This window comes from Archocentrus centrarchus, chromosome 4 (genome assembly GCF_007364275.1).
Source record: "Archocentrus centrarchus isolate MPI-CPG fArcCen1 chromosome 4, fArcCen1, whole genome shotgun sequence".
NCBI lineage: Eukaryota > Metazoa > Chordata > Actinopteri > Cichliformes > Cichlidae > Archocentrus > Archocentrus centrarchus.
In genome coordinates this window covers 25,078,531-25,137,908 of record NC_044349.1, presented here as the reverse complement: position 1 = coordinate 25,137,908, position 59,378 = coordinate 25,078,531, and the positions used below count along the sequence as shown (strand labels likewise).

The 59,378-nt window shown below is 39.7% G+C and overlaps 1 protein-coding gene across 1 annotated transcript; it reads right to left on the bottom strand.

Annotated features, from left to right (window-relative positions):
* Positions 1-1,880: 1,880 nt before the first annotated feature.
* Positions 1,881-59,160, bottom strand: polrmt (polymerase (RNA) mitochondrial (DNA directed)). The gene is made up of 21 exons (XM_030727495.1): positions 58,986-59,160; positions 57,027-57,125; positions 55,923-56,776; positions 55,395-55,528; positions 49,287-49,473; positions 46,339-46,488; positions 44,252-44,419; positions 43,569-43,739; positions 37,811-38,050; positions 35,443-36,228; positions 34,024-34,146; positions 32,970-33,092; positions 30,259-30,438; positions 29,120-29,206; positions 25,729-25,842; positions 14,200-14,252; positions 8,745-8,843; positions 8,267-8,339; positions 6,933-7,024; positions 5,741-5,814; positions 1,881-2,782 (listed from the first exon to the last, which is right to left on the bottom strand). Exons 1-21 carry the CDS (start codon positions 59,125-59,127, stop codon positions 2,733-2,735), a joined length of 3,999 nt encoding a protein of 1,332 aa, XP_030583355.1. The 5' UTR covers positions 59,128-59,160; the 3' UTR covers positions 1,881-2,732.
* Positions 59,161-59,378: the final 218 nt, after the last annotated feature.

Genomic DNA, 59,378 nt, shown 5'->3' with positions numbered 1-59,378 from the left:
TATCTCATCCAAAAACATCCTCAGAATGACATGTTAATCTCTGGAGATGGCCTGTAATGGAAGCTACCTAACTACTTCTTGCTGCAAGCCTTGTTCCATTAGTGCAGGTTTGACCAGTGGAGCTCTGAGGATCTTACGGGAAACATCCAGGGAATCACCCCAGAGACGATGTGACAGGCCCATCAAGCTGTACATCAGCTGTAATATCATCTTCAGTATCCCATGTGCTGCCTCAGCCAAAGTCATCCACAGTTTGCCCAACAGCACACCTCCTCACAACAAAAACAGACATCTGCTCCTTGACCTCCCCCTCTGCAATAACCTGTTAACATGTTCCACCATTTCAGGGTTATAATTTTAAAAAGTATTCCATACTCAGACATCCTGCTCAGGCATCTGGTGTGAGACACTCATTCATGCATCCATCCATGACCACTCTTTGGTGTTGAACTCAGATCAAGTAACACTTTTTTTTTTTTTTTCCAGGCAGCCGTGTTGTGAAACACAATATGTATTAAGTGCGTGTGATCCTAAGAGCACTTAACGGGAGAGAGCTCTGTCCTTGAAAACCAGTTAGAAGACTGAAGGAAAAGGAGAGGCGGCTCTGGGATGACGCCTGCTGAAAGGAGACCATTGCTTGGTTCAGTGTGTGGCGGGTTAAGATTAAAGTCAAACTATTAGATCTGTTTATTCATCAATTTAAAAAAAAAAAACAAAAAACAAAATTTAAAGAGTTAAAAATTTCAGTACTGTATAAAAGTTTTGAGCCATTCCTAATTTCTTTATATTTTGTTAGGAAAATGGGAAATTAGTGCAGTGACTTTGGTGCTTTTTTATGCTTGAATGATTTGTAGGTCAGTGTTAAGGCTTAACAAAAACATTCATCTGAAAATGGTCAGGTACAAGGACTGGGTGAGTGTAAAAGCAGCCAGTGTTGAAAGACCTGCAGAAAGTCTGGAGAACTATTGCTTAAGACCCCTTTATTAAAGAATGACGAGAAAGCATAGCTGCTTGGAGGAGAACTATAAAGCAATGCAGGATGGCTCAAGTCTTTTGCACAGTACTGTAGATTTCACTTTTCTTCTTAAGGTGTGGTGATTATAATTTTTTTTTATTCAACCTAGTTTCACTGCTTATTTTATACATCCTACCTGCAGTGACTCTGCAGCCCACAGTTTGAGAACCACTGGGCTGTTGGATATATTCTAATATTTTCTTACAGTATCTGACAGCACCTGCCAACATTAATGGTCATCCCAAAAAACCCAATAAAAGTGAAAACTGTCAAATCAAGATATGATTTTTATATTAAAATAAATAATTTTTGTACCCTGATAAATTAACTGATCAAAGTCGTGTCTCGTGCACATAATAAAACATGAAAACAATCTCTTTGTGTATGCGGTCATACAAATCGCATGCAAAAAAACCTGCAGTCCAAGTGGCACCCACTATTTATGCCCCCTCAGAGATCATTTCCATTTCATTACATTGTAACTCAGCCAGCTTTGTTTGGCTGAGCCTACATTTGCCTTTGAACATCGACGGCACCTTTTGTCTGAAACTGCTGTAACGTTTCCAGCAATGATCAGATAGCACTTCTGCTATTTTTACTTCGAGATGTGGCTCTGGCCCAGAAAAATAAGATCTGAGTTGATTAGTGAAGCCTGCAAACCCTTTGTGGTACATCTAAAAGGAGGCCTTCATCTCACGATCTACACAATAGGATTGAAATATGCAGATATGATTAAATAACAGGCTATCTGATTCATCCTGTTTAAGCACACTAAGAATACCAACCATTTCTCTGACTTCAAATGAGTAATGAGACATTTTAAGAAACACATTTATTTTAGGGCAACTGTCCTTAGTTACTCCAAGAAGGTCAGAATATTGTGGGTTCATCTCAGAGACCCTGACTCGCCCGTCCAGCTCGTGTTCTCTGTGTCCTTTATAACCCTTTTTTCAGTAAAGCACGTCTTTGAAACGTCTCTTCTTTAAATGACCTCAGAAAGAATGAAATGTTTCGGCAATCCATCAGACAGCATCCTGACATTCACTCAGAGACGGTTGATGATAAAGTGGAATAGTTGCAGAGGCAGATCAGTGCTCAGTGGAGATCTTCACATCATGAACACAACACACGCACACACACACACACACACGCACGCACACACACCACCAATCATCTAGAATAACAGTTTGTAGGTAGAAAGTTTTTGCTCAGTCTGCCTGAGGAGCAAAAGTATCTGAATGATGGACAGACTGGCACAGTTCACATGAGCCCCACCACCACACACACACACACACACACACACACACACACACACACACACACACACACACACACACACACACACACACACACACACACACACACACACACAGACAGAAATCTGAATACGCTCAAAAAGTCTGCTAAAAGAGGTACTTTTCAATGACTGAAGTCTTAGCATTGCTATCCAGCGTTGTTTCCCTCATTTTTCACATGATTGAGTATCCCACCATTTTTTTCCATCAGTCTACTAGTCAGTTAATCAGGTGAGTTCACTGTGATTTTTTCCAGCAGCTCCAGCCAGGCTGAGGACCAGGAGGCAGGCAGGGTGCAGCTGGATCAATGTCCTCATGTCTGTGGCAGACAAAGCCGGTAGGGACCCCGGAGCCTGCAGCCTCCCTGCTGCACTCTGTCAATTCCACTCATCTCTTCCTACTTGCTCGGCCTCACGAACCTCTCAGCTGAAGAAATAAGTGGATTCTTTCACCCGCTGGAGATCAAAATCACCTGGAGAGGCAGGATGCAATGTGTCAGAGCAGATCTAGTCACTGGACAGTAGTTATACAAATTATATGACCTACATAAAAACACAAACAAAACCAAAAAGTACCACATAGCATAGCTACCATTTGGCAAACAAACAAACAAACAAACAAAAAAAACAAAAAACAGTGTAACACTGACTAAACACTTTAAATTAAAAGACTGGATAAAAATGAATGGGAGACAGAACATTCAGCTTTCTGGTCACTCTGGAAGCAGCTCCCAGTTTGGATTCAGGAGACAGACACTCGCTCTACTTTTAAGATTAACTTAAAACCTTCCTTTTTGATAAAACTTATACAGTTAAGCCTAAATCAGGTGACCTTGAACCCTCCCTTAGGCTGCTGGGGGCCTCCCATAATGCACTGGTGTTTCTTCTTCATTCACCTCTTTTCATTCTGTGTTTATACACCACTGTGTAATTAATCATCGTTGATCTCTGGCTCTATTTCACAGCAAGTCTTTTGTCCCGTCTCCCTCCCCTCACCCCAACTGGTCACGGCAGATAACTGCCCCCCCCCAAAGCCTGGTTGTAGTTCTTCCTATTATAAGGGAGTTTTTCCTTCCCACTGTTGCCAGTGTTGTTGTGATTTGGTGCTATATAAATAAAACTGAACTGAATTTCTTACATTATTAAATAATACAACAACATATAAATATGCAGACACCAGCAACATCTCCTCTAATCTAATTATTTTCATAGAGCTGGTTTCCACCAGTATGGGATATCACATCTCCTGTTCAAGATCATCTTCTTGTAAAAGTCTGTTTTTAGTGCAGGTGCTATTTTTAGATCACTCCGTTCAAGTCTCATTATGTCCCTCTGTACCTGCGCCTTTGAACTGCCTGCTGGATCTCCTCCAGTGAATTAAAACTTCTCTTCACCTTGATTTTCATTTTCAGGAAGTGCCTAAAGACAGGGAGGCATATCTGGCCAGCAGTCCAGGTAATGAGTGAACATTATGTTACTGTCTGCACAAGTTTGAGGTTCATGGTGAAAATGCTGAGTGCGCACTGCAAGCAATCTCTTCCAGTGAGTAACCCAAAAATCAGCAGCTGCTGAAAGTCACATGGACATGCCTGAGGAGATGTTCCTGAAAAGCCAAAGTTAAATCATACAAAGGTTTTAGATTTTTATGGGTCTGTTTTTCACCACATTAAAAAAAAAAAGTATGATTAATCCCAGATTACAAGAAAATTGTATCCCAATTAGAAAAAACTTATTCAAAGACCAAGCTACAACATTTATGCCACAAACCAAAGGCAGAAATTTATTCTTTTAAGTAGAACTATAATTTTCAAATTAGAGATAGTTACTGAGCACAAGCAAATCTTTCATTACAACTTGAATGCTAATTTTAGCTCTGAATGAGGTCCTGTCCTGCACTCTGTGCTTAGCCTTGTGTGCTCTCTGCCTCTCTGACAGCAAGGTACATCAGCAGAAGCTGCAGTATGAATTATTGAGGAAAGGACACAAAACATGAAAGGGCTTATTATAGCTAGAACATGGTGACATCAAGTTAATATACTAACTAACCAACATATATATGTTGGTACTTGCCAAAATAAAGCATTTTAGGTTATCATAAAGATTTCTTTAAAGGTAATAAAATTTAGCATAAACACACAGAGACTCATGACAGTGATGGCTTGTTATGTAAGAACAAGCCAAAAAGAAAAAGAGGGACAGACTGCAGACAGGTGCAACTAAGTATACCAGTTTTTATTCATTCATTCATGATTCGTGTTTGGATATCTGCTACTCTCTTAGCAGACATGCAAACTTCAGTTTTTTTCTTAAATGACTGTTTTTGTGGGACTGAGAAGGTTGACTATGATGACAAAAGGTCTGCCACAATGTACCACAGATACTGCATCAACGTATGAAAACATTAATTTTAGTATTCCCAAAATGCAACTTTTGTAGTAAAAGAGTACAAAGTAAGTCCAACACACACACACACAGAATAGCTGACAGCCTTCACTGTTCTAACAGACAGTTAATCTCTTATCCCCAAAGTCAGACTCCAGCTGTTAAAACATTCACAGGTTATCGAGTGCTCTCTCCAGCCGTTTTTAAGCCCCTAAAGCTATAGATCTAGATGCACCTGATCAACTGATGCTCCGCATTGCAAACACTGAAGCCAAATAATAATAAATTTGGGATCCTTTATAGCAGCGATTGTAACTCACATTGAGTGGCTCTGCTATTGACATGAGAACATCCAGGAACACATACGCGTGCACAAACACCCCTGATGTGCACACCTGACCAGTCTCAGCCGCATAAGCTGATTATGCAGAGGAGGGACACAATTAACAGCAATCAATTGGTACAACCCAGCTGTCAGTGCCAAGCAGATCGTAAGTGTACAGATGGAGCAAGAGGTTACATAACAGCAAAGCCTGCATCCACCTGACAGAGAGTGCGCGACACTGTCTCTGTGCACTACCTCCACTTAGGAGGACAATGGACAGAAACACAAATGACATCAAAGGTAAAGGGAGGAACCTGGACCTGCTGGTAGCCATGCAGACAGACATGGTTACAACACACAACAACATAGGTTATTTTTACTGTTATTTTTTTTTTTTATTTATTGTTTAAAATGTAGAATACTCTCATCTGGGAGCACATAAGGCTAGATGGCCAACTACTGACATATGGTATCTCTATGAACAACATACAACAACAATTAGAAACTATAAAACAAGATGGAAAACACAAAGTTGTGGATGAAGCCAGTTTATACAGTCCATCACTACACCCTTCTGCTAACCTCAAACAGAGCTTCAAGGCATACTTGTACAAGTTCTTGTCTAACCAATTTGGAAACAAGCCCCATCACCCTGTACCCTGTCCTTGTAAACACTCCATCAAGCCCAGGTGTTTGGGAGCTACACACCCTCATTCCAACTGACCTGTCTGAGGCACTTTGGCCAGCAGCAGCAGCAGCCTTCTATATTCCTGGTACTTTTTGCTCTTGGCTTCAGTCCTGTTACAAAGAGAAAGGTAATAAAGTTAACTCCAAGAAAAATGTGCTTTTGTCTCTATAGAAGAATAAAGTCAAAGGAAAATGCACTTTCAGAGTCGACTCTTGGAGTTTCAGCCCTCTTTCAAATGAAATTCCCTGTAGGTAGCTCACACTTGGATGTCACATTAAAAATGCTAATCTATTCTTTTTACCTTATTAACAAAGACAAAAATTCACTGACTATTCAAATATATTTTTGTTTTAAAAGTGTAACTACTGGGTAGTTACACTTTTAAACTGCCTGTGCAGTTTTGTCATTCTGCAGATCAGTGTAAGAGCAACTTTGTACTCTCAGATTACACGTAAAAACTGCACAGGAACATACATTTGTGCAGGGGAGAGCGAGTGGGGTATTTTTTTTTTTTTGGATAGTAAAAAAATTTGTTCTATATTTTGATGGATAAAGCAACCCAATATGTCTTTGTAGTTTCACATTTCCTCTTCTCTGACACATCCTGGAATGAAAAATGTGGTTGTGAAACTGGGCAGTAATAATGGCAGTAATATAAGAGAGACAGAAAAGGTGTGAGCTGCTGTGAAAGTGGAGCCTTTGGAAAAGGTGTCCAATTATTCGAAAGAGAGAAAAACACAGTCAGATGATGAGCGTAACCCACCCTGAGGGAGGGCAGTAAGACAAACATGGGGAGAGAGAATTATTTTGTATCTAATGTCAGACAACTATAAAAAAAATCTCAGGACTTTACAAGGATATAACCTCTTACGTTTGTGTTTCTGTTTTATAACATGCATATGCAGTAGTTGAATGTGTTTAGTCTGTGGTAGCTTTTGCCTAAATCATAAAGATATCGTTAAAGGTAATAAAATGTAGCTTAAACACACAGAGGCTCATGACAGTGATGGCTTGTTATGTAAGAACAATCCAAAAAGAAAGAGGGACAGACTGCAGACAGGTGCAACTAAGAATGAAAACATCAACTAGTAGCTATTACATAATATTTCACTGAAATGTTGATATTGTATGACAAAAACTTTGCTGCATGAGCAACCACAGTAGTGCTCCTGGGATCTGTGTGTACAAGCCCAGTCAAAAGTGCTCCTCCATGTGGGTGTAAACTCACGGGACTCTAGTGCAGTATTTCTGTAGCAGGAAGTTGGACAGCTCTTGAAGGATTGGCTGGCCGTGCAGAGCGACAAATTGTTCCCGACAAACCTGGCACGAGGAGGATGAGGCAGAGAGAAGTGTACTTTGAGTTAGCTGACCAATAAGCTCCTCGGGCTTATTGACCAGGTGAACAATGAATGGAGCAGAGAAGGAAATATAAAGGGACAAACCATTTTCCCAGCAATATGTCAAATGAGGGGTGGCTCAAGACTTTTGCACAACACTACAAATATACAGTATATTAGACAGACATTTCTTCCTCACCTCTTCTTGCTAAAAACCCCACACCACCTTTTTAAAGTTCCCATCACCTTTTTAAAGCACCCACGTATCAGAAGAGCTATAATTGAAGCTTCCTTCCTCTATGAATCACCTTTATGAATTATGTTGTTAAAAGTTAGGTTCCCCAAACTTTTAATTATTCTTATTTGCGGGTGCACCACAGTGTATCAGAGGTGTACCCCCACCCCTCACCCAGTACTGATAGGATCCATGCCCTTGTAATAAGATGTGCAGTACAGAAAAATTGGCAGACGAAGAGAGAATCAGCTATTATTAAAACAAGGATCTTCTTCATGTGCTTAGGTGTTGACCAAGATATTTAATACCCCCTCGTCTACCACTGTGTTCAATTACCTGTGTAATGAGGAAGGCGTACACTCTCACACTGAGACGGAGAATATGCGAGAGAATAAATGTAGTGAGAGAGAACTGCTTCATTGGTTCTAACTCTGAGATTGGGTAAAGACATAAAACTGTGACTGCTCTGAAGCTACATCTACAGAAAATTGGGGCCTTATGGTAATTTGATCCATTTTATTCTATGCTGTGTCTCAGTCTGGGCCTGACAAGCGTGTTTCAGCCAGCAGGGCCAGGCAGTCATTTATTCAGCACATCAGGCTCTGTCTGCTGGTGCTACCTGCAGCCTGTACATGTACAAAGCAGTGACAATATTACGTTTGTTTTACTGGCATCACTAACCTTCTCTCTCAGAACAGAAGCACTAGTCATAGATGCAACACAATATTTTTATCACCTGCATCGGCTGCGGAAGTGCAAAAAGAAGCTCGGCTTTCAGAAACACAAACTCACTGCTTAGTTACAGCTAAAAAATAAACGTCAATAACAAGTTAGAAGAAAGCAAGAAGTATTCAATTTTGTGTCACCAAACGCTGAAAATACACAATCAAAACAAACTGGAAACAGCTGTGAGCAGAACTGAGATGAAGGAGAATTGGTGAAGTAACCTGCACACGTGGGAGCAAAGAACAGAGTACTTTAATGTGTTACCTTGTTCATGGTGTCCACAGTGAGAGCGTGGGTCCAGAAACAGTCGTGAACTGAGACAAAAGTCAGACCAGCACTGAGTGGGGATGAGAAGAGAGGAAATGAAGGCATTACGAGAGGCCATGTGCAACAATTACATCAGAGAAAAAGAAGGAAAAAGAAAGAGTAGGCAATAAGAGGTAGGTGCACAAGACTGTGTTACAAAGAAATAGACAAACCCAACAAGTCAACAGCAATTATTCAATCAAAGCCAGTGTTAGTGTAATGAAGAGTGGACAAATTAACAAAAATGCCTATTTGAGGTGATGAATGGCTTTAATATGAAACTACACTTTTTCAAAGCCAATTTGGGATCATGCAAATACACAATAGTGTCAATATCTTAAACATATTTTGACTGCCTCTATAAAAGCCAACAGAAGGTCCAAAGAATCTCTTATTTCAGGTTTTTGAGATACTTAAGTTGTATATGACACGGTACCTATAGCAGTGGAGAGCTGTCAGCATCATGTGTGTGGAGTCCAGAGAGTGGATGAAGTTTGGTGGAAAAGCATTCTTCTGTTTAACTGTGTCTGGCCTCCTGAGAAAGGACACAGAACAAAGCACAGACATATAATATCTTATACATTATTTTCTCTAATGGCCCCTGTACTCACAAGTCTGAAACATGACCTAGTACTTGGTGGAAAAACCCTTGTTGGCAAGCACAAGCATTTCCTGTAGTTGGTCACCAGGTTTGCACACATCTCCTCACTACAGAAACTCTCTAAATCCTTTAGGTTTGGTTGCTGCTTGGCAACTCCAAGCTTCAGCTTCCTCCACAGATTTTCTTTAGCCATTCCTTTGTTGGCTGGGCAGTATGTTTTGGGTCACTGTCATGCTGGAAGATGATCCACAACCCATCTTCAGTGTTCTGGCTGAGGTTTTCATCCAAGATTTTACAGTACATGGCCCCATTCATTGGCCCCTCAATGCAGTGAAGTCATCCTGTACCCTTAGTAGAAAAACAGGTCCAAAGCATATGTAGGGATGATGTTCTTTGAGTCACACTCTGCATTTCTCTTCCTCCAAACATGGCAGGTCAAACTGATGCCAAAGAGCTTGATTTTGGTGTCATCTGACCACAGCGCTTTTCCTAAACCTTCTTTGAATCATTTCGATATTAACTGGGAAACTTAAGACGGGCCTGAACTTGAGAGGGGGACCTTGCAGTCGCTACAAGATTTCAATCCATTACGGCATAGTGTGCTACTAACGGTGTTCTTGGTGACTGTGGTTCCAACTGCCTTCAGATTATTAACAAGCTCCTCCCGTGTAGTTTTAGATTGATCAAACATCTTTCTCATGATAACCCTCACCCTGTGAGGGCAAATCTTGCATGGAGCTCCAGATGACTGATGGTTATTTTATATTTCGTCCATTTTCAAATAATCACCTGTTGTCACCTTCTCATCAAGCTTCTTGCTGATGGTGTTGTAGCCCATTCCAGCTTTGTTCAGGTCTACAATATTGTCCTTGATGTCCTTTGACAGCTTTTTGGTCTTGCCCATGGTGATGGAGAGGTTGGAATGGAATAAATTGATTCTATGGACAGGTGCACTTTATGCACATAAGTTGAGATCAGGAGTATCTGTAATTAATTAACTGATTGACTGATTAATTGTAATCTGTGTGGAAGCCAGAATTTTGGCTGAGTTGTATCCCTGAATGAATGATATACAAATTGATTTATAACTTTTATGTAATATGTTTTTTGTCCCTAAATTTGTGGTTTGATATTCTGTATCCCTCTATTAAAAGAAAACTACCATAAAAATGAGAGACTGTTCGTTTCTTTGGAAGTGAGGAAACTTAAAAATACAGTGGGGGGGGGGGGGGGGGGGGGGGGGGGGGTCAAATAATGATCCCCCCCCACTGTATATTTCACACAATGCATTGTAAAGGCAGGAGTTTTTTGGCAACAAAGTCTCTGCTCACCAACTACCATAACTGTCACACCTTGTCCTTGTCCCCCAAATAAAATTAATGTAAAAGGATTTTGAGTTGGCACACTGAAGAGGAACCAACAAGTGTTCAGAAGGAGACTAAAAATTACAGCTGTGCTAAAAATAGTACAGTGCTGTTCAGTGAGACAACCATTAAGGGGCAGTCCACCAAAATTAATTTAATATGGCTGTTTAATTTTTAGGGGGAGTCGCTGAACATTATAACGGCAGCTTGTACTTACCATTATGGACTTTTAGAAGACTGTTAGATCAGAAGGCGGAAGATAAGGCAGCCATAATGGCCATCAACAAGCTGACAATCTGATCTAAGAATATTCAGTAGTCATTACTACATTATTACATTAGAATTCAGGACTCATGTTGGACCACGGCCCCTATTTTGATCTTAACTACACATATGTAAAGTTGGTTACTGTATCTAGGAGACCTGTAGTTAACATGTTGACAAACTCTATCCACATCTATACTGAGTAACAGATAAACACCTGCTGTAATACAGAAAATTCACCTTAGTGTGCTTTCAAATGAAGGCTGGGTTATATTTGTACATATAACCAACAATATTTATTGGACAACTTTGTTTTGTACACATTAAAAAAAACAGATGCAACATCTTAATTAGTAAAATTGTCATAGCTGGCAGTCTTGGAGCTAAACTGAACTACCACTATATCCAAAGTTATAAACATAATTTCCCAATATGAACATTATGAACACAAACCTTACCACAGAAAATGTGTGTTTAATCTTTTGCCAGAAGTGCATAGATTAGAACTTATGAAATGAATTTTATTTCACTGTCTGCAGTTTTCCATATTTTTATAGGTTAAATGATCCTGAGAAGTTTCACAGACTTTATTTTATTGTGGACAATTTATTGCAGCTAATAAAATCAATGTAGGAGGAAAAGCACACATGAAATTAATGACATTGCTAATGAATGCATCATTAACATTAGTCACAACTGTGCTATAAAAAGTCACATTGTGAAAAAAAGCCCTGCTAGGTGGATGGATTTCAACATCAATATTTATTTTGTGCTATGTGATCTCCAGGGGACAGCCTGGTTCCATGCTTACAAAAGTAATATAAATGCAATGCTGGTGCTTCTGATGATGAAATTGGTGGTTAAAAAACATCCTGCCAATCTGCATCCCCTGTGTTCCCATTACCCTGTGCCTGGACCATTCAAATCCCCTGGGCTGCCACAGACCAGAACGTTCTTCTGATGGGAATGCGGAAAGAGCAGAGACAGCCTGAGCCAAAGCTAAATCAAACACACAGGCATACACCATGACTGTCTGTCAGTCTTGTTTTCCTTCTGTCCATTTTTTTGGCTTGGAAATGTTAGACTATTATTAAGTGCTTTTAGTTCTGTTGTTCTGGTCTCAAGCTGAGCAAAATCAAAATTCCTGGAAACGTGTTTGCAAGCACGCTTTACTCTCAATGCATAGCAAGAAACTTTCTTTCCCCCTTCATACATGGTTTAACAACCTAAGCTCTCTGAGGTGAAACTGTGCTTTCTACAAAGCAAGTGTAGAAAGAGAAATAAGAAAGACAGAAGTAAAAGCCAAAGAACTGAAGTCTTGGAGGCCACCGTTCCTCCTTAACCACTGTGCCTTTTTAAAAACTATATAGTTGATGAATTTACTTTAATTATATCATGTAAGTGTGTGTGGTTCTGTATATGTGTGTGTGAGGAGGGATAGGCCAAAAAAAATCACACTGATTGTGTCTGGCTCAGAATGTCAGCTTGTTTTCACTGACAGCAAATCTCAAGTTTCAGACTAAACTCTTTTCTCCCTCTGACTTCCTCTAACCCCTTGCCCCGCTTTGATATTCAAAGGGCTGGATCTGTGGTGTACTGTAGATGTCAGACTGATGAGGATGGCTGTCAGTCTTTGTCATTTGTGTCTCCAGTGCTCTCACTCTGCCATTTCTTGACTCCATCGCTCCGTTTCATTCTTTCTCCTTTTGTTCTCTGCTCACCTCTCTCTTTTCTCCAGCCTCTCTATCCACATATTTTTAGCTCTTTGCAGTTTTGTATACGTCTAAAAGACATGTAGTAATAATCTGGCTTAAAAGGTGTTTAATCCACTTGCATGTTATATCTCAACTTTTCTCGGTCAATTCATCTGTATTAGATGTAGCTTCTATGTGTTTGTCAAGCATGGCTGCAATGGAGTAAAGCAAATATACATTTACGCACTATTAAGTCAGCAAAGCATTAAAATTGTACCCAAGAAGCAATATAGATGATTTAATGGAGAGTTATTTTGCTGCATGACAACTGTATAACTCTAATTTAATCCCTTAAGAAAGCATTTTTTCAGGCTGTGTCACACAATCTTTAATGTACAGTACTGTGCAAAAGTTTTAAGTCACCCCTCATTTCTTTATATTTTGCTTACAAAAAGCCAATGGTATTGAACAATAGTTCTCCAGACTTTCTCTGGACACTGCCTGCTTTTTCACTCATCTAGTCCTTCTACATGACCATTTTCATAATAATTGTTTTTTTTTTTTTGTAAGGTCAGACTGACCTAGACATGTCTTATGGAGTGATGAACCCAAATTTTAAATTTCTGGTTCAAACTTTCAACAATATGTACAGAGCAGGAGAGAGGTACAACAGAAAGGGGCTACAGCCATTTATAGAACACAATGGGGTTCCTGTCATGGTTTGGGGCTGCATTTCAGCCAGTGGTTTTGGGGATCTTGTCAAAATTTATGGAATTATGAACACTGAAAAATATTATCGGATTTTGATCCTTCATGCCATACCATCTGGAAAGCTTCTGATTGGTAAAGTTTCCATTTTCAGCATGACAATAATTCCAAACACTGCCATGGACTGACTGGATTCAACATTACTGAAGCAGTGTAGGATCATCTTGACAGAAAACCAAAAAAAAAAGGCAAACAAAATCCAAAGAAAAGCATTTAATGTCCTCCAAAAAGCCTGGAGAACAATTCCTGAAGACTAGTTCAGGCTGTGTTGAAGAATAAAGGTGGTTATACCAAATATTGACTATCAAGTTCATTAGAACTGTACAAACTGTACTGTACTGTTTTTCGCTTATATACAGTCGAATTCCATGTATGTCTGACCATGTTACAATAAATCGCTGTACTTATTTCCTGTTTTCCAAGGAAAATGTAAAGAAATAAGGTTTAGCTCAAGACTTTTGTACACAACTGTAGTAAGTGCCTCTTATTATAAAAAATAAGTGAAAAATATATTTTCACCATTTCTCTCATTTTCCTATCTTGACTAAAAGATTTTGTGGCCTTTTCTCATTGCACAATCCTATTTTCTTCTACTTAATAAGGCATTGGGCCAGATATATGATTTTCATTACATTATTGATATATAAATAAGGCTTTATGGAAAGTGGCCTGAACCTATTTTTCAGCTCATTTCAATCTCAGTTCTACTTAGAACTGAAACAGACAATGCACTTTTAAACTGTGGTTTCAAAGAGGCTGCCAAAACTTCTGATGCCATTTTTATACTTTATGACAAATGCAAAGATATTTCAAAGTCTGAGTAGGCAATTAGTGAAAACAGCTACAGGAGACAGTGCTTTAGTTCGGGTGAAGTTCCTGGAAGCGCAAGCTAACTGCCTCAAGGGAGCTCTAATTTCCACATTCATTCAACTCTAAAAGCTAAAAAGAGATTTTTCAAGTAGTGTAAACCCACATTTTGAAAAATTCTGACTATAAAAGTCAAAGGCAACCAAAGAAAAAAAAAGAAAATTAAAAAGAAAAAGAAAAGAAAAAGCCTGCAGTAATTACCTACACTCTGTCTTTGTTCCAGGTCAATAATATCAGACTAACTGGAAACAGTTCAGCTGAAATGTCAATGAGTGCCACAAAATAACAAAGTAGTCACTTTACATCTGCTGTGGGTCAGTAAGGAGGACTTACTCTTTGGTGTCATGGCTGATCTTGAGGTTTATTTGCTGCATGGTACTCTTCAGCTACAGAGACAAAATAAGACAAAGAAATTAAATGGTCAATAGCCTCACCTCAATCAAGTCATCCATATAACATCCATACTCTTAAATGATATACCTGTCAAAAAAAAAAAAAAAAGGTTGAAAAATAGCAATTATTGATTTGAATTCTTCAAGAGCTATCAGGTATTGTGTAATACAGCCATGAAAAGGCAGGGTAATGGAATTTTACTCCATATAAGCTTGACTTAGAGTCATGAAAGTGTTGGGAGACAAAATATTAGGGCTGAAACTAATTAAACCTCATCATTGATTTTTTTTTCTTTTACAAAGATCTCACAAGTCTATACATAATGATTACAAATGTTTTCTTTTTTCAAAAAAAAAAAAAATACCCAGTTTACTATCATATAGAGGCACATTTTACAACCATGTCTAAACATAGATAAACAGATTTACCTATGCTTATTCAGTTGCTCTACTGACCATTTTAAATGTGTAAAATATAAATGTTGGAAAGTCATATCATTGTCTAAAAATGTGGATTTCCTTTAATTTGAAAGTAAACATCAGAGGCTTAAAAACAGAAAAAAAAATGAGGATAAAAATAAACGTATGAAACAAAAGCAAGATCGGCTAAATGCATGATTTAAATTAGAGTCTGACCAATATTTTGGCGGGGCTGACAGACTGGCCAATATTAGTTATTTGTTGAAATATCTGTATTGGTCTTAACAATGGCTGATAAATGACTAAAAAGTAAATAAGAGATGGGAGAAACACCCTTCAACCATGTTATGACTGTTTATGTTGCATAGCTTGTAAACCAGAAGGCACTCTGCAACTTCGCTGCTGGTGTCATGGGTTTGGAACATCTTAAACACAATTCTTTTTAAAATTGTCATATCGTTAAGACTCATAAATAATAATATTTTTAACTCAGTCTTAAAAATCCTATATTGGGCGGGCTTTAATTTACATATGTTAATTTAATGGCCATTCCTACCACTGATTAGTGTCTCTTTAGATTCCCTACCAAGCTGACATGAATATAGGCTGTAAATTTATTAATTTCCTGCTAAAACTGTCATGTGTGAGCGGTGAGGCAGACAGGGTGGACCCAAAAGCAGAACTTCAAACCAGGACTGAATGTAGATGGTGGTTTTATTACTGAATAATCCAAAATAACAAACACAAAAGCTAGGAGAACTTATCAAAACTGAGGTTGACTGAAAAACAGCCAAAAACCAGAAAAAAACCCACTTCTCGATGAAGGAGGACACAACAGAGAACAGAGGGAAAAGAAGACAATATATACACAGGGAATGACGAGGGATAAAAGGACACAGCTGGGGAGAACAGGTGAACAGAATCATATTAATGAAAACACAGGAAGCAAAACTCAACACAACACGAAGGGAACACAGGACTCTCAAAATAAAACAGGAAGTAACCAAACGAGACACAAATGCAGACTAAACACAACACGAGGAATAGAATAGACAAGAGACCGGGAACAAACAGACACTGGAACACCGAGACGCAGGAAGACAATAACCAGACTAAACTCAAAACCATAACAACAGAGAATCTACACGATAAGAAAATTAATAAACATAATCAGAGATATAACAAAACTAAACCAGAAGAACAAAAGACACTGGGCCACCGGCCCAGGACCATGACAAAAAAAACATGCTCAATAAAACACAGAATAGTATCAGTATCAGCTGCTTATTTAGGTCAATGGACACATAGAGCCTGGTGGCACAGATATTCTTCACAGGCTAGCTAAAAGTTGTCTCTGTGGTTCAAGAGGTTTATCTCTGCTTTGCTAAGTAAAATAGCTGTGGCTGTATAAAGTGGGAATTTTAGTGGATCAAACCCACCATCAGAAAGATTTTAAAAAAAGAAAAGAAAGAAAGGGATCAATAGTATCCATGGAATCTCATTTCTAAATAGCCCCACTGGATCTAGGCTAAAAATAGATTAAAGTGAGCTGCACTGTACTCAAAGTACTCATGAGGTACATTATTGTGAATTAGGAATAGGAATATCAGTTCACTGTGTAAGCGAAAGTTTTGTGTTAGGAGTAAATTGATCAAGGTGTGCTGGTCATAATGGCAATACTGAGGAGTGCTTATGCTCGCATTTCTTTCTGTCTGTAAAAAATCCATGAAGTGGAGACTTTATTTCCAGGAAAAATGGGAACCAGTGAATCTTTAATGCTGACCACATCCTGCATCCTTACATGTAAGCACCAACCAATAAGGCCCTAATAGTTAATAAATAAATAAATAAATATTCTCACTTCCTTCTTGTTCTGCTTAACTGATCCCAATCTGTGAAGTCTTTATAGGAATTACGCTCCTTTAAACAAGTACACTAAATAAGACATTATACAGATACTATTCAGCTAGTTTACCTGTCCTAATATTACTACTCAAACAAAAATGCACATCTATATAGCCAACTATACACAACCACACAAATATGCACATGCATTCACATGCAGGTTAGTTTTGTGGTTGTGAGCCAGTGAAGAAGAAAAAAAGACAAAACAAGACAAATTAAACCAGAAACAGTTAACTTCCCAGAAAAATATTCCAAATTATATGTAATAAAATCAATTGTAATGACTCATAATTAGATTCAATTTAGTTAAACAAAGAAACATTTAAACAGTAGAAGGTGGCAAAAAGCATGTGATGCAAAACACTGCCATATTTGCAATCTGTAACATTTCTCTCTGATAAGGGGAAGTTAAAAAGGTATCACATATTGGAAGCACTACTGTACATGCAGAAAAAAACCCAAAAAAACCCCAAAAGAAAGCTATTTTTGGCTCAAAATAATGTCACCTAAGCCAGTGGTGGGGGTTTTGGAAAGAAATGCGCTTACCAGACATTTGATGCTTACTCCTCATATCTTCATGAGGCTACATTTGCAGCTAAATCCATAAAATAACTAAAGATACAGAACTGTCAGAGGTCTAGTTGCACTGCGGGTAAGGTAGGTTCTAGGTCTTGACAATAAAGGAAAAAAGTGATATCTATCTATTTTGATACTACTTTGATCAATATGTATTATGAGTCCAAAACTCATATACGAGCCACCAAAAAGTGGCTAGTGTATGACTATTATTCCCTTAACCCTAATAAAAAAAACTAGTGAACCAATAGAAAAATGAAGGCTAACTGACATGCAGCATTATCCAGGCTTTTACTGATAGTTATTGCTAACAGAGGGAAGACTTTATTCGCATAATATCTGAGGGTCCATCCATTCAGCTGTGCCAAATGTGTGTAAGGGCATTCTCTTCCAGACCCTTGGAACCATGCCTGGGTGGGAATGACGAGCTACTATCATGAAAGAGATAATTCTAGGAACATGCAACCACTTCCTTGCCAATTTAAGCACATTTGATGAATAGGTTTGCCTTGCACTGAGCCTGAGCTAATGTATCTAAGTGTCTTTATGTCTGTTACACTGCATGAACAGCTTTTTTCAATGATGGAATGGAGCATTGATGCTGAAATGTCTGACCATTTATTACTTCTAGAGTGCGGCAAACGCATTTATCGGTTACTGCGAGTAATCAAAGTGCTTTTAGTGTCATTACATCGAATTTTCATTGTTCAGAACAAGTTGAACTCACAACAATATGATTGAATGGAAAATGTGTTTGAGTTTGTTTGTTCCAAATAATTAATGAGCTCTCATTAAAACAAATTTGCATCCATTTCCTTGCTTTTTAGGTCAACACACGGGACTGCATCACAAACAGGAAAATAATAATAATAAAATCTATACTGTGCAGCATTGTGGCTGAGTGATGAGCTTTTCAGTTTGGATGGTTTAGATGTCTTGTATTGTGTTTGGTAGGATAGACTGAGTGAAAATAGATGGATCAGCTTCTATCAGTCACTGGCTGGCTTTACACCAACTTCACTGTAAAATCTGATAGTTTCGTCAAAATCTGTTTCTGGATTGGGTCTTTCATTTTATTGGTTTTATTCTCCATAACAAAACTTTCCCAAAGTAGATGACACACTGTATAAAATGTAACTGCAATGATCTGCATATCATTTACAACTGGCAACTGAGTATAAAAACAAAATCCCCCAAAGACTAGAGTTTTTCAAATACTGATGGTTAGATGTTCACCACTTTGTTAAAAAGGAGTATTATTGAGAATTAATAACCTGTGAGGAAGATGGTAAGGACTCAGTGAAGAGGAAGAGTGCTTACACTACCACTCAAAAGTTTGGGATCACTTGGAAATTCTTGTTTTCCATAGAAACAAACATGAAATTAGCCCCAATCATGTGCTGTCCACAGGGTATGGCATGGTGTTTGACGGGTACTATTTGGTGCAGCTGCCAGTTATCTTAAACTACACACTCTCAGATATTTGTCTTCTTGCTCAGATATTTTGCTTCTCCCACTCCTTTTTCTGTCCTTGTTAGAGCCAGTTCGTCCTGCTCTCTGAAAGGAGTAGTTAACCGCAAGGTAAAAGATTTTAAGTTTCTAATTTCTCACACTGAATAAACAAACAACTGCTGATGCTTCAGATACTAAACTAACCTAAAGGACACCATGCTCCCTTTTTGCTGTCTTATTGGTACAAGGGTTTTCAGCTGTGTAACACAATTGCAAAAGTGTTTTCCACTAATCAATTAGCTTGATTAACTTGGATTAGTAGATATACCATGAGATTGATGCAGAGATCTGATAGTTGTTCATAATAGGCCTCTATGCAAAAATATAGATCATTCTTTTAAAATCATCTAATTAATTTTAATTGTGAAATGGATAAAATTGTTTGTGAACTGCATGATAATGTATTTTTTTGGAAAACAAATCTGCAAGTGATCCCAGACTTTTCAGCAGTAGTGTACATCCATTGTGCACTCATTGCTCTAACTTTCAAAGTGAGACACGTTTTTCTGCAATTTGCTGCAAATGTTAGTAAAACATGTTTCATTTAAATATTCTCCTCCACAGATTTTGCACATTTCACTTAATAAAATACAATAGGTCTACTCAGATGTTTTAAAAGGAGGTGAAACAACACATGTGCTTTTCTACTGAGATCTCAAAACACTTTTTACAAGCCACATTCACATACTTCCACATAGTGCATTATTATTGTAAGTCTTTAAACACTTTCTAAGTATCACGCTCAAACTCCAATGGATGCATTTTGGGTTTAGCATCTTATCCAAAGACACTCTGACAGACTGGAGGAGACTGGCTAACTTCTAGTCAATGCACAGCCCTGAATCACAACCGCACACAGTCCCAAGTTTCTGATAACAAGCTTGCACAAATGACTCCTGAAGAGTCCACAGCATGACCGCTGCCATTCTGACACCCTTAGAAGACTTAAATAACCATGAATCAAGTGCTAATGTACAACTCCATTATCTGATCTTGCTTGCTTCTCTTTGCAATCAGCACTGAGGACTCAGAGGGGTGCACATCCCTCTTTTCCCCATTCAGCTTTTTTTTCTGAGTCTATAATTACCTCCTGCAAAGCAAACACTTCATATGGTAAGCTCTCTAGGTTCTTTCTGCTGTGAATGATCTGTATAGCTGTCACAATAACTGAGTCTAGGGAGCACCTATATAATGTTTCTTTATGTGATCATGCCACTATAATCTGTCTCTCTGCTGTTTTGAAGCTTTTCAAATATGGTATTATGATGAGTCCACACAATCTAAGTAGTTTGCTTCAGTTAATACAAATGTCTTTCAGACACTTCAATAGCGCTTATATTAATCATGTGGTAGCTCACACAAATCATTCATGTAGTATTTGGGAAACATGAAAGTCTTTCCAATCAATTGCGTTGATCGATGTACAAACTTTGACCTAGGTACCACTAATGGAAATCTCAGGAAGAATATTTTTTTCGAGACCACGGAGATCTAAAAAGAGCCTTGTGGCAATCTTTGTTTATTGAGAGATTTCAGTGTCTCAATAAAGGTAAAGTGAAAAAAAGTGGTGACGAAGAGAGGCAAAGTGCTGCTCCAACACGCTAGCTGACCAAAACTGCCATCCTGGAGCCACGAGAAAGAGTCTACAAGAGTATTAAAAGTAGCTTTAGCATCAAAATAACTAAAAAAACTAGGTTTCTCAAGTGTATTAGACAATGTTACACATGAAATGTAAAGATATAAAGCTGCAAAAATAAACACTGTATTTTACTGTAAATAACATTTTAGTAAGACAACCCTACACTCAGATTGACAGATTGAGGTCACGGCTGCAGTGATGCAGACGCTACACCGGTCCACTGGAGTGAAGAGAGAGCATAGCATAAAAGCAAAGCTGTTGATTAATCGGTCGATCTACATCCCTACCCTCACCTATGGTCACGAACTTTGCATAGTGACCTCAAGAATGAGTTTGTGGATACAAGTAGCGGAAATTAACTTCCTCCAAAGGGTGGCTGGCCTCTCCCTTAGAGACCAGGTAAAGAGCAGAGTCATTCGAGAGGGGCTCAGAGTAGAGCTGCTACTTCTCTGCATCAAAAAGAGCCAGTTGAGGTGGTTTGGGCATCTGACTAGGATGCCTCTTGGGTGCCTCTTGGATGAGGTGTTCCAGGCGTGTCCTACTGGAGGCCCCAGGGCAGGCACAGGACACACTGGAGAGATTATATCTCTCGGCTGGCTTGGTAACGCCTCATAGTTCCCCCGGATAAACTGGAGGAGGTGGCTGGGGAGATGGAGGTCTGGGTTTCTCTGCTTAGGCTGCTTCCCCCACAAACCGACTTCGGATAAGTAGAAGAAAATGGAAAAATAGATGGATGGATGGAACCCTACACTCAAATTAGTGGTATGAATTAAAAAAAAACAAACATGAATGTAAAGGGATTGAAGTAACGTGTTTACATGGGTAGAAGTACGCTGAATGCAGCTTTAGGGTTCAGTTACTTGCTTTACTGGTTCTACTTGATTGCTTGAAGAACCCTGAGTGATGAATGACAGAATCACACGATTATCAACGAAGGCTGTGGAACAGAAACGTAGTGAATCTCATTACATTCTGCCATGATTGCCATCTCATCAATCAATCATCGCTTTAGGTGGACTTCTGAGAGAACATGTCTAAGGGACGGAAAGGAGAAACTGTGACATGGATGTGGTGAGGGAGAAAGAAATGAAGGCTACCTTTGATGTGAGTAATGAACTGCCATGCTGTTAATGAGGTCACTACCACACACCATAACCTTCATTTTAATGTATACGTGTGTGATTTGTGTACAGGACCTGACTGAAACCCTGGCTGTGATGAATGAGATCTTGGCCAGTCCTGCTGTGTATCTGTGGGGAATAGGCTCATGTAGTCTAAATCACCTTAGGGTTGTGGTGCAGATGGTCATGGATACAAAAGCCATCAGTAACTACATATAAGCCAAGAGGGGTATTCCTATTCATCACATGATGGTTAATAATATACACCTCATTTTTTGGAGTGGAACCAGTTCTGCCCTACATTAAACACTCCATCTTTCTCTGCTGTTGTGTGTCACCTGGGCCTTTCCCTTCTCCATAGACACATTAAAACAGCTGGAGACTCGGTCTCTCGTACATACACCCCACAGTCTCACCACACTTTCATTGACCTTTTCCAAACCTCCTTTCCTCCAAACTTTTTTTTTTTTTCTGCCTCTTGGGGGTGTCTTTGATACTCAAACTGCATTTATTATTTCACCCCAAAATGCCACAAGATTCTGCACATTCAACGAAACATTGTGCTTCTCCTGGGAATGGCTTTTCTTCCATTCCAAAAGCAAAAGGAGGTATGGAGGGCATCACATCGACATTTAGAGACAGTTCTCCAGAATCTGAATGAAAAGTCAACTTATTCCAACTCTGCAGGCCCACGACTTTTGACTCTTAAGAAAAATTGCTTATATACAAAAGAAAAATAAGCTTGACAGACAGCGCATACCATCTTTTCATCAAGAGCGCCACAGAAGTGAGAATCCATACCAAGTACTGAAAAATTTGACGAGTAATTCAGTAGTAATATAGACATATGAAAAATGACAACAAAGAGGTACTAAAAAATGTAAGCAGAGTTAAACGATCACAAAGATTTATAAGCAATCAAACAAACAAACAAACACAGAAAGCCACAAAAAATAACTACCAATGTGCATGTGTCTCACTCTTCTGTCAGGGGGTGGGGAACCAATTACATGTCTGTGCCTGGGGCCTACTGTCTCATAATCCATCCATGATTGGTAGGAGGATTTGTTAAAACTTTTATTCAAAGGTATTAGCTACGAGAGTTTGTAACCCATTACATTTAGTTATTTATTAGCAGTGCACTATTTCTGTATTGCTATAGGCCACCACATCTGTACTTTACTATTTAGTACTGTAAAAAAAAGAAAAAAAAAAAAAAGAAAATTATGCATCGTGCCCATCAGCATTTACCACCAAAACCCAAAGTAACCTGATTCTTTCCACATAGAGGACATTAGATCACAAGCTTTTAGTCACGCTATAAACTCAAAATCCAGTCAAATCCAGCCAATCCAGCTGATGATTCCGTCCACAGAGAGTGAGATTTCACTGTAGCTGTGTCGGGGAGAGGGAATAAAAATAAACAGGGTATCTGAGCCTGACTGACCTATGATCCGATTAGTATCTCCAAATCCTGTTAGGCTGCCTCCCTGATGTATATTCATGCTTCATTCAGCTACTCTATCCTACCCTAATTTCCTCACCTTCCATCAGCCATGGAAAATCCTTGATTACAAAGGTCAGCATTTGTATCCCTACTCTGTATGCACAGTGAAAACAACCAACCAACCAACAAAAAGACAACGATGTACACACATGCATGCACACTCTAGTCTCATATGATGCCACTGTACCTACTTTCTCCCTGGTTATAGGTTTTCTCATTGTGCATTATACTTCATCTTTCCACTCTATCTAGAGTATAATTACTAATGACCCTCAAAAACACAGTGGCCTTGGATTTAAGAGGAAGAGAGGAGACTGGGAGATTGAATTTAATCCAGCTATGCAGAGAAAAGGTGACCTTTCTGCAAGTTAGTTTCATTTTGTTGCTCAGTGATGCAACTGGATTAGTGAGTTATTGTAGGGGGTGAAAAAAAGCTATCTGTGAAACATAAGCTAAGACCTCATTCAGCCACGAAGTTATCTCTTCATTCATTCATTTAGGCTTGAAAAGAGGCACAGCTAATCATCTCCGCTGTCCCTGTTGGCCAGTAAAAGAAGCAGATCAAATCAGGTGAACGTGTCCTACTACATCAACAGAGAGAGGGAGAGCGAGAGAGATGCACCCTCAGGGGACTAAACCATCTGTCAGCCTCACTCTCTTGCACCTGCTTATGAGGTGTCACTCCCTTTCTAAGGTAACCTTATGCTTGATGTCATACTAAAAGAACAGGCTGCATGCTGGGCAAGCCCAGAGCTAGCTTTCTGATTGTACTTGGCATACATTACATGTCTGTCACCACCTTTCACCTTTCATAAACACAGAAATAGTTGGAGGTTAAAGTGGCTTTTATATAATCAGCAGCACTTACACACACTGTATATATATTTTTTGTATGCACATATGCAATCTGTAAGAGATATTACTGTCAGAATACCCACACTGACATAGTGAACTGTAGTGATACAGGTGAGCTCCATTAAAGTTTGTCCACTCACAGCAATCCGAATATCCTATCAGTGGCTCACGACTTTTCCCAATCCATCCAAACTTGGAAAGACATATCATCTACAAAGCAACCATTGCTTAAAGCAGGGATCCTCAAATCCAGGCCTCGAGGTCCGGTGTCCTGCAGGTTTTAGTTGTGTCCCTAGGACTCTGGAGAACTTGACTGCATACTGAGGAGGTAATTCAGCCATTTGACTCAGGTTTGTTGGATCAGGGACACAACTAAAACCTGCAGGACACCGGACCTTGAGGCCTGGATTTGAGGATCCCTGGCTTAAAGCATTATGATGCCCTGGCTGTCCTGGATAGAAAGAAGGCTAAGAAACAAGAAAAAACACACACACACATACACAAAAGATGAAGAATGTGGGAGGTCCATAAAGTGGTAAAAAGCCAGGGTACTTACTAAATCTTACCAAATCTAAAGTCACACTACAGTGCATCTCAAACATTCAGTTATAGGGCTGCAACCATAACTATTAAGTATAACAATTGGAAATCCAAAAGCCTCTTTGAAAATCCTTGCCAGTGAATGGTAAATGCATCCATTCTGCTCAAATCCTAGCCAAAACACTTTTCAACAATCCATCTGAAACAATGTGCATTATTATCCACTTGTTGGAAGCTGACACATATGAGAAGAGTAACTAACCATAACTATTTGGAGAGTCACACATTTAACTTTCTTCAAGCTCTGTGCTTGAGCACAGTCAATAATATAACAATACTTTCAGGTTTAATTTGAGTGGATTTACTCTACAGAAACAACTGTGTGGGGAAATAAAGCCCTTTAAATGTGTAGTGCCTAAAATGTAAGGGTTTAAAAGTAATTGGACACTTCCCCTCTGAATGTTCCTTGGGCAGCTTTGTGTCGTTTCAATGTCAGTTCTTTCACAAGAAAAGCTAACATGGGAGTATTTATTTCTGTTATTTATTTTCAATTTGAAATGAAAGCAAAAAAAACCCAATACAGAACCTAAAAAACAAAAGAAATGTCTCCTAAAAACTGTCCCTGCTATTCCAATCCTGACTGTAACTGTGTGTAAATGATTATTCAGCTCCTATGTGTTAACTAGTCTACTCAATGCCACTGGCAAACTGGCTGTCCCAATTTATTCCCAGGTTCAAGTTCAAATTTTAAAAAAGTATGGACTTTACACTATGGAATAATCTTGAGAGTAATGATCTAAAGACCTTTATATGTGAATAAAGAAATATCCAGATGTGTCCAATCTTGCATATGTCAAAAAAAAAAAAGAAGAAAGAAGGTTTCTATTAATGCTTGGTATGTCAAGAGAAAGATAAATTAATAACTCATGTGAGTCAAAAGTTTTAAAGTATGTGCTATGAAAAGGTCAGATGTGGATATATTGGGAAAGCTGTGAAAGTTGAGACCAAGAGGAGCAAGACAAACAAGCCAAGATACAAAAGAACAACAGAAAGGTCAGCTGGTGAATTTCTCAAAATACAGACAAATACAGACTGGCCTGTAATTGGCTGAGCAGTCAAAATGACCATGAAGTAAAGAGATGCATGGTCATCGAGTAAGACAATGATTAATATATCAAGACTAATGAAGATAACTGGTAATATCAGCCAAAACAAACATTAACTGCGATACCAATGTTACTAGTTAACCACAGTAAAAAGCTGCAGTACTTTAGCTTAAGCAAATAACCATTCTTTAATTATGATCAAAATCATGTTAAAGCTCTGCACTGAACTGGTGATAGACACAGAGTGAGGAGTAAAGAAATTCCGCACTTTTCTTAAACTGAGACTTACCACTTGGTTGCGTGTGCGGTGGTAGGGCTGAATGATGGGTAACCCCAGGGGTGTCACCCATTCCACAGTGTGACCAGACTTGGAGATGAGCCTGGCGCTCTCAGTCAGCCAGTCCTGCAACAAATGGATTCAATCAGAGGTGAAGGCATACACGTGAATGATGAAAATACACTGCTCAAAACAAATTAAAGGAACACTTTGAAAACACATCAGATCTGAATGGGAAAGAAAAATCATGCTGGATATATATATACAGATATGGACTGGGTAATGTGTTAGGAATGAAAGGATGCAACAGTGTTTGATGGAAATGAAAACCTACTGAGGGCTAAATTCAAAGACACCCTGAAAATCAAAGTGAAAAAAAGAAGCAGCAGGCTGGTCTATTTTGCCCCCACGTGCTTGCCTGACAATGTCTGGGCATGCTCCTAATGAGACAACGCATGGTGTCCTGGTGGATCTCCACCCAAATCCGGACCAGGACATCACTGAGTTCCTTGACAGCCTGAGGTGCAACCTGGCAGTGTCAAATGGAATGAAAATGCCCAAGCAGTGTTCTATTGGATTTAGATCAGGCAAATGTGGGGGGAAACTCAATGCTATTAATTCCTTCATCCTCCAGGAACTGCCTGCATACTCTTGCCACATGAGGCCAGGCACTGTCATGCACTAGGAAGAATCCAGGACCTACTGCACCAGCATAGGGTCTGACAATGGGTCCAAGGATTTTATCTTGCTAGCTAAAGGCAATCAGGGTGCTGTTGCATAGCCTGTAGAGGTCTGTGTGTCCCTCCATGGATATGCCTCCCCAGATCATCAGTGACCCACCACCAGACTGGTCATGCTGAACGATGTTACAGGCAGCATAATGTTCCCCGTGGCTTCTCCAGACCAGACTAGTCTGTCACATGTGCTCTGGGTGAGCCTGGCAAAAAGAAGGTCCGCACACCAAAAGAGCTCCTGGATGAAATTTTAATACAAAAAGTCTAGAGAACAGTGACGTTTTGGGCACAGCTGCCCTTCTTCAGACTTAACTGGGTGAACCTGCTCTCATCTGTGAAAAGCACAGGGCACCAGTGGAGGACCTTCCAATTCTGGTATTCTATGGCAAACGCCAATCGGGCTTCACAGTGCCGGGAAGTGAGCACAGGATCCATAGAGGACATCGAGCTCTCAGGTCACTCTCATGAAATCTGTTTCTGATTGTTTGGTCAGAGACATTCATAAGTGGCCTGCTGGAGGTCATTTTGTAGGGCTCTGGCAATGTTATCCAGTTCCTCCTTGCATGAAGGAGCAGATACTAGACCTGCTGATGGGTTAAAGATCTTCTACGGCTATGTCCAGCTTTCCTAGAGTAACTGCCTGTCTCCTAGACTCCCCTCCTCTTGAAACTGTGCTGGGAGACACAGCAAACCTTGTGGCATTGGCATTATTGCATGATATGGTTGCATCTTTGCAACATGTGACAGACAAGGGTGTAACCAAATTAAAATCTGCTGGATCAAGACTCAATAAATCAGGCAGTAAAATAAAAGTACTATGATTCATTTGAAAAAACAACAAAAAAATAGATACTTTAATTGCTTACAGCATCAACAAAGGATTTATGCATTTACTGTTAGTTCTACTTCGTAGATACTTTCATTGCTTACAGCATCAACAAAGGATTTATGCATTTACTGTTAGCTCTACTTCTGCTGTTCTAATTCAAGGACCTACTAACAACTGTTGAAGACTTGTTGCTGAACAGGTGAGACGTTGTTGCGTACTCTAGAATATTCAACAGCACTGTTTGCATAAGCGTCTGGCACAGTCTGTCTCCAAAAATGGAAGCCCTATTAGTGTCCCACAAGGGCCTTGTCACACATACACATGCACACTCACTGAGCTGTAGGAAAGATAAATATGTCCTAGCAACTGGAGTTAGCAGCCTGACCCAAAGCTGCTCCATTAAACATCACCTCCTACAATCCCAGGCACAAAATGAAGGAACCACAAAAGCAGAGTACCAGACATCAGAGATTAACAAACAAGACATCCTGAGAGATTGACTCTGATTGGTAAAAATACAGATAGAGGAGGGCACAGAGAGTGGACAAATAGTGGGTGTACAAATTGAAAACCAGCAGTGTTGACAGGATAGGTGGGAAATGTATAGAGAATGTAGGAGAGGTCGGGGATGATAGCACTGAGGATTGATCAGCTGCCTCTCACTCATACTTCAACTTTTCCTTATAAAATGTGAGAGGATGTGACCTATTAAAGCAGCGGGTGTACACGCATGCACACATGCAGGCACAAGCATCCCATTGGCACCAAGATGTGTTAGAAAGCATATTTTTCATCTCAGACTGGGCCATCCCTGCAGTTTCCCACATGACACACACACAAAAACAGTGGTTGGTGGTAATATTGGTTCAGCAGACTGTGCCTCTGGAGATAATATACAATCCCCTACCAGGTGCACGTCCTAAATCTATTAATGGAATCTATGTGATGAATAGGTGCCATTGGCAGAGTAACAGTATAGTAAACATGCCATTAATAAAAATCAAATAAGATCCTATCTGCACCAGTGGATCAGCAGTGTAATGTCCGAGCAACTTAAAGCAAATTTCATTATAAGAACAATTTAGTTTCAATTGAAACTTTTCCAGATATATCTTTGCAATACTATAATTAGTGGTTTTTAGTTATATATGTAGCAGAGAAATTTCTTTAAAATCCTCGATGTAAATAAAAAGTAAATATTCATTAATTAGTCTTCATAGAAGCTGAAATGTGTGCCTGTACCCTGTTAATTAATCTACCGTGCACTGATAGAAAAAAATCTATTGAGCTTACACATTAATTGTCAGCATATCCTGCTATTTTCTTCAGTAGTATCAAATAATATAATTCTTACTTTTGTGAAACTTTTTAAAGAAACCCATCAAAAATAAAATGTTACCCATAACATACTTTTGAATACCTTTATTTTTGTTGCAGTTTATGAATGTATGCTTTTTTGTAACTTGAGCAGAACAGTATTTACTGCACGTGTGAATATGCTCAAGTGAAAAACTAGTTATCCAGAATACAGAGTAATAGTGCGCTCAACTCCAAAACTTTAGAGAACATATAGAGTGCCCGGTCTTAGAGAATATAGAAAAGAAGGAGAACACTGACGCTCTCTGTCAAAAAACCTTAATTATATTTATTAAAGGGCAAAAAAGCATATGGTGCTGATGAGGGCTTATTGCCCTTTAATAAAAATATTTTTTTCCAGAGAGCATCTGTGTCGTCTATCCTTTCAAAATAATATATTTAACAATATGTATAATCCAGCGTCATTGGGGACTGCTGAACTTTATCATTTGCATGTGTTGTAATGTACGTGTCATGAACTCACCTGGATCTCTCTGGTCCCTGTAAACATCTCCTTTAAGGCACTGAACACCTGACGCACCAGGTATTGGGACGCATCCCACACATACTCCTGGAAAAACAACACAAGATTATTTTGTATTTGCTCAAACTGTTTGACTTGTTACATTTAAAAATAAAAAAAAATTAAAAAATAATCTTTTTTTTTTTTTTTTAAATTAATGGTGACTACATCTATGATGCAAATTAGTGCTAAAAATCACTGCCTTGAGAGCAGAATATTTTGCATGTCATTAAAATGATATGATCTTCTAGTCAGAAGTCACTGCCTCCTCTTCACCATCCATCCCACCGTCATCACTCACAATTACACTTTCCCCTAATTCCCTGTTTAAGCAATTAGGAACATTATCCAGAAGCCATTTAGCAGAATACTCAGTCTGTGAGATAGCAGATACACTGAAAGTGAAGTTATGCTGATCCCATCTATACAGACAATGAGATTAACTAACTATTATAAGGAATTATCTAGCTGTTGGACAGTAGCCTACAGCATTGTAAGAAGATTAAATGCTTTCATTCTCCTGTCGTGGTGTCATTTGACAGAATGAGTGTGTCCACAAAAAGATCATTCATATCCAACCAAATCAAAGTGCGACTAACTAAAAATAGATTCACGCTGGCTGTGCACAGGATATCATATGCAGCTATACTTGGAATTACATTCCCTGAAACAACCATGCAACATGATCACAAATAAATTTGATCAAAGGAAATATTAAAAGAATCTGTTCTGGCTTCATGCAGCTCGTTTAGAGACAGTGTAGTATGACTCTTTTTGTCAAGGTCAAACTTACTGAAATACCCATGGCTGTAGAGTCAAATGTGATGACTGTGCAATATGTTGCCACTGTTACCAGTGCATTAAAATGTCTTTACACTCATACAGAAGAATAATGCCACAAAACCTTTGGAGTTTAAAGCAGCTGCAAGAATATATATCTTGAGAAGAAGGTGTGAAAAGAACCCCATATACAAAGGAGGTCTTGTGTTGAGGGGCCACTCTGTCATGCTGAGTTGATACCATGCTAAAAATAAGTAGTGTGTATGAAGGAACTCCTTCACTCACCACCCTCTTTTTTTTTTTTTTAAACACTGCTATACCTTGGGAAACTCATCAATCTCCTTCAGTCTTTTCTCTATCTGCAGGCGTCCACCATAGCGAGTGACTCCGTACACCACAGTCATCACTGTCTGTTTAACCACCTTCCTGCTGATGAAACCCTCCAGCACCTGGGCAATCTTCAGTCCACTCTCTGCATCCCGAGTTCGTAACTCCTCCACCTGAAAAACATTTTTTTTTTTTTAAAAGAGGTGTCTTTTCAAGGACAATTTTGGTTCCCCAAAAATGTATCCATATATAACCTGTTTATCATTATAAGTTCATCTTAACATTTTCTTTAGTAACAAATTCCTTAGTTTTTTCCTTAAAATCTCAAAAAAAAACAACTAACTATGCCTATCATGGTTTCCTAAAATTTCGTTTTATGACCAACTGTGAACCTGACAAATATTTAAATTACTTTCACATATATCTTCTCATGGCCTCTGACATTGGACTCGTTCCTGTGCTTGTCCTGTTAGACCTCAGTGCAGCTTTCGATACTGTTGACCATAACATTTTATTGCAGAAATTAGAGCATGCCATAGGTATTAATGGTACTGTGCTGCAGTGGTTTGAATCATATTTATCTAACAGACTCCAATTTGTTCATGTAAATGTGGAGTTTTCTTCATACACTAATTATTTACACTATACACGCTTCCCTTAGGCAGCATTATAAGAAAGCATTGCATACATTGTTATGAAAATGATACCCAGCTTTATTTTTCCATGAAGTCAGATGACACACATCAATTAGTTAAACTGCAGGAATGTCTTAAAGACATTAAGGCCTGGATGACCTCTAATTTCCTGCTTCTAAATTCAGACAAAACTGAAGTTCTTGTACTCAGCCCCACAAATCTTAGAAACATGGTGTCTAACCAGATACTTACTCTGGATGGCATTTTCTTGGCCTGCAGTAACACTGTGAGAAATCTTGGAGTCATTGTTAACCAGGATTTGTCCTTCAATGCACATATTAAACAAATATGTAGGACTGCGTTTTTGCATTTGCGCAATATTTCTAAAATTAGAAACATCCTTTCTCAGACTGATGCTGAAAAGATAATTCATGCATTTATTACTTCTAGGCTGGACTATTGTAATTCGTTATTATCAGGCTGTACTAAAAGCTCCCTGAAAAGCCTTCAGCTGATCCAAAATGCTGCAGCCAGAGTACTGACAGGGACTAGAAACAGAGAGCAGATTTCTCCCATATTGGCTTCTCTGCATTGGCTCCCTGTTAAATCTAGAATAGAATTTAAAATTCTTCTCCTCACATACAAGGTCTTGAATAATCAGACCCCATCTTATCTCAAAGACCTCATAGTACTGTATCACCCCAAGAAAGCACTTTGCTCTCAGACTGCTGGCTTACTTGTGGTTCCCAGGATACTTAAGAGTAGAATGGGAGGCAGAGCCTTCAGCTTTCAGGCCGATCTTCTGTGGAACCAGCTCCCAGCTTGGATTCGGGAGGCAGACACCCTCTCTATTTTTAAGATTAGGCTTAAAACTTTCCTTTATGATAAAGCTTATAGTTGGGGCTGGATCAGGTGGCCCTGAACCATCCCTTAGTTATGCTGCAATAGGCCTAGGCTGCTGGGGGGGTTCCCATGATGCACTGAGTGTTTCTTTTCATTCACCTTATTTACTCTGTTTATACTTCACTCTGCATTTAGTTATTATTAATCTCTGTCTCTCTCCCCTCAGCCCCAACCGGTCGCAGCAGATGACTGCCCCTCCCTGAGCCTGGTTCTGCTGGAGGTTTCTTCTAATACAGTCTTAAGTAACATGACTCTTGCCAGTATTACTAATTGTTTAATATGAAATATCTGTACAGGAATATGCAGAATCTGTAGGGAAGACTTTCAGGTGTCTGACTGTAGTCCAGTTGTAGCACAAATACTTTAGACAGCCATGTATGAGCAGGCTTTGGTTGTATGCAGATAAACAGTCCATATGGAGAGCAAAAGAGGGACTGAATTTGCAGACGTGAAATCTCAAAACCATTAGCCATTGTCTGGGTATTAGTTTGCTTTTTAAAATGAATCTGAATTTGTGAACAATAACTGGCATTCAGAACAGGGAATCTTGGCCCAGCTATCCACCAGCTCCCACCAGAGACGAGGTCAGACTAGCCAATGAGAGTGCTTATTGTACAGTACAACATATAATGTATAACAAGATTTATTTATCCATGTAGCTTCTTATTTCACAAACTTGATGTCACCTATAGCATCTAACAATAACTGCAATACAATGAGGTAAACATACACTATGACAGTGCACATTCAGTCACTGTGTGTGGGCGGCCTGGAGTGGATGTTTTTACTTGGTTTACTCAAATGCTAGTACATCACACTTCTCTTCAAACTGTCTCTCTTAAAAGCATGCGGGCTCCCATAAAGCAAAATTCTTTACTAGCATTGCATGCTCTTACCATTTAAGCCATTAGATATGAGACAGCCTCCTCTCTCTTCACTTTGATGCAAAGCATGAGAAACAAAGCACTTCTGAATGCAAGACCTAAACTAAAATATAACCTCAGTGCCTCAGCCTGTCGCTCACTGTGGGATCCACTGAGCCCTCTGAATACTAACAGTTGAACAACTGCAACATGCTTAGCAGCTGAAATGAACTGTCATTAATTTGTGTAACCGCAAGTCTATGCAGTTCAAAGAAAGGAACAAGACAGTCTGCTTGCGCTGACCTGTTGTGCAACTCCACTGTACACATCCTGGGGCACATCACAGGGCATGAGATTGACTGATGTGGCACCAATAACATCTCTGCCTAGAGCAGCATAGTGCTGGAGACCATTACAGGAGCCGTCCTGAAGAAGAAGGTGGAGAAAAGTAGAAGTAAAAGATTAAAGCAGTGCTGTGGAAGCAAACAGAACAGAGAAAGAATCACAAGGATCAGGAATGATTGGGTCCAGCAGCCCAGAAGCAAGGGCTTTCTGTGGATTTCACTTTATCACAATTAAAGCTGCAAAACTTTAAGATGTCCACCAGAGTATGTAACATAGATGTATGTATCTGGGTATCAGCACTAATAAATATTCAGTCTTGTCCACCCTGTCCTCTTCATCTATATGAACAAGACCAATCACCGATGGGATATCATTATGCAATTAATGAAAATATAAAATAAATGTAGAAGTCAGGATAACGTTACAGGCTCATTCCATGTTAGAAAACCCTTCAGTAAACATTGCATCTTCTGCAAAACTATCTGCCCTAATTTGGAGGCCTTGCCCTAAACCTTTATCCAAATGCTTTTAGTCACTCCTGGGTTGGTAAAGCTCTAATAGACGTTCCAGCAAAAATATGTTTTCAATATGAACAATACTCATTCAGTGAACACAATCTTAAGCATGCTGTAAGAGATTGATATTCTGTGACTATCTTTAACAGTTCTACTTAATAAATATTTGTTGATAACCACATCCTAGAAAAGACAGTAAAAAAATGAGAGAAAACACATACTGCACTCTTGTACAAGGGTCTATACTACATAATGTCTTTCTATTTATATAATCTATAACAATAAGCCAGATATAATGCATACTTATATGCATTATATTATATTTATATTCACATCATATTATAAATTATGCTGTAGTTTTTCATAGTTTTACCCAAAGTATAAAGAATATATATATAGTTCAACATTTTAGATTTTAAGTTAAATAATTTATTAAGACATGAATAGACTGATATGGTACTCTTTAAGCAGATATATCTCTCTGTGTTTCACAGTACCTGATGAACAGGAAAATGAGAGATGAATTTCACTGGATCAGGAGATCTAACAGCATTGGCTATCTCCATGCTGCAGGCCAGGGCCTGCCATGGCTCATCTGCATTCATCCACCATTTTTTACCCTGAGAAAGACGGCCACAAGCACATAGCACATTATACTCCATGCATAAACTCTTCAAGGGAATAATGTTTTAGACATTCTAATATTCATATTTTTCACTTTTTAAACTGGCAGTTAAACCAGTGTGTCATCTGCATTATCTGAGTAATTCTCATTTTTGCAATAATGCATGTACTTACAAATGTAAAAAAATTATACAAAAGTATAAACAGAAAATAAGGTCAAAAGTTTATATATACTCAGCATAGGCATGAATATTATGGTAATTTGGGGCTTAGCAATCTGCACCTTGACCAGCTGCTTTTGGTAGCCATCAACAAGCTTCTGGCATAATTCTGGCTGGATATTTGACCACTCTTCTCGGCAAAATTGGTAGAGTTCATTTAAACTGCTTGGTTTCCTGGCACAGAAACCGTTTTAAAGTGTAGTCCACAAAGTTTCAACAGGATTTAAGTCTGGGCTTTAGGAAGGCCATTCCAGAAGCTTCATGTCAGCCTGCTTTATCATTCCAAAACCAGTTCTGATGTGTGTTTGGGATCATTGTCCCAACTGTGTCTAAGTTTCAACTGTCAGTCTGTTGAAGCTGAAGGATTCTGAGGTAGTCCTCCTTTTTCATTATTCATCCACTTTTGTGCAGTGCACCAGCAGCACTGACAGCCCCAGACCATGATGGTACCACCAACATACTTGACAGTTTGAAAGCCTCACATTTACTCCTCCAAACATACTGCTGATGCTGATACTGTTGAACTGCTGATCTTGGAATCTGCAGTTGTTTAGAAATGGCTCCAAGAGACCTTCCTAACTTGTGTAAATCTACAATTCTTAGATCTTCACTGAGTTCCTTGGCCATTGTTATGAGTATTGGTCAATCCAATGAGTGCTGTCAATCAAATCATTTTCATGTTGGCAAAGAGAAACTACTTTGTATTCAATCATGATGAGAAGTTAATAGGCCTTGGCATTGTCAAGTTAAGACACTGTAGAACCTTCAGCACCACTTATAAGATTTCAGAGAGTGTATGTATATATATGAGCCTGTATGCATATTTTTGACCCTGTGTGGAATAGAGAAAATCCAAAATTAACTAGTTCACCAAATTCTTGTTTTCTGAAGTCAATAAAGATGTATGCTGTGCAATCATTCCACCGTGGAAAAAGAACAGTTCAAAGAAACCAACAAAATTCCCAAATTACCATGACATTCATGCCCATGATGAGTGTTTATAAACTTCTGACCACAAATGTATGTGGAACTTCTTCTGAACTAAGCTATGAATGGACAGCAATGACTAACATTTAGTGGGTTGTCAGCAGAATCTAGTATGTCCTCCATAATAGTGTTGGCATACTCCAGTCGCCCCTGTAGTGAGCTCCTCTTCTTCAATCCTGTCAGATTAACCAAGTGGATCTTTAGCCAGTCCAAACCCTTGGGACCAAGGGGCTTGCCCTCTGCAAACACAAGGATTGCCCGTGTGACATCACTTCCTAGGTGATTAAAGTACGGAGGACATGGGTAGGTACGTCCCCTGAAATCCATGTTGTGAGGGAACCAGAAGGTCTCGTCTCGCATGTGGTTGGCGATGGAGAGTTTATAGAGAGCATCCATGCGTAAGCTGTGCATCTCACTGCATTTCTTTTTGGCACTGATCACCTGTCTTTTCATGTGGGCCTTCTCACTAGCTGTATAAGTGGGATCTTGTGGGTTGAAGTGGGGTATTTTGGGGGCTTCTGACAGAGGAGGTGGAATGTCTAGCTTATCGCTCCCACGATCATTAAAGATGGAGATAATAATGTCTAGCAAATGTTTGTTGATCTTCCAGGCACAGTTGCCCAACTGATTAAGAGAGTCGAGGACAGCGTGAAGATTCTGAGATTTCTCCAACAGCTCTTCATGTTGGGTGGCCCCATCTACTGTGCGCATCAGCTTAGTTGGTGTGAGCAGGTATGCTCCAAACTTGACTGATGTCCAGGGCACTGGAGGGCACAACATCGGCATCACATAGGAGTCAAAAGTCAACTTGGTCTCCATGGCTTCCTGTTGCATCTGAGTAAGGATGGGATGGGGCTTGATGAAGCCAACCTGGTGGGTAAAACATCACAAGAAAATCAGCTGCAAACTTAAAAAAAAAAAAAAAAAAGAGCAGCCAGACCAATAAACAGAGATGGCTGTTTCAATTACAATGACATGAAAGGGACTGTTTCAGTTAATTTTGAAACCAAGTTAATCTTGACAGAGTATGGTTAATATCAAGTGCAAATCTGATTAATAAAAGTAGAACAGCAACACATTTAGACTTCTGTTTTAAAGCAGTTTAAACCATAACTGACATGTACGTCCCTCAACAGCCTATAATTTGAATCATGCATTAAAAAATTAACAGCAGAGATAAAAAGGAAATAATATCAATTCCTCCATTCATATCAATAAATCAATAAATAAATACCACTGAAAATCACAATAAGATGGGCAACTGTAGCGCCATAAAACTTGAAAAAAAAAAATTTAATTGTTACCACATTTGCTAAATGGTAAACCTGCTCCAGAATCAGGGCATTAAACTAGGGATGATAGTTTTTCCTAGGATAGGGCTTTAATGTTACAGAGTTATTGCAGTGAGGGGGTGGGGGGGGGTAAGGCCACGAATGAGTCAGACTTTCATGCTGCGCGGTAAAATCATTAAGATGCTCCCTGATGGGCTAACCTCCACAGAGGGAAAGAAGGGAGAAAGGAAGAATAAGAGAACAGAAGCTAGAACGGAACAAAGAGTGACAGAAAATTACACAAGAATGAAATTCAGCAATAGTATGCCCCACTGCCAAGGTGCATCAGGTCTCAAAAATCCACAGTTCTCGCTCTCTTTGTGCCTTTTCCCCCCCAGTACGTTGCCTCGCCCTCCTGCAGGGTCCTGTGGCACTAAATCAGCAAGCCAATTAAGGGGACACTAAAAAAGGGATTAGCCTGAGACCTATTCATCTCACTCAACTGTTCCCTTAGCCAATTCACACTGTGGGGAAATGGTTTTATAAAACACAGTCTTTTGAGCTTCACACTGGATAGGAGGGTGCTCAAGTGTTCAAGGTAACAGGCTTTAGAACAGAAAAAAAAGGGAAGGTCAAGCCTTTTAAGGTTTTTTCCTTTGTTTTTGCTTCTGCATGGCTTCCTTCTTTTAATGGAAAGTCTGCTCTTCTTAAACTCTACTGGGTCAATCATTTAATCAGACTAACTGTACATAATTATTAAAAATTCACAATTAGTTTGATTTGGTTTGGCTGATGGAGGGTCCTTATAATCACAGTAAAAACAGTTTTCCATCCATCTGAATACTTTTTACTAGTTTCCAGGAGATCCCTATAACCCTAATCCTCGGCCATTTTTTCATATAAATCTCAGTTGAAAGTATATTGTTCTTGGTCTCGGTTATTACTCATAAATCCTGTTATCAGATTATCAAATAGTATTGGACTTCTCTCGATCCGCATTGGAAAAAAGAACCTAACCAAGGCAAAAGAACCAAACCAAGAGAACCACTGTCAACACTCCTGTTTAGTCAGGACTTTAATTGAGTCACCACCAACCCTAGGTTATCAAATCATATGCTTCCATAATATCTCTGTGGAACAGACCAAGAGAGCCCTCGGAAAGAATTGCACTTTCACTGTACCTGTCGGATGCTCCGAAATGTGTACATGTGGTAGAGGATGGGGATGAGTTTCCTGTCAAAGGCTGGGTTCAGGATGTCGCTATTAATTTTGAGATTCTTAACCATTATATCCACCAAGTACGTGCCAAGCTCCAGAGTTACTATGTATGGCCAGCTTGTCTCGCCTCCCTGCAACGTAGGTCCTGAAATCTGTTCCATCTCCAGCTTACACCATTGTTCCCTTGGAAGGATGTCATATACCTAGAGGGATAGGAGAAAAAAGTTGGTTGTTTTAATTTAGCAAAGAAGGTGTGTGATTATGTTAACACTTTGAAGACATCAAGCTTCAATGTTTCAACCATTTTTTTAATACTTTCTGCTTTATGCAAATTAGCTTGAGAAAGCCACTGTCCAGGACTGGTGCTTATGTTTGCTCTGCACCCTGCTGTTATGCTGCGTCTCCCTAGGTCCTGCATCCTCTCTACCACCAAGACTGATTGGATGGGCATCCAAGCCCTGTTTATATTTATGACTTCATGTAAGCTTTGCATTTTTTGTTTCTTCTGTATTTGTTTGTTAGTGATTAAAATTTCCACTGGCCCACAGTTACTTAATCTCTTGCTCTGTTACTTTTGGTTATTCAGACTAAAAGAGGAGAAGACTCAAACACAGGACACCACCAGAAAAAAAAAATCTAAATCTTTTTACCAGGCTTGAGGTCATACATGGACAGCCAGTAATCACAAAAAACCCCAAAACAAAGAAGAAGAAGAAAAATCTAAAATTTGGTTGAATGATTGACTACTGCGAATTAAAGTCTTAACACGCTGCAAGTCAGCGCTCCTCACTGCAAGCTATATTAACCATTCACAAATGTAAGAATGCTGAAGTTCAAACTCTGAAACTTTTAATAACAAAACCGATGGACAAACAAGTTTTTACTGATTTGATGTACTTGTTGATGTTGACTCCCCACTTTCCTTTAGCCATGTCACAGATCACCACACATTTGCACTCTTTCTAAACCATGATGAGATACTAGATCAGATAAGTGAGGAATAGCATGCAGTCAATCCAAATCCTTTTTATTATTTATTCTGATTACTTTTTTCATTATAACTACCTGCTCCTACGCTTTGTTTGTATATATTAGGTTTAGCTCTAATTCTGGACTTTATAATTCTGCCTGCTCTGTGTCATATCACGTATGACAGACAGACTCTTTTTAATATCAGAATAATATCAGAATTCTGTCGCACGGACAGAATACAGCACTCTGGCTGTATTCTGACACCTTTTTCTCCCGACCCGACTTGGCCCCAGGAGATACTGCGTTTCCAGTGGGCCAGCACAAACAAAGGACGGCGCGGAGCACCCAGGTCACGGACAAGGCCCCGAGGGAAAAGAGCCGGAGTAAGAGAGAGGCTGAGGCGCAGAGCGCACCAAACGCCACTGCCGAGCATCCTATTGGCTAATGTCCAGTCACTGGATAACAAGCTGGACGAACTCAGGGCCAGGATACAGTTTCAGAGGGACATAAGGGACTGCAACATCATCTGTCTCACGGAGACATGGCTGACCCCCCTCATACCGGACCACGCCGTACAGCCGTCGGAGTTCTTCAGTGTTCATCGCACGGACAGAACGAGTGAGTCTGGAAAATCAAGAGGAGGAGGTGTGTGCCTAATGATTAATAACAACTGGTGTGACAGTAGGAATGTTGTCCCCCTGAAACAATCATGTTCACCTAACCTGGAGCTCCTAACCCTGAAATGCCGCCCCCACTACCTGCCCCGCGAGTTCACTTCGGTCATCTTCAGCGCCGTCTATATTCCACCTCAGGCGGACACAAACACTGCACTATCCGAGCTACATGAGGCTATTTCCACCTATCAGGCTAACCAGCGTGATGCGGCTCTCATCGTAGCCAGGGACTTTAACAGTGCAAACTTGAAAAAGGTGATACCGGAATTGATTCAACACATCGACTGCCCCACCAGAGGAGAGAGGACCCTAGACCACTGCTATTCTCCATTCAAAGAGGGCTACAAAGCAAAGCCTCTTCCGCCTTTTGGGAAGTCTGACCACACCGCTGTCCTTCTCATGCCGAAATACAAACAACGGCTCAGGCAGGAACCCCCTGCTGTGAGAGAAGTGACACGGTGGTCTGATCAAACAGAGGCCGCTCTGCAGGGTGCGTTGGATTCAACCGACTGGGACATGTTTCGCAGCAGCGCGGGTGGAGACATCGAGGAGTTTACGGAAACTGTCGTGGGATTTATTGGGAAAGTTGTTGAAGACACTTCACTTAGGAGGACCATCAGGACTTTTCCCAACCAGAAGCCGTGGGTGGATAAATCTGTCCGCGACGCCCTGAGGTCCCGCACCGTTGCCTACAACTCCGGCCTCGCCTCTGGGAACATGGAGGACTACAAGGTTGCATCATACAACGTCCGCAGAGCGGTGAAAGAGGCTAAACATCGCTACGGCCGCAGACTGGAACAGCAACTACAACAGTCTGACTCCAGGGGACTGTGGCAGGGACTACGCACCATCACGGACTACAAAGCACCACACACACACCCGGTGAGTGCCGACGCTTCTCTGGCTGATGAACTCAACATCTTCTTTGCGCGCTTTGAGTCGGGAAGCCGACAGCCCGCTGCGCTCCCGGCCGGAGGGGCGGAGACACTCACTGTGACGGAGCGCGACGTGAGGAGGGCGTTTAGACGTGTAAACACCAGGAAAGCGGCTGGACCAGACGGTATTAGTGGACGTGTCCTTAAGACCTGCGCTGACCAGCTGGCACCTGTGTTTACACTGATATTCAACCTCTCACTGAAACTGTGTGTGATTCCCACCTGCTTTAAAAAGTCCATTATAGTCCCTGTCCCAAAGAAACCACACCCCAGCAGCCCCAATGACTTCAGGTCCATAGCGCTCACCTCTGTGGTGATGAAGTGTTTTGAAAGACTCATCAAGACATTCATCACCTCCTCACTGCCCACCACCCTCGACCCACTACAGTTTGCATACTGGCCAGACAGATCCACAGATGACGCCATATCCTTCCTCCTCCACAAGACCCTTTCACACATAGACACTGGTAAGGGGAACTATGTGAGAGTGCTGTTTGTAGATTACAGCTCAGCATTCAACACCATAGTTCCCTCCAGGCTGGTCTCTAAGCTGCTGGACCTGGGCCTGGGCCCATCCCTGTGCAGGTGGGTTCACAGCTTCCTGACCAGCAGACCACAGGTGGTACGAGTGGGTCACCTCACCTCATCCTCCCTCACCCTCAACACTGGATCCCCCCAAGGCTGTGTGCTCAGCCCTCTGCTGTACTCACTGTACACCCATGACTGCGAGGCCACGTCAGAGTCCAACGTCATCATCAAGTTTGCTGACGACACTGCTGTTGTGGGACTAATCTCTCACAATGAGGAGACAGCCTACAGGAGAGAGGTCTCCCGCCTGGAGAACTGGTGCCAGGAGAACCACCTCCTGCTCAACGTCAGCAAAACAAAGGAACTGATCGTGGACTTCAGCAGGAAGCAGCAGAGGGACTACCATCCACTTGTCATCAGTGGTGCTGAGGTGGAAAGAGTGGACACCTTCAAATACCTGGGAGTGACCATCTCACAGGACCTGTCCTGGACTCATCACATAAACATCACTGTGAAGAAGGCCAGACAGTGTCTCTACCTCCTCAGGCGGCTGAGAGACTTCAAGCTCCCACTCAAGGTGCTCAGGAACTTTTACACCTGCACCATCGAGAGCATCATGCGTGGGAGCATCACCACCTGGATGGGAAACTGCACCAAGCAGGACTTCATGGCCCTAAAAAGGGTGGTTCGTTCAGCTGAACGGACCATCAGAACCACCCTCCCCAACCTGCAGGACATTTACACCAAGCAGTGCAGGCTGAGGGCCATGAAGATCCTAAAACAGCCCAGCCACCCCGGACACTCTCTCTTCTCCCTGCTCCCATCAGGCCGGCGTTACCGCTGCCTGAGGGCTAAGACTGAAAGGTTGAAGAAGAGTTTTTACCCACAAGCCATCCGTCTGCTCAACTCTGAGCCCTAACTGGACCATTATTGCACAATGTAAATATTATAATTTATAAAAGTGTGTATAGTGTATAGTATATAGAGTATAGTGTGAATTACTTTTTTTTTAATTTTTATTCTTCTTATTTATATGTGTGTGTATATATGGTTGCAGGTACAAAATACATTTCACTGTGCATTGTACTGTGTATAACTGTGCATGTGACAAATAAACACTATCTTAAATCTTAAATCTTAATTTTAATTTTGAATTTACGCTACAGTCAAACGGCAACCTGTGGGGCTGAAAAAAAAATTGCATAGCTCCTGCAATTGATAGGTTTTCAAACTCAGCAAGCAGCATGTCTGTACAGGTTTTCAGACATCCAGGTCATAGTCATCTCTGGAGCTTGAAAAAAAGAAAAAAAAAAAAACAAAGGTGACTAAACTTCTTTAAGTTCTTGAAGACATTTCACCTCTCATCCAAAAAAGGCTTCTTCAGTTCTCTGCGAGAACTGAAGAGCTGTAGCTTATTAGGGCCTTCTAGGCCTCACCACCATCACCGACCGGACCCTCTTGACTTCTGAGCATTTTAATGGAATTATCTGCCAAATACAATGGCTCACTGTGTGTTACAGGCCATTCTAGAAGATTGTGCTTTGCTTCTGGAGCATCAAACTCTTGTGTTTTATTGGTCTGTTGCTGATTAGCATACATGTGCCTGTGTGTTGCATCCATTGAATGAATGCAACTTACTAACCAGGGTAGCTAGTGTTAGCTGATAACTCTGCAATCCACCCACTCCTCCAAATATGATAACGTCTGTTGGTAAAATAATTTCTCAAAAGGCTCAAAGTCTAAAACCAGTGGGTTGTTTCATGGTGGCTACATCCATCTTTTATGTAAGTTTATGATTACAGCCAGGTTTGGCTCATATTTTAGAAATCACTCAGTTTTAAGTATTGAGCTATACAGAAGGTTGTGATAATAGTTTGTGTATATAAACAAGGCCAGCCTTCAGTATCAGGGAGTTTTGTCAAACATTTCTGATGTTTAGCTTCAACATGGATGCTTGAAAATGTAAAGTGAGAACTTGGACAAGAGAGAATTTAAACTAACGCTAGCTGTCAAAACAACAATGAAAAACACTATAATTGGCATCACTTTAACTACAAAGGCTGCATATAAAGCACCTTACATAAAACAAACACCTTAACTAACTTGTAGTCTAACTAACTGGTGGAGTATAATGAGCTCTTGCTCATTATAGTCTTGATGGCATTCGTGTTTTCCCCCAGGGCACCAGAACCATCAAAACACTGAGTCAGTGATTGTGGCTGTAAAGACCCATTGAGGAAAAACAGTCCTTGATTTTACTAAAAGGACTAAACAGCATGTCAATGAGCTAGAGAACAAGGTTGTAAACAGAGTTTACTTAAGTTATGACCACAACATTCAGCTTCATAATAATCGGAAATATTCTAGTTTAATTGATTAAACAACAAAGTCATTCAGTCGGGCTTCCGGGAGCAAAATAAGATACAAAATGATAGCAGTGCTGTGCAATGAAAGACAAGAATCAACAATTGATGATTAAAAAAAACAGAAGATTATAATTTAGAAATCTGTACTGTGATTTTAAATCAGCAGTAACTGCAGCATACTTCAGTTTATACCACTGCCACGCTGTACAGCATCCAAAGCATGGGGTTTTGTTGTTTTGTTTTTACCTTGGTATCTTTGGCAAGTAGGTCTGTGTAGGCATTGTAAATGCTGCCCAACTTTTCCACCATCTGATTCTGGTGCTTCTGACGCACAGCGTACTTGGTGTAGACTCTGTTGCCAAGATCTCGAGCTAAGATCTTCAGCGACTCTCCACTAGGAGGCAAGTTGACAACACTCTGGACAAAGGAAGACACAGTTCAAAAGGTCAAAAACACGAAAAGATGTGTGACACATAAAAAAGAACAAGTGACTGTTTGAAGCTTCTGTAAGGTCTTAGTCTAATTGGGGGATTGGGGGGGGGGGGGGGGGGGGGGGGTATCTGCCAGAGGTGAAAATCATAGTGAGAGTGGTCTTCTCAGAATTGGCTCTCACACCGTGCATTTCCCTATATTGGAAGCAAAGGTATCTGATCAAAGTGTGCCCTGCTTTGCTGCCAAAATCTGTTGTTTTGATAGGTGCTGTCACTGTCACACACTTGATTTGTGTTTTTTCCCCCATATTGGTTGTGTTACAACAACAATGACAAAACAAAAGAGAAAACATCACTACAGACCTCTTTGTATTGCTGTAGTAGAATAAAGCTGCTATCAATCAAATACGTTTTATCAAAGCACAGACAGGTTTTTGTTATAGCTTAAAATTCTGGCTTTTCATTGAGAGGTAGGCCGGGTTAGGTGGCTTGTATTACCTGTATCATGATGTCAACATACGCTTTATCTTCCAGCAGACAGAGATAGGGATAAAGGTTAAGTCTGTAGTCCCTGATGTTGCTTTTTTCCAGGATCATTTTGCTCTCCCTCAGGGCCTGGAGGAGGATCTTCTGCCATTCTATCCGCTGCTCTGCCAGCAGCTCCCTCTGAAAGGACAACACAATGGGAAGTCATCCATCTCATGACAGTGCCTGATAGCAGTAAAGCCATAAAGGATGGATTGGGTGAAATCATTAGACGAGGAGAAAACAAAACAAAACAAAAAAAATCCTAAAGCTTTTATCAGATACTACACGATCCAAATGGAAGATGATTTGAAATGTGAGGCAGCAGAAATGGTCACATCTCACTGGACAGAAGTCACACAACATGACCATGAATTTCATTAGATGGTTAAGCTTGTTTAGCCTAGATACATCCAAATGACAGTGTGAAAAGAGACTATCCTTCTGAGAAAACACAACTGGGCCAAACACTTATTTTTCTAAGGCTAAAACAGAAAGGAGGAGCCAACTCTGCTGTTTTCAGAGTCTGGCCGGTAGAAATTGCCATTTGAATTTATCAAATTTATTATTGATCAATTAGTTCAAGCAATTAGGACATGTAAATATACACATAATCTTGTAAAAGAGTTAATGAAAAAATGGATACTGCTTTAGTAGGTAGCTTAAACCAGAAGGTGTTACAACAGCCTATTATAAAGAGAGGTCACAATCACTTTAAAGTAAATACAGTACAGTGACAAATTTAAGCCATACTATAAACAAGCTGTGCTTTATGAAGAGTAACATGGACCAGGTAAGCCCTTTCACTTGTTAGGCGAACTTAGAATTTACCTTATCATAGCTTATTTTATCTACAAAGCTTCATTTGCAAGAACAGATGTGTCATTTAAGCCAGGTTTTTATATTACTCTTACATTACTTGTGCTAAAGTACAATCTGCATAACCGTGTGTAAGTAAGTGTTAATGTTCTCTCTTTAGTTTGACTGAAACGGAGACCCAGTCTGGATTGTGAATGGAGGGGTGACTCTGCATTCTCCCCCAGCGGCCTCCATTACAATACATTATTATTCTGCCCTGCCAGTCTGTAAATGCTTCCTGACCACCAGGGACTCCCAGCCTGCTCGCTTCCCACATAGCCCATCTGCAGAGACAGATGGGCCAGCCAAGACTGTAAATGCCAGAGTTCGAAAAAAGGTACACCACAGGAATACAATGTTTCTTCATCTAACCTGTCAGGACTGCATGCCTATCATTTCAAAGTTTATATCACAGAAAAAGAATCTCTCAATAAAACATCATAAAATCTATCATAATTATATCAAAAAACAAAAGATGGCATGGTAGATTACTGCTGAGAAGATACACATCCTCTACAGTCTACACATTACAGTGTGTTCCAGTATGCTGTGTTTTGCTGGAAATTTGCAGGCTTTTTGTGGTTTAAAGAGACAAACTGACAGCAGAAAACAGGAAAAAGGCCAATGTTCTTAAAGCAAAAATGAAGCAATTCCTTTCATTCCAACAACCCAAAAAAGGGAAAAAAGTTATTGTGAACAACACCTTTCTTTAAAAGGCATAAACCACCACACACACATCTCTGCTGTAGCTCTTCAGTGGGCAACAAAACACATATGTTTGCCATAAAGGCTGCTATGTAGAGTATATTGAGAGGGGAACCTTATTAACTACATACAATTCACTTACCATTACTAACATTAACAAAGCAAAGACCATAGCACACAACAATGTGTGAAATGTGAACCTTAATAAATTTACATTTACAAAATTACACCGCAGGCCAATTCTATTATACTGCCGAACTCTAATACAGCGTACCATTTACCTGAATCCTTGTGTCAATTAAGATGAATACTGGTTCTAAGACAAAACAACAAACCCTGTGTCATTAACAACTGAATCTTTTTCATTTTATTGCATTATACTACAGTCTGGGATTTGGTGATTTTGAGCATCATCGCACTTTGTATTTACAAGACAGTCAATATAAAGGATACGCTGCAGATGAAAAAGGGGAAACAGACTGGTTGAGGTTGGTTACCATTTTGACCATGTTTTCAGTGACAGGCTTGGCGGCTTCCACAGAGCCGATGGTGATGGTGCAGGCCTGCTCCACGCTCAGCTGATGTTTAAAACGCTCCTGAAGATCCTCCTGTGTGAAGTCCAGTTTGGGGTAGGTGTGGTCTGCCCTCTAAAACATAACGTGTAAACAAACATCAAAAAGACAGAAATAATATCTTGTACAGTATAATATTAAGAACCTTTCTTGCTCTGAGCCTAATCTTTAAAAACAGAAAACCTCAATCATCAATCCGTCTTTTTAGTCACTTATCTAATTCTGCTCCAGTTTGAAATCAGCCGGAGGCAACAGGTTTTCACTGATTCTTTTATTTACAGCATGTTTTAAGTTGAGTGTAGAGTCACTGCTGGGGGAACACCTTTTGTATGTGCAAACTGTTAAGTCATTCCCTGCTAACACCAGGAATGAAGCCCAGCTGTAAAACTGTAACTGAGCCAACTGTGTTTTGCATCGTCACTGCACGCTTTCAGTTGTTGATGCAGAAAATGTTATAAATGTTTTGATATTTGATTCTAATCTGCTGCTAAGTCTCATTTACACTGCTGGAGTTGCAGCAACTAGAGCACACATCAAGAATTCCTGTTCAATCAATAAAAGTAATTTCCCTTTGATCTGGCGACAAACTGAAGCAGTTCCACAACTCCTTTATTAGTCTACGAGACAGAAACCTTTAATATTTAGATTTATCCAGTTTAAAGTTCCAGCTGCTCCGGAACTTTAAACTTTTTGGAATAAATTGACTTCAGCAACTTTTTAGCTTTCCTGAATTGCGGTGATCTGCTCGTTGTACTTGGCCAATACCTTAGGAGGTCAGACACTGTTCACCTGCAGACTTTCCCATTGGTTGGTTTTTATATATGTAAATCTCTGCTTTTACTGGTTCCTTCTTATCTGTATTCATACGTGTGTAAAAACCACAACCAGTATGGTCTATGCTCTCACAATATTTTACAAATGTTTCTCCCCAGAGTCAGTACAGAATTAGGAAAAAAGGCTTTTAAATGCACAACCTTGTTTCCTGGAATAATCTACAGAAGAACCGGAAACTGTCCGAACTAGTTAACTAGAAGAATAGCTCTCTTGGTCAACGTGGCTGCTTTTGAAGTTTCTCTTGTTCTTGATGTGTTATTGCACATCATTGAGATGCTTGTTGTTTGGTTGCCTGTACTGAATGTCAGTTGCGTTTGTTTCTGTACTCATGTTATATTTGTCACACTTTATGCTGCCCTCTTGGACACGTCTCTCTTGAAAAACAGATTCTCAATGAGCCTTTCTACGTGGATATATAAAAGGATATGATAAAAAGTACAAAAAATATCATATTATAGTATTATCAATACATGCCATGTTTATTGCCTTAAAGAGAGATGATATATAGGAGAATATGAGTCAGGCTTCTGAGAGTCGTAGCGAAGCTTCAAGTAGTTTGGCACATAAATTGCTCAACAGCCAACTTTCCTACAAAAAACACTAACAACCCACTATCGATATCAACCGAGGGTAATTCAAGTTGGCAGAGAAAGCTGTGCTGGGATCACAGTTTTAAAAAGCTGCAATTAGTTTTATGCAGAAAGAAAAGTGTTCAACTGCACATATATTAAAGTACAGTTGTGTGATTTTAAGATGTTACTTCTGACTGATTACATTTTCTAAACCCATACAATAGTAATGGTTTTGTTCTTTATCCCACTCTGCAAATCATTTCATGGCATCAAAAGAACAAAGTTTGACCAAGAAAAATTATAAGCTGTATTTAATATAGCAAAGTAAGCAATATTAAAAGTACATTAATTAAAAAAAAAAACATTTTCCTAATGAAAAGATAATTAAGTGAGAGAATGCCAGACATTCTCCAATGACAAGCTAAAACTAGATCAAACTGCATTTTGTACGAGCTGAAGCTTCAATCAAATTTCCTTCTCACACCAGCAAACAATATTCTAATTAGTCTTTGCTTCTGCTACTAATATTGACTGAAAACCCTCCAGAAATCATTCATTGTGCTACTCTGTTATCAAGTGGGCCAGTTATTTGGACAACCTTTAAGCAACTATGACCCCAAAAAGCCATTGTCAGATAAATTTTAAAGCACCTTTACAAATACAATAAAAAACAGCAGTAAAGATTTGACCTTTTTCACATATCATAAAGTGGCATAATCCCACAGACCCTCATAATGTAAGATCTGCTGACTGCTACCATCTCACGCACATACACACACACACACACATACACACACACACACACGCGCACACGCACACACAGGCCAACAATAAGACTGAGAGGTCTAAAAGTGAATATGCTGCATGGACGGAGGCTAAAAATACTACAATGGTACGGAAAGCTGTTAACAAATTGTGTGAGAATCACGAGGAGAAGGGAGGTGGGAAAAAGGAGGAGAGGTGAGAGGAGGAGAAGCAACTAAAGCAAAGGACCCATTAGAAAGCAGACTTGTCTCACTATAAATAGAACAGTGCCTGTCTGGCTGTGAAGGGGTGACAATCAAATCTTTCGTAGTCACGCTGGAGCCTTGTGACAGCTTTCTCAGCTCTCTGGTGCTTTGACTGGCAAAACATACAGAACAGTGAGCCTTAAAAAATAATTCCTCTCGGTGTTAATTCACACTCAGTTTCTAAATAAAGTCCTTACATAATGACCATAAAAGATTTTGGTGAAAATCATCTAAAGTAATGATGCAGATGCTGTCATCCCTGCATGGTCCCTATCATTTACACTGACTTCAGTTTAACATTATGGAAAGAACAAAGACCAGATGAAAACACTTATATGTAGATTAACTACTCAACATCCACAATGTCGGCACCAGCAGAAAAGGGGGGTCGTCTAATTTTCCATGGGCCAGCGTGCCAGTCAGTAAGTTTGCTGATAGAAAGGCTACTCTGTAATACCTGTGTGTAGAAGTCTTGAACCAGCGATGAAGAACACTGGCTTGCGTGCATGTTGAGGCTGGGCTGGTAGTCTGGCTTTATGATGCGTATGGCCTTTAGCAGCATGTCCCTCTCATCTTGCCGGAATACACATTGGCTGAACAGATCATCTACAGACAAGCCATCCTCCTCCATCTGGCTTAGACACCTGGAAATACAGAGACATACGGTCAGTGAATCAGATGTATATTGTCCCTTAAAACACGTTTTTACTTATGTTACATCAGTAGAGAGCTAAGGATACTAGTCAGTGGGACAAGCTTGGACACAAAAAATGTAAATAAAAACAGAATGCAAAAATCTGCAGCTGATTTTAACCCTGTGTTACTTGAAAATACTACAAAGACAACAGATTTAGTGTTAAAGCTGAGAAGCGTTATCGTTTATTCGAAAAATATACGCATGCTTTAAATCCAGTGCAGCTCTAATGTTTTAGAAAAGTCAGGACAGCGGCCACAAAAAACTGGAAAGTTGTGTAACGCTTAAAACACCCGGTGGAAAATCTGACATCTATTCACAGAGCTGGGAAAAAGTCTCAACCCATCCCTCATTTCTTTTTTTTAAATTTTGTTAGGAAAATGGGAACTAGGTGCAGGGATTTGTTGAAACATGCAAACAAATAGAAAATAAATAGTAATACAGTACATAAGGCAAAACAGAGTTTGTGCAATTATAATGAGCTTGAAAGTCAATATTTGGTACAACTGTCTTTAATCTTCAACACAGCCGAGATTATCTTATCTTTCTTTTCTGTCTGTAGCCTTCAGGAATAATTCTTCAGGCTTCTTGAAGCTCTTCAGTGAGTGTTGGATGCCTTTTGTTTCCGTTCTCTGTTAAGATGATCCCACAGTGCTTCAATAATGTGGAGGCCCAGGCTCCGGGGAAGCCAATCCATGACTGACGGCGTAAAATTGTGTGTTTTTCTATTCAGGTATGCTTCCATTGCACTGACAGTGTGTTTGGGATCATTGTGGTGTTGGTGTGTTACAGATGGTACTGCATGGTAGAACAAAATCTGGTGGTGCTTTTCTGCATTTATAATTCCATCACTTTTAACATCCCTCAGTCTTTTTTCACTGTTTTCCTTCTTTAAGAAGGGCTTCCTGACAGCCACCCAAGAAAACCATTTCTGAAGTCGAGCTGTTTAGAAGCAAAATCTAAAGAAATTATGGTTGCCTCAAGACTTTTGCGCAGTACTGCATTTTTTTTACTATTTTTTTTAATAGCAGAAAGTAATAGTACCTCTTCATTCCATCAGATTAGCTAGAGAGTACTCACAAAGCTAGCTAGAATGCCAGCTAAGAGGACACAAGAGGTAGGTTTTCATTTTTGAAGGAGATTATGGTTATTATGATGGATCAGACCACAGAGTATGATCACAACTCGAGTTTATAACATCTGACCTGTCTGCTGATGTGGGAAGGGGATGAGTTATATAATTAACTTCCTGGCTCCCCAATTAATTAAAAAAAAAAAACTCTCTCTGGGACCATTGTATGTGTCTCTTCTTCCCTGATCAAGAGTTGCAGAATATCAATTGAAGTATTTGCATTGACAGGCGTTCTGTCAGACTCAAAAGTATGAGTTTAATCAAGAAGCAGATGGCCACTGACGACATCAGTGAAATGTTTATTTAAACAGAATCTCCTAGAGATCTCCTAGAGAGAGCACAGTTTCCATGACTGGACTGCAGAATGCAGATAATTCCAATGCGCAACCAGTCTCTGGAATATAAATGAGAAGTGTAATGTCATGAGTAGTCCATAACTCAGTTTGATATACGATACCTAAAAAGGTCTGTGAATTAATATTTTCAGTCTGCTGGAGCTTTATTCCTCTATGATTAGTAGGATTCAGGGGTTAAAGTGGTCTGAGTAAATTATTATGGATATACAGTCCTATTAGATGTAATATTTATTTCAGAGTCTGCATATGCTTTATTTTTATGAAGTCTTAAATTCAGGAGAAGCACTGCTACTATAACCTGTACAAATATAAAATAAAGTATGAAACTATCAGATGTCACACAACGGTACGGTGCATATTTGGTGAATGTCCTCGAGATGCTATATGCTTGGAAAAAAATCTGTGATATAAAGCAATATAAAAATTATATGTACATATACTATATAGCTACCATGTTTGGTTGCACTGCTCCCTTGAGGTAAACAACAGAACTACATGACTAAGGCAAGAGAGGAGTGAGGAAAACCCATTTGTCACTGATAACAAGGATAACAGAGCGCTTCATCACCCAGAACACCTTTTACTCAAGACAAATAACAGCACACTAATTAGCAACTGGAGGAAACCCTGGCTCAGCAGTTTCCATCAACTAAGGCTCATCAGAAGTGTGCAAGGTTCTAAGTGTCACTTAATAACAAACAAAAGAGGCACTGTAATAGTACTCAAAGTTTTGAAATATTTTAAAGGAGGCCAAAGAGGTTAAAAAAAAAAAATTGTATTTTCATTCATGCCTCAGAGTCTCTTGTGATGCAACACACAATTTTGTCCTGAGTAAATGAGAGAGCCCTGAACAAAGACAGGATTAGTCTGGGTGATGGCAATGTGGTCCAAAGGAACAAAGAGGGCAGAGAGGTTGAAAGATAGAGCACAATCAGCCTGGTGACTGCTCTGCTGCACCTTAGGGAACACAGCACTCTGGAGGATACAGCGCTTATAAAGGGAAAATATAAAAGGGATGAGAGTGTGTGTTTCAGTATGTTCATGTGTGTGTGTGAGAAAAAGACAGAAGAAGCACATTGTTACATTGAGGGCAAGGATGCTGAAGGAGAGACTTTGGGGATTTCAATATTAGGAGAGTGTAGCAGTTGGACTGTAAAAAAGAGGAAAGAAGGCAGTGGGGAAAAAATGGACTTAATGACAACAACAAAAAAGTAGTGAAAGAGAAAGATAATGAATAAGGTAAGAGAAAGAAGAGGCTTCTTAGCCAGAGACAGAGCAGAAGTGCAGCACTGCAGAACAACAATGTCATACGAGCATCAGCTTACAGTGATCAATGGACCAACCAGATACCCGCCACCAACCCTAATGCCCTGCCACCTGTGCCGCCATTGGAGCAGACTGCATAAGGTGATGTCCCCAGAGTCAAAAACTAAAGTGTCTGTGTTCTGTATGTGTTTGTGCAATAGCACTTGCCATGACTAAGCAGGTGAAACCTGGAAAACTACTCATTAAAGCCAGATATGACATGAGGGAAGTGAGATCTCATTATTTCACGACCAAATCATGTTGTACAAGTTGGTTAATCTGCACGGTGGGTCTAAAAAATAGCTTCAAAGAACACATGCTATGACAGACCAACAAAACTTATTGTGCATTCAGTCACTGTCAGTTCACGAGCTACATTTTTTTTTGTTTTTGTTTTTTAAATGGTCCACAAATTGGTAACGTTCACATTTCCTCATGCAAGTGTTTACATAATAAGTTGTGACATTTTCTTCATAACTGCCAGATCATAAACCAAGTTAACAAATATTCAAGTAAAAAAAAACAAAACAAACCCAAATTATTATTTTTTGATGTATTACTTTTTTAGTCATTTCAAAAGACTAGATCAGCATTGGCTTAAAAATACAATCTATAAAGTACTGAGTTGGACATTTTAGAAATCAATCTTTGACATTTCTGTATAAAGAATTATCATCCACGTTTCTCAGCTGCTGTCAGAATAACTTCTGTAGTCAGACAGCATTCTCAACAAGGACACAGCTTGTGCAGCCATTTTCAAAAAGAAAAAAAAAGGGGGGGCATATTATAAAAGGACAAATGAAACAAACAGCCACTGTGCCCTGTAGTCTTGCATCTGCTATAAGACTAATGTTAGGTTCATCAGAGAGGAAAAAATAAAAATAAAATCCAATATGAGCCCTGCCACTGCCTGGGCAGCAGGCCAGCTGACTGCAATCTCTAGCGGTTGCCATCAAACAGGCACACATGCTGTGACAGATGCAGTCTTCTCCTGAAACCGTGAGCTTCGCTGAGTTCGTTTATCTTCATGTGACTAACAAAGTAAATTAATTTTAAGAGCTTGAAAAACAAGGTGACTGGACTTTTTTTTTTTTTGAAGACATTTCGCCTCTCATCCAAGAGGCTTCTTCACTTCTAAAACCAAAAGGTGGAGAGTCCCAGGTATTTGAACCTTAGTGGGGGTTGTCACCTTTGGAGGTGGTCGCTGACCCACTATTAATCACGTGCATCATCACATGAGCCAAGGTGTGAAAAAAGGTGTAGATCGTTACCACCAGGGATTTTGGGTGAAACCGCTGTGAGTCCTTGCCCTACCTTATCATGTGACCTATTGAGGTCACCTGAAGTAAGGTGTGAGTGGGGGTTGAGGCACCAGGGAAAGGATCTCAAGGCTGCATTGTAGGTGGCTGACAGCTGGTGTGGTAAGCCACCACCTCTGTTCAATGACGTGTCTTTCAAGCTCTTAAGACTACAGTGAACCGGATGACTGAGAACCTACACAGAAAGTAGATTCTCAGGAACTCTTCTTAGCTCAAACTGTTTTTAGCTACATCCACAAATGCCAGTTAAAACAGTTAACTTTGGGTCCAAACTCATTTAAGACGGGCCAAAATGAAGTGGAATACCTTCCTGCAGTGTGAATCAAAATTTGAAACTGTTTTTGGAAATCATGGATGCAACAATCATGTTGTGGAGCAACACACACTGATATCCACAGAAAAAAAGCCTGTTATTTCAGCAGGGCAATGTCAAACCACATTTAACATTTGTTACAGCACGGCTCTGCAGTAAGAGAGTCTGAGTGCTAAGCTGACCTCCCTAAAGTCTACATGTGCCCTCAAATAAGAACATTTAGCTCCATAAAAAAACAGGCATGCATGTTTGAAAACAACAGATTTTGTGAGTCTAAACAGTTAATATGTTATCACTGTTGATTAATTATAGGTTTCAAATTGTTTCCAAATAACTGCATATTGTTTTCACTTACATTTTAAACACCATCCAAACTTTTTTGTAACCCAGCTTCTAGTGATTTGTCAGGACGACCCAGTTATTGCTGAGATGGAATTGGGCTACACACGGTCAGGATTACCCCTGATTAATAAATTTGCAAAGTCCAAGAAGAAATTAAATACACCACAATTAATGTCAGTATTGTTCTATTACCTTCTAGAAATTCAATTAGTCTATACCCAATCTCATTAACACGGTGTCAGAATGCTGCCACAGCCAAAACAAAAGTGACCTTGTGAGAGCAGCACTAATTAATAGAGATATTTTTCCAGCTGACAAAAAGATAAGGAAATAATCCTGTTGTGCTGGATTGCCATAGAAACCACAATAGTGCAAGTAGAAGGTGCAAAGTGTCGGAAATACTGGTAGGTGTCAGCTTAATACAGAAGAGACACTGAAAACTAACACTGTGTTAATCAAAATAAAAGCATTCCTTTGTTTTCCAGTGACACAAAAGATAGGATAAGTTTCAAAACAGGTCCAATGGGGATGTTCCCATTTTAGCAAAGTGGAACTTAAACCATTCTTGGGCCAAACATACTAGGCGAAAAGATTTCAAAATCAACAGACCACAATTCTCAGATATGTATGGCATCCATGAGTTGATTTGGGAAAATAAAAGTTAATGTTAATATTAGGTGAGCACAGGACATGCAGCTAGAACAGTACAAATGTTTATCAGTCCTTCAGGCTAAAGGAAAATACTACAAGAAGAACACTGAACTGATGCCCTAAAAATGAGCAAGTATGCTGCTATCAGAGGGTATATCAGCAGAAACCTTAAAGGCTGTAAAACAGACAACAATGGCTATATGCAGAAATAAATACACTTTGCCAGCAATCATGTCCAAAGGTGAAACTCATGAGCTGAGCATGACCCCTGTTGGTAAGTCTTTGTATTGCTATGGGACCTCTATCCCGCAGCAACACAGTGTTACCTCTCGTGTTAAATAACACACTGGGGGAATAAAAAAACTTGGCACAGTCCAAAAGATGTTAGTCTAAACACACCTCTTTACGAGCTGTCTGCAGGGTGGTTAGTCAGTGTGTGTGTTTGCAACATACCTTGAAATAACCTTTGGGGAGCAGTTTGGATTACGACCCATACACTCTAAAGCAGCAAAGTAGGAACCCAGATTTGGCTTCAGGCCAGCCTCTTCTAAAAGAATAAAGATGCGGCCAATCTGATTTAGTGTTCCCTACAAATAAAAAAAGAGATGAGGGACAGCAGTGAGCCTACCATCCAATTGCACTTCACACACCAATGCTCACACCAGTAATGCTTCATGGCCCAGCAGAAAAAAAGTGATAATTAAACTCACCAAAATTACTGACCAACCATGAGGCTCAGTTTAATTTACACGAGTCGTTATTAAAAAGGCAAAAAAATTGTTTGTCAACTAGCAAAGAATAAGAGAATGTACAACTGCACATTAAACACTTAAGCTGCAGGTGATCTATATATCGTTTTCACAGAACATATTTTGAGATATTACGTTGAGAAATGCACAGAGCTAAACAATAAAAAGTGATTATGACTGAATTTCATTACGATGCTTTGCCTGGGGTCCTGAATTTGGTTTCTGAACTCACCTTTTTGGCCCACACCCTCATCATGATGTTGTAAACTCCTGTGTTGAGATGTTTTCGTCGACTCATAACTCTGTGCTGACTGAGCAGGAAGCGGTGCGCCCGCTCAACGTCCCCGGCAAATATACAGGCCTCCAGATATGAGCCGATGCTAAGCTGGATGTCCTGACATGCACTTCCCACGCTGCCCTCCTGCGAGTGCTCTGGCTTACTTGAGGATGTCCAGTGGCTTACTTGTTGATTGAGTCTCTTCTCCAGCTCCTCTACCTCAGCCAGTTCCTCAGATATTCCCTGAGGGTTAACACCAGTTTGTGCTTTTCCATCTTTTTCAAGAGACTGATTTTTAGAGTCTGTTCGTTTCTTTTTAGATACTTTATGCGGCATTGTGGCTGCTCCTGCTGTGGCAGTGGCAGCAGCTGCTGTAGCTGTTGAAGAAACTGCAGCATGTATTTCATCTGACAATTTCAAATGACCTCTGCTCTTTTTAACTTTAGTAGATATTGTTTTATGTGTTGTACCGGTGGACATCAAGCTGCTTGTGGTACCTTTAGATATTATTGTTGGTTTCTCTTTGACACCCGTCTGCATTTTTTGCTTGAGGTGCTGCTGTTTTTTGAGTTTGTTCTTCTTCTCTTGAGTTAGTTTTTCTATCCAGCGGCTGGGCTGAGATTTAAAGGTGCCTTTGACAACAGTGTGTTCAGATTTACGAATGTCAGTTTTCTCCTGGGGCGTGCTTCTGGGACTCCTGCCAGATGAAACACCTCTTCCATGAGAAGGAGCTTTAACAAACTGCACCTTTGCATGTTGGACATCTAGAACGACGTCAGATTGGAGTTGCTGGATTCTGGCCTCAAGCACTGAGAGGGAAAGTTATAAAATGTGACTAAAAGAGTAATATGGAAAGCACAACAGTCTACAGTAGCCTATAATATACTACGATAAAACAGCACAAAGATTTATAACAGAAAAGAATTGTTACATCTATTCAGGACCCATTAGTCCTGGACAAAACAGTAAACTGATACATAGTAAAGAAGAAAACTCCACTGATACATTAATATTTAACATAACCATGGAATAAAAAAACTGCCATCTGCAGTGACATACCGTCTAACAACTGAAACTGTTCCAGTGCACGTTTCTTTGCTTCTTCAGCCTTTGGAATTCTAGATGAAACATTTATTTTTTGAAGCTGCAAAGATGTTCCTATAAAACAAAAAAAAAAAAAACCCCAAACAAACAGATTTCATGAACAAAGATTATTAAAACTAAATACAAATTGCAGAATTTGATCCTGCATAAACATGCATCCAGCTCCTAGCAATGAAACAGTATTAAAGAGCTTATGCTTGGCTTCTCACTCTTTTCACTCATCCTTGTGAAAAAACTGATGCTATCAAATATAATTTTTGTGTTAAGGCATTTTGCTTATTGCTTGAAGCAACAAACAAGTACTTTGGAAAACATTCAAGGACACGACTGTGCAACTTTCTGCTTCATTAAATATTCTACTTTTAAACTCCACGAAATGAAATTACAAAACTACAAACAAAATCTCATACACTGTTATTGACTAAGCTACCCCACAGTACATAAAACAATTACCAGAAAATTGACCTTCAGCATTAAAGTGACATACAAATTTATGAATCAATAATCATTACCTAATATAATGCATAATATTTAGAAGTGGATGTTTCCTTATGCTGAGTAATTCTATTTTAGACAATGTAAGTATACTTTTGTAAGGAATTGAATTGAATTAGGTACCTTATCTTATAAGAGAAAATATTAAGTATTGTTACTTATATAATAAATAACTTCCCTGTGAAAAATAATTATTCAAAATAAGCTGATTCCCCCATCTTTGTCAGGTGTCACTTTTCATGGTAGACCATCTGTACTAGGGCACAGGGCACTACACCTGTGTTTTCTAAGCCTCCAACCAACCACCTTCTCATCAGTCCCTATTCCCCTGTGTCAACACATCAAAAATCCTGGAACTGCCTGTGGCGATATTTTTCCACCACATACAGTCATGGTAGAAGAAAAAGCACCTAATCATCTGATACTGATCAGGTTTTAAAATTGGGTAAATACAACCTCACATGAACAACAACGAATGTCATATTACACTGTGTCATTAATTATTTAACAGAAACTAAGCACAGATGCAGAAACAGTGTGTGAAAAACTAAATACTCCTTAATGCTTCCATAGGAATTAAGAGGGAAAGTAGCTAATCAAATGCACTTAATTAATTGATCATCAGCAAGTGCCACCACCTCTATAAAAGCAGAGGTTTTAGCTGTTTGCTGGTCAGGTGTGTGTTATCACAATGTCAAGGAGGACAGACATTAGCAATGATCTTAAGTGAGAGAGAAAGATTATTCACAAGTGGAAAATGTTGGGAAAAGATTGGCAGTTGATCCCACAAGAGCACACGTTTCATATTTCACACCGTTTCTGAATTTTTATTATTATTTTTTATTTATTTATTTTGCTTAGTTTTTGTTAAGTAAATAATAACGATGTGATATGCCATGTGTCGTGTGATTTTGCTCATCTCAGGTTGTATTTACCTAATTTTAACACCCGATAAGGATCAAATGCTTTTTGATTATGTCCTGATATGTAAAACCTTTGGATTTAGTGTACTTTATCTTTACCACGACTGTACATAAGAGGAGATTCCGCGTTTTGCTCTGTGGTTTTGGACGAGGTGGCGCTGGAGAGCGAACCACCAAGCTGCTGGGTGACCCCCATACATAACCAGCAATACTGAAATACACATATGAAATTCCGAAATACGACAGTTAACGATAGACAACTTAAAGTTTATGTATATGACCAAAACACCTCAGGACAGACTCCAAGCTGTAACGCGTGCTAATCAAGCTACTTGCTCGAAAACCACTAAATGAAGCATTTGGCAAACGCTGCTTTCAGTTAGCATGTAAGTACACTGATTTACAACAAGAGTCCCCCAAAAAACTCGTCAAATTTGTCTGTCATGTTTCAGCTAAAACTGTTGTGTTATCTGACACTGTGCCCTGCATGGCTCACCTGATATCCGTCTGACTGCGCCACCTCTTACAAACACACAAAGCTGGCAACAGTCCGCAAAAGACACCCGGACAGCACATTTTTCAATTAAGCTACGACGACTCAGACATTTGGCAAAGGCACATACTCTAAGAAGAGACATGTTGACATGTAATAACCGCGTTACTTCAGAACACTAGGTAGCCATCTTAAAAGAGACCAAGGTAATCGCAAGGAGCGCTAATCGCTGTTTAAGGCCCGAAGAGTCGAGTGCAGACTAATCGAGTGACGTTTTCTGTGCGTGTGTGTGTGTGTGTGTCGGTGTGGGTGTGTCTGTGTGCGTGTGTGCATTTTTTTTTCTCTCTTCTCTGCAAATTAGACAAAATGGAAGAAATTTAAATAACCAGCACTAAT

Excerpts from the sequence above, each read along its gene's own strand:
- polrmt (XM_030727495.1), bottom strand. The coding sequence starts at position 59,127 with ATGTCTCTTCTTAGAGTATGTGCCTTTGCCAAATGTCTGAGTCGTCGT. Across the intron at positions 55,529-55,922 it reads TGAGGGTGTGGGCCAAAAAG|GGAACACTAAATCAGATTGG; the intron begins GTGAGTTCAGAA and ends TTTTATTTGTAG. Across the intron at positions 2,783-5,740 it reads GGCCAAAGTGCCTCAGACAG|GTGATTTTGATCTCCAGCGG; the intron begins GTCAGTTGGAAT and ends CTGCCTCTCCAG.